This window comes from Solanum dulcamara, chromosome 1, assembly GCF_947179165.1.
Source record: "Solanum dulcamara chromosome 1, daSolDulc1.2, whole genome shotgun sequence".
Lineage (NCBI taxonomy): Eukaryota > Viridiplantae > Streptophyta > Magnoliopsida > Solanales > Solanaceae > Solanum > Solanum dulcamara.
Window position 1 is genome coordinate 64651157 of NC_077237.1, and position 72089 is coordinate 64723245.

Below are 72089 nucleotides of genomic sequence, written 5' to 3' on the forward strand. Positions count from 1 at the left end.
CACAACCTTTCACCCTCAATCTGATGGTCAAGATGAGCTTACCATTTATAACTTGGAATACATGTTGATATCTTATGTCATTGACTCTAAGGGTAACTAGGATGATCATTTTCCATTGATCGAGTTTGCTTATAATAATAACTATCATTCTAGCATCCAGATGGCTCTATTTGAGACCTTATATGGTAGGAGGTGTGGTATTCTATTGGTTGATTTAAAGTTGGTGAAGCCTTGATTTGTCCGGAGTTGTTACATGAGGTCATGAAAAAGGTTAGACTCATTAGATAAAGATTGAAGATTGCCCAAGGAAATTCAGATGTGAGAAAAAAAAAACTTGAATTTGAGGCAAATGATTGGGTTTTTAAAAATAGTTTATCTATGAAGGGTGTGATGCTTTTGACAAGAAAGAAAAGCTTAGTCCCCGCTATGTAGGCCCATATCAGATTTTGAGGCGGATTGGCAAGGTGGCATATGAGTTGGATTTACCCTCAGAGTTGGCATCAGTGCATCTAGTATTTCATGTATCCCTATTGAGAAAGTGCGTGGGTGATCCTAGCTCTATTGTACCCTTGGATAACATTGGTGTAAAAGAGAGTTTATCCTATGAGGAGATTCCGATTGAGATTCTAGACCGGCAAGTTAGAAGGTTGAGGAACTAGAAATATAGCTTCTGTTAAAGTATTATGAAGGAACTTAGAGGTTGAAGGTACTACATGGCAAGGTGAAGCTGATATGATGTCACAATATCCTCATCTCTTTCCTTCCATTCCTAGTTGAGGTATTGATTTTCTTCATGATTCACTATGTCAAATCTATGTGTTTCAGTCATTCTCATATTTTCATATACATGCACGTTCACAAAATGATTTTTACAGTCATGTTTTAGCTTGGGGTTGAATATTCCATGTTTTTATGCATTTTCGACATGTCTTGCATTCATGTTGGACTACTATGTCTCTTTCTAAATCCATTCATCCTAGTTTGAGTCACATTAGAGGATGAATATTCTCAAGGGGAAGATATTATAAGACCCCGAATGTTGAAAAGTAGGAAAATGAAATTTAAAGAAAGCTTCCCAGAAAATTGCAGCTTTTGGCATTAGGTGGGCTTCACGGGCCATGTACACGGACCCTGTGCCTCACCACGGGCCATTAAAGGTACCATAGTAGAGCTCTAAAAATTTGAGGAAAAGGGAAAAGGTCCACGACAAGGTTTAAGGGGGTGGTCCACAAACCGTGGACCATACTATACTTCACTCCCCAAAACCCCAAAATTGATTGAGCACCACGATCTATTATCCATGAAGAGCACCACAAGCCATGGTGGTCTACGTGGAAGATATCTCTTCCAAGCCCAACTTACCCTCTTGACCACGACCATCACCACGGACCGGAGTGACTTTCACAGGTCATGGTGACCTTCCGTCCATAGGTCCGTTCAGTGAAGTTTTAAGGGTGTTTTAGTTTTTTATACTATTAGTTCATTAATGAATTTGAGAGGTTTTGGGGATTAGTTCTATTCTATTAAATACCCTAAATCCTTCTAACTCCCTCATTCACACCCTAATACCCAAATTACAAATCTTCTCTCTAAAAATTTATCCTAAGATCTTCTTCTTCCTCAAACAAGATTTTAAGGGTTTCAAGCTCATGTCTCCAATTCAAGTGAAATTTAGGGCTTCTACTATTTAAGGTATGTGGAATTCATCCATGGATCCTTCCATCCATGGAGTCCCAAGGTTCTTCTCTAATATTCTTCGTGAACTCTTCTTCTGAGCCCTAATTTTCAAGAGATTGCATTAGGCATCCCAATTATGATTTATTTCACTAATATTGATCTAATTATGCACAATTAAAGTTACATTGCATGATTTCAAGTTGATTTCCATTGACCCATGCCATATTATATTTTCAAGTACTATTTTAAGGATTTATGATCATGATTTATAAAGGATTTCTATGAATGATTATCAAGGCTTATGAATGACTCATGAAAGATAATGAATGATGATAGATTATGATTTAAATGATGTATAAAGGTTGTGAAAGGTAATTCTCACACTCATGTTAAAGAGGTGAAAGATTTTCTCACCTAATCAAGGATTCATAAGGATTTAAAGGTTTTTCTCATTCGTGTATGAATCAATCATGTTAATTAGCTACTCTTATAACTATTTTTATGATGCTGGATTTATATTTATTATAGTCTTTCCTAATGATGTTAATGACTATATTTTCATGAATTCTGTTGGGATAATGATTAATCACCGAGAGGACTTTAAGATGGAATTCGGTCTGATAGCTCAAGTAGCGACCCAAGGGAATCCTAGTAGAAAACTTTAGTCCCTAACTATGTTGCCCGCGTAGGTTTTTACAATATGACCAAGCTAGTGAATCCACAGATAGCTCAAGTTTAAGAGGTTCTGACGGAGTCTACCTTGGCAAATAGCCTCTCTCTTCTCGATGTGGGAGTTATATCAGATTTAATATTATAGTTCGCATGGTCTTATATGTACGTTAAAGGTTCTATCCCACACAAAGGTTTATGATATGGTTTAAGTTCTCTTGATGTTCATAATGCATTGACCACATGATTATGATATTCAAATGTTTTCAAGTTTTACTTATCTTTTCAAGATATTGATCTTGCATCCCATGTTTATATTGTTTATGTCCTATTATTATTGTTCATGCATGCTTCTCACATACTTAGTGTATTTCATATACTAACGCATACTCCTTACCTACATTGTATCATAATGTAGGGTCCGACAATCACGCTCATCCTTCTGTTCATGGCTAGAGTTGGTTATTTCTATCACTACTTGATTGGTGAGTCCTCATGATCCGAGGGAACAACAAACACGAGTGTACTTTCTTTCATTATGACTTTATCTTTTAGTTTTGGGTGACCTAGGAGCTTGTATTACGCCCCCATCTAGACTAGTAGAGGCATGTTAGATGTTCATGAAATCTATGTTGTCTTTTCATTTGAGACTTATTCTCTTTTATTGAGACTATTCATGTTGAGACTTACTTTCGCATCTATGTTTTAACTTTATTGCTTTATTTACCTTATGTATGCTCATGTATGATATTCCAAGAGGCTTGATTGGAGTCCTTTGGGATTATAATTGCTGTGATACACCTATGGCCTAGCTTGGGTCATGACAAACACGAGATGAAATTTTTCTAACTTGACAAGTCACATTTTGTTGAAAAAATAGTGAAATACAATTTTGTTAGTTGTGTGAGTCTTGCAACTCTTTTGATTCAATTGTGTGAAAATGATGTGATAAAAAAAAGGAGTTTGCTGACAAAAAATATGAGATAGGTGACTGATAACTTGACTTGATGTTGCATTTGCAGTTAATGTGCTTAGTAGGTACAAGCAAATCAGATGAGAAAATTTGGTGGTATTTGTTGAAAATGAGAAAAGCAAATTGTATTGCTTGCTAACTCTACTATAATGGTTGAAGTAAGAAATTTTTTAGTTTCATCTAGTGAAAAAGTGAATTGATTTTATTATATCAAATAATTTATTTTGAGAAATTAATTTTTCTAATTTTGATTAAATATGATAGCACCAACATTATTGGTAGAGTACAAAATCGTTATTATAACGATAAATTCAGACTCATGAGGAGAAAACACAATATTGTGAGATCATATATCAGTGGTATACCATTTTTATTTATTGTGTCAAAACTTGTGTTATTCTTGTAGATTTAGATAAGGTCTTACCAAGATAAAGGGTCTGAAGAACATCGAGTGAGATGATATTGAAGCTCATAAATTCTAAGTTATATATGAGGAAATCCAACATTGGGACTAGATATCTTATAACAAGGTTCAATGGAAAAAATAAATTATATGACGACTTGTTGTGAAATGCACTAAGACTAATTTTATTCAATTCCTATGATGTGAGTGCATTTATCTTATAATGATTTGTGGAAGTTGAGTCTTGAACTCTTAATGAAAGTCTGTATCTCGTATGTGTGGGGCGTCAAATTATAGGAGCACCCTTGACAAATTTCACCTATGTTAGTATGAAAGTAGGCCGTTTTTTATGAGAATAAGCTTGTTCTCAAAAACACTCATGAAAATCGGGATATCACAAGGTCGTATTGTGTTGCATAAAAAAGCTTATGTCAACACCTTGTTTATTGATTCTTGTATGTAAGCAATGAAGCTTTATTTCCCTTAAACAATCATAGTTCAAGTCTGAGAGCACTACTGACTCTGGAGTAAAAATGATTGTTTTACTAAGTGAAGGTTCAATGCAGAATACACCTTCATTATGCATAGTACTCTCTCTTCAACTAAATTGGTAAACTCTCTTATTTTAATATTAAAATGAGTGGGGGGAATGTTGGTTTATATATATTTTATTATTAAAATAAAATATTAAGTGCATATTTTAGTGGATATAAATTGTGGTAGAAGATGACTATTAGTTTTTGTAACTTATATGACCATTAGTTCTTGTAACTCTCATAGTCGTTAGTTTCTTATAACTCATATACCATTGGTTTCTTATAACTCATATGACTATCACATTTATCTACCTACATTACTATCCCTCATTTTAACTATTGATTATATGAAAGACTTCTTCACCTATAAATAATTGTGCATCTTCCTTTGTGTTGGGTAGGAGATGAAATGTGTTAAGTGTGAAAAAATATTGTAGTATGTAGACTGTAGTAGTGAAAGAGAGAGTTGTGACAAAGAAAACATTTTAAGTTTTCAACTAATTCTCTATACAAAAGAGAACAATTATATGTTGAATTAGGGTGTTCTTGTGGTGGAGCTTTGGATTCTTCAACTAATCCAGAGTTGTTGGGCTGTTGTATCCTGGAGGGGACAAGTCAAGAGTATTACTGTTGGATCGGTGTAGATTTGCCACAATGGGCTTGGATCTCCTTAAATAGCGCGGGATATCCGCGCAACAACTTGAATATCTTTTTTATTCATTCTTGTCATTTTATTTTCAACTATAATTTATTGTATTTGTGGTATATTATACCAACATAAATAATTTTATCAGATAATAGAACTCACCACGTTTAGGCTTCTACTTAAAAAAACTTTATATATACACCATTTTTGTTTTAATTTTGGAACTTTTTGGTCATCTTGATTCAATGACTCATGTCATCCTTAATTCAGTGAGTCAGATCATTTACCTAATTTTAAGATCAAGGATCATATAAGCAGAAATAAAAAGTAGGGAAAAAATGGACCTGAGATGTCCTACGTAAACGGAAAGCGGTTAGATATTCAACCAACGGTACACAACATGCAATAGTAACTGAAAGTTCCAATGCTTACATCTCACTATGAAAAATTCATCCTACTATTGCTAATAATAGCAATGAATAAAGATGATGTTTTCTGAATAAGAAGGTGCACAATTTAATATATGACTTCACAGGTTATTTTCTGTTTCTCCTTCCTTCACAATATCAGTCGTTTCTTTAATTATTTGAAAATCTATTTCTTATTTAGCTATATTCATCCTATATTTTTTTGTTCTTGATTTCCACATTTGCATGCAATTGCAACGATTAATTGTGACACCACCTCATTTAGAAGATTAAATTGGTAGAAAAATGACACCCTTATCTATTCTAGGCCTACCCCACACTCTTATCAGATGTCGAGTGAGTTTTATTCTTGGCCAAATTGGTGATGTTATTATATTTTGTTTAGGTGTAACAGTGAAACTCAAACGTATGACCTTGCTCTGGTACGGTGTAATTTTGTGACTATCTCATAAAAGCTGAGATTCTTTGACTCTCTAACTTTAAAGAGTTGGATTAATATTGCCATTGTTGTATATTGGATGCTGAAATTAGTTATTTTAATTGCAATTTGATTATCATAGTACTAAATTCATTATTCATGTACATTTGACATTTATTGATTTACCATAAGTTGTAAGCTTCACTTCAATGAAGTCCGCTTCATTTCTTGCTTCTCGCTTCAAGACTAAAATTACTACCTTAGGGTTAGTTTGGTAGCTGGTTTGGATTTGAGTTACGGAGGTATTAAATCTTGCATAAATAATACCACTTTTGGTAACTGGTTAGGAGGTAGCTATTGATGTATAAAATTAATATGATATTTTGTTTGTAATTTAGAAATCTGCATAACTAATACATGTATATATAAGTTATGAGAGAAATTATATATTATTTTATGCAGGATAGAAGGTGGAATAAAGATAATGTATAAATAATACATGAATAACCTGCATAACAAACCAACTACCAAACGACCCCTTAGTCTACAAGTGAATACAAGAATTTCTTGCTTTACGCTTCATTCCAGTGATGGTCTAAACATTGATAACAGATTGCAGCGAGATTTATTTGATTTGAGCATATAGATGACGCAATCGCAGACTGTATCCCTTGTTGAGACTTTCTTGATTGGAGCATTTCTACTTTATATGTGATGCAGATATCTTCTGAATTGAATGTTGAACACTAGTTTACTATCATGAACTCTATCCTGGATCGCGTAGCCAAAGATTATGGTAGACGGAACAGCTCAAGTGTGTATAGTAGCGGGGACGTCTTTGAGCCTTTGTCAAGTAGTAACGGTGAGGCTGAAGGGGCAAAACATTTATTCCCTATAGGCTGATCAAACTCTTGATTAATTCCCCTGACTATGCTTTGTTGTATCTACAGCTAAACAATGGGTGAAATTGGTAGAATGGTTAAATAGTGTTCTTCCTCACTTGAGTTTGCCAATAAATGCTTCTGATGAGGATTTACGAGCATTGTTAGTCGATGGTTCTGTCTTATGCCAATTATTGAATAAGTTGAAACCAGCTTCTGTACCTGAGGTAGTTTATAACATTTTTTAATTTTACAAGTATGCATGAGTAAGTATGGCTTAGTTTATTGATTTAACTGTTATCTTTTGTTCTAGTGTGGTGGTACAGTACACTCTCCAGAGCTACGTTCAGAAAATATTAAAAGGTTTTTGTCTGCTATGGATGAAATGGGCTTGCCCAGGTTTCACGCATCAGACTTGGAACAGGTTAATAAATCTAAACTGGTATTGGTGTCATAACTAACTCATGTAGTTCATGTCTACTTATGATTACAGAAAGTCCTTGTTCTCCCATTTGGCCATAGATTTTGAAGTTGAAACTTGAAAATTTGAGGCTTTAAAGTTGTGTTTGGACATTCATTTTACTTGAATAAATCTAAACTGGTATTGGTGTCATAACTAACTCATGTAGTTCATGTCTACTTATGATTACAGAAAGTCCTTGTTCTCTCATTTGGCCATAGATTTTGAAGTTGAAACTTGAAAATTTGAGGCTTTAAAGTTGTGTTTGGACATTCATTTTACTTGACTTTTTTTATTTTTTTTTTGAAGTTTTGTGAGTGGAAGTTTCAAAAATACGAAAACTGGTCTGAGCCACTTGAACTTTCATGGACAAATAGATATTTGAAGATAAAATTTCAAAATATGATCGCAAATATATGGCCAAATACTAGCTTAACTTTGCTGGCCATTTGAGTTGTGTAACTTTTTCCATATGTAGAAAAGTGTTATCCTGCTTTACTTTTATATATTGAATTGCCATCTATGTGGTCAGGCCCTTCCCCGGACCCTGCGCATAGCGGGAGCCTTAGTGCACCGGGCTGCCCTTTTTTTTTTTAATTGCCATCTATTTTTCAGTTTAGATATATTAATAATGATAAATTGTCCAGGGTTCCATGAAAATAGTACTGGAGTGCCTTTTAACACTTCAGGCAGAACTTAAGCTGAATGACGGAGGATACAATTCGAGCACAGTATTATCCAGTAAATCTGGAGCTGATGCAGGCAGAAGATGGAAACTGTTGGGTGAAAATATTGGATGTAGTGATGTTTCATACATAGAAGAATTTTCAAGAACTCAGTCTTCCCCATCCCCAGGAGTACGGCTGAAGACAGGATCAGATTCAAAATTCCAGCGTGCATTGAGAAGTCCTGTAATGACAGGTATTGATGTTTGATTCTCCTCCCAAATACAATTACAAAAACCAAAATTCCCTCCTTAAGGAAGAAAAGGATCATGGATTCTTTCATCATAGAAACGCTGTATATTGTAGTTGTTGTATTGAACTACTTCAGTTGAGTTTCTCAGTAGATTCAATTAGGAACCATGTAATATGCAACATAAAAGCACGTCTACATATGGCACAGCTGTTTGATATTTGCTTTGCAATCATCATTAATCATCTTTTGCTCTTCTTGGTATCAACAAGTTAATCAATTGTTAAATTAGGTAAATAACTGTTTGCTCTCGCTACTTCTCCAAACTCCAAAAGTCATGTCCCTTCCTCAGACTGTTAAATTCTTCTTTCTGAACTTTGTAGAGCCATCAGCCGCATTAATACATCACGTTGGACATAAGTTCCATGAAGTATTTCAGCTTAAACAAGGAAGCCAAACTGAAATTCCTGCTGCAAGGATTTCGGAAATGATGAGATCTAACAGTTTGGATGTTAGTAACAAGTCCCACCCTCCCTTTTGTCAATGAAGCTATTTTGCTAGTTTGATAAATTCTATTCTTGAGATTTTGAGTTTGTACTTGTTCCACTCATTTCATTTTTATTGCTTTCAGATTGCTCCAACACAGTCACTCCTAAGTGTTGTAAATGGGATTCTTGATGAAAACGTTGAGCGGAAGAATGGAGAGATACCTCAAGTCTGCACTTAAATTGCATATGTTGACTTGTAGAATTTCTGTTCTATATGAATACATTACAAAATATATGATCTAACATTAGTTGGATGTCTAAATCTGTCAGCGTGTTGCTTGTCTATTGAGAAAAGTGGTGCAAGAAATTGAGCGGCGGATATCTACTCAAGCTGAACATCTTAGAACGGTATAATAAGTAGCTGTTTTCTCAATTTCTTTATTCAGTGAATATAGTTCATATCATTTTGCTTGCTGTGCCTGCAGCAAAACAATCTATTCAAGACTCGTGAAGAGAAATACCATTCAAGGATCAGAATCCTGGAAGACCTTGCAACTGGGACTAGTGAAGAGACACAGGTAGTTATAGACTTCACTTTCTAGGAAAAGTTCAAATTCTGGGATTATTACTTTTCCACAATTACTAATTCTTCTGCATTTCAGATTGTCATGAACCAGCTTCAGCAGATTAAGGTAATTTTCAACTTTTCTCTCTTTGGCATTGCTAGCTCAATGTTCAGTATGTTTGGGTTTATATTTTCATTCTCTCCCTTCATTTCCTCTTCTTTTGTGTGCTTTTAACACTTACTATATCACATGAATCTGATATCCTGGAAATTAAACCACCTATGCTTCATCCTATTTCTTTATCCCATGATTGAGGATATTATCATTACTTGCTCAGATTAACAGTCTCTTTTGCTTCTGATTAGAAGTGTCGCGACTGGAGTAGAATTTGTTTGTTAATCTTGTCAAGTAAATCTGTTATTGACTGCAAAGAATATGATGTTAGAGTCTAGGTACTTCCAAAAAATTTCAGCTGCATCATTTTTCTCAATAATCTTTAATTTTACTACTACTTTGTTTTTGAAATTACATACAGAATGAGAAGAACAAAGCCGAGGAGAAAAAGAAAAACGAGGAACAGGATGTGCCTAAATTGAAAGAGAAGGATGATCAAATTGCAGCATTGAAGCAAGAACTGGAAATAGCGAAAAACTCCTATGAATTGAAAGAGAAGAAAGATCATGAACAAAAAATCGCAGCTTTGATGAAAGAGCTGGAAATAGCTAAGAAATCATATGAATTGAAAGAGAACGAAGATAATAAAGAAATTACAGCTTTGAAGCAAGAAGTGGAAATAGTAAAGAAATCATATGAATTGAAAGAGAAGGATGATAGTAGTCAAGAAATCACAGCTTTGAAGCAAGAACTGGAAATAGTTAAGAAATCGTATGAATCGAAAGTGAAGGAAGAACATAGACAAGAAATCACAGCTTTGAAGCAAGAACTGGAAATAGTTAAGAACTCATATGAAACGAAAAAAAAGGAAGATGATAGGCGAGAAATCGCAGCTTTGAAGCAAGAAACGGAACTAGCTACAAAATTGTATGAACAACACACCCTAGAAATGAAAAAAAAGGCTACAGAAGCTCAAAAAGAACTTGAGGAGAAGTTGAAGGAGACCATGAGCCTTTTGACAGAATCAAGAAATAGGATAAAGGAACTTGAGACATTTACACAATCAAAATCTCACAGTTGGAAGAAGAAGGAGCATATTTACCAAATATTTACAGAATTCCAGCTGGGCGCACTGCGTGTATGTTTGATCTCTTTTCTTCTTTGTAAAATTTTCCTAACATGTCATTGATGTAGAATGTATGACTTGGACCTCCATGATTGTTCAGGAACTGAAGTTTTCTTCTCAGTCAATAAGGCAAGAAGTGTTGAAAACTCAGCAGAGCTACGCAGAGGAATTCAATCAACTAGGTCATTTCAGCTGCTTGAAGTATTATACTAACATTGTTTATTGAAGGCCTTATAAGTATAAGATATCAGCACAAGTCTTAACATTGACTTCATGGATTTTCCTGATGAAATCAAATTTCGATTACAGGTGCAAAAGTTAGAGCGCTAGGACATGCAGCTGCAAACTACTCTGCAATCCTTGCTGAGAATCGCAAACTACACAATGAGGTCCAGGAGCTAAAAGGTTTGATAACATAGTGATCTTCGGAATTTCGAGGAATGAAAATTAAGTACCTTTCTTGTTCATCTACTTATGTTTATCTTTCAATTAGGAAATATCAGAGTATATTGTCGAATTAGGCCATTCCTTCGTGGACAAAGGGAAAAACAATCAGTTGTTGAATACATCGGAGAAAATGGGGAGCTTATTGTTGTAAATCCTTCCAAACAAGGAAAGGAAGGCCGCAAGTCTTTCAAGTTTAATAAGGTCTACAGTCCAGCTGCAACACAAGGTTTTCAAATTCCTCCATATAATTAATTGTGGATCTTAACTATTTCTTATATCTCTGTTCTGCATAATGAACTCTAAAATGAATCCACCATTCCAAACTCTTCTACAGCTGAGGTATATTCAGATATTCAGCCATTAATACAGTCCGTGCTTGATGGATATAATGTGTGTATATTTGCCTATGGTCAGACTGGATCAGGGAAAACATACACCATGGTAATGAACTTCAGCATATAAATTAGTTAAATATGTTTATATTGTTTCACTTTCCTGAAGACAAACTTAATTGGCCTACAGACTGGCCCAGACAAAGCGACTGAGGAGAATTGGGGTGTCAATTATCGAGCTTTAAATGATATTTTCAGAATTTCTCAAACGAGAGTGAACACCTTCACATATGAAATTACAGTTCAAATGATGGAAATATATAACGAACAAGTTCGTGACTTACTCTCAAGTGATAGTTCACCAAGGAAATATCCTTTTATTTTCTGCATGGTATCTGCTTTGTTACTTTCAAATATTAAATGATCGACCAGTTTGAAATCTTCTTCGGTTGTGATTCTTCCTTCCTTCGTTCCTCTTTGCTGATACTGCTTTGTCATACATTTTTAATTAATTACCAAAAAGACCATCTCAGACTTGCATTTAACATGCATCTGGTTAACTGTTTTCCTTGATTTGCACACACTTGGGATAGTATCCACCCCCCAACCTAATGGATTAGCTGTTCCAGAAGCAAGCATTCATAGAGTAAACAAGACCACTGATATCTTAGATTTGATTGGTATTGGATTAAAAAATCGAGCAAAAGGTTCCACTGCAATGAATGAAAGAAGTAGTCGATCACACAGGTTCCGTATAACAACTCTACAGAGTTCATCTATATACTTTGAAGTTTAAAGTACATATCTTCTCTTTTTTGTGATGGGTGATTTACTGTAGCATACTGAGATTAGCTTCAATATGTGCCCAGTATTGTCACTATTCATGTTCGTGGGATGGATATTAAGAGTGGTTCATCGATGCGTAGTAGTCTTCATTTGGTGGATCTTGCTGGAAGTGAAAGAGTCGACCGCTCTGAGGTGACAGGAGATAGATTGAAAGAGGCGCAGCATATAAATAAGTCATTATCTGCCCTAGGAGATGTTATTTCTGCTTTGGCACAAAAGAATTCCCATGTCCCATACAGAAACAGCAAGCTGACTCAAGTCCTTCAGACATCATTAGGTACTTCTTTTATTTATCCAAGTTAGTCTTTCGATTTTTCTTTTGGTAAGCATGTAAACAGTACCATTAACAAACAAAAGTGATACACACAAAGAACACCCATCTCCACAACCACCTTCCAGGAAGGGTGTTAAGAAGAATGAGCCTCCAACAGAAAAATAAAAAACTAGTTATATCATCTGTGCAGTATGAATAACTAAAACTAAATACAAAGAATCCTATGAATAAATTCCCTACATCTATGTGCCCTCTTTGATGAATTTAGCTTCTCAATTCTTTGTACAGTTCCTCATTGATATATCTAGCTATCTTTGAGCCTTGTATAACTTTCTTTTGAAACATCTTCCAATTCCTAGCTCTCCAGGTGTGGTACAACATTGCTCCACAGATTGCAGCCATCACCTTTTTTTGGAACTTCTTCCTGTGCTTCCTCTGTATAGTCATTAAGACTTTCTTCATGTCTCCTGAAGAATTCTCAAGCTAGTTTAGGAGAAACTGTTTTTGTGTATTGATTAATAATAATCTCGATTACAATGGCTCCTTTATATAGGAGAATATTACAGCAGACTTCACCTAGCACAATAGTTCTATTCTAGCTAATCATAAGAGTTCTATTCTAGCTAATACAATGCTTTGACATAGACTCATATTAGGACTCTTAGACTTATGCACAGACTCCTACAAGGATTACAATTAGACTAAGTGACCGCACTAATCCCGGTAGTTAGGTGTTTTGATCATCATGCTTATCTTGATCTTCAACACTTCCCCTCAAGCTAGTGAGTGGTGGAACACTCACCCCTAGCTTGTTTCTAAAATAAGCAAAAGCATGCTTTTTCTAGGCTTTGGTGTGTATATCAGCCAGCTGGTCCTTGGACCTTACAAACTTTGTGAGTAACTGCCCTCTGGCTACTTTTTCTCGAACAAAATGGTAATCCATTTCCACATGTTTGGTCCTGGCATGCATGACTGGATTCACTGTCAAATACAAGGCACTCAGATTGTCACAAAATAATGTAGGAATTGTCTTTAGATACACACCAATGTCATGTAGAACATAGATAATCCAGGTCATTTCAGCTGCAGTAGATGCCAAATCTCTATATTCAGCCTCAGCACTCGATCTCGCCACTGTAGTTTGTTTCTTGGATGCCCAGGAGATCCAGTTTGCACCAAGATAAATGGTGTATCCAGTAGTTGACCTCCTAGTAAGGGAACAACCTCCCCAGTCAGCATATGAGTAACCATATAACTTGCAAGGTGAGTGTGAAATGATTCTAAGACCATGCTGGAGAGTCCCTTTAATGTACCCGAGGATCCTTTTTACACCTTGAAGATGTTTACTACTTGGACATTGCATAAACTGACTGGCTAGGTTGGCTGCATGAGTGATATTAGTTCTAGTGAGTGTCAAGTATTGGATACTTGCCACTATGCTCCTGTACATAGAGGCATCAGCTAGATTTCCAGTAGCTTCCTGTAAGTCATGTTTCTGTGCTAGAGGTGTGTGCATTGCCTTTGCCATTGTCATGTCTGTCCTGCTAAGAATCTCAGCAGAATACTTAACCTGATTCAAGTGGATTCTTCCTGGGAAATATTTAACCTCAATTCCTAGAAAGAAGTGAAGAGGTCCAAGATCTTTCATGGCAAACTCCTTCCCAAGCTTTGTAACAATCTCTGAGACAAGCTTAGGATTACTTCTTATGACAACTATATCATCCACATATAACAGAAGAAGAACAGTGCCTCTCACACAATGAAGAGTAAATAAAGAGGGATCTGCTTTACTACACAGGAAGCCAAGCCTGGGTGCCTGTTTAAGGCCATATAGTGCCATTTTTAACAAACACACATGATTTGGATACCTGAAATCAGTGAAGCCTGGAAGCTGACTCATGTACACTTTTTCCTGCAAGTGACCATGTAAGAAAGCATTTTTAACATCTGTCTGATCTCCCATCTTGAGCTGACTGCAAGTGAGAGTACTATCCTTATAGTTGTTTCTTTAACCACAGGGCTGAATGTCTCCTCAAAGTCAACTCCTTCAAGTTGAGAGAAACCTCTAGCAACAAGCCTAGTTTTGTATCTATCTATGGTGCCATTTGCCTTTAGTTTAGTTTTAAACACCCACTTAGAACCAACTATATTTAAACCTACAGTTTTGGGAAACAGTACCCAAGTGTGATTGTGGTGGAGTGCATCAATTTCTTCTTGCATTGCTGCAAGCCAATGGGGAGATTGCAAGGCTTCCTTTATGGTTGTTCTTTCCTTATGTATCTCTTCTCTACTTGCAGCAAGAAACAAGTGTGCTAGAGGTGTGTGCATTGCCTTGTGCCTTGTCATCATATGGTGTCCTGATACCTTAGAAACTGGTGGATCTTCAGTATTTACACTGGATACAGACTCAGTGCTTGTTGTACCAGTATCTGTTTGTTGGCCAGTTCATCCTGAGAGATCAATTGCCAACTCGAAACCTTGAGGATCAGGGATAGATAAAGTATTGCGATCAGATGATTCAATTTACGCATCATCTGTTCTTCCAGATTCAGAAGATTCACCATCTAGCTGATCCCTTGGAACATCACCAGTGCTTACCACAACTTCACCATCAACCACATTGTTTGGCAGTATATCATCCAGAGGAAAAGGAGTGTGGACTGGTTCAACAACAGTTGGATCAGTGTTGCTCTCACCATTAGCAAGATCATTCTCAGTGTTGGACAACACTTCCCCTGAATTTGGTGCCTGCAACTTAGAAAAATACTCAGCATAAGTAGCTAAGTGAGTTGAAAAATCAGGTTGATCTAGTGACTGAGTTGAGTGGACATAAGGCAATGTGGTTTCATCAAACACTACATGTCTGGACACACATACTCTTCTTGTTTGAGGATGGTAGCATATGTATCCCTTGTGCAGACTACTATATCCAATAAACACACAAGGATAGGTTTTTGGACTGTACTTTGTAATGTCTTTTAAATATGGAAAGCACCTACAACCAAACACTTTCAAGCTATTATAGTCAGGTTGTGCACCATATAGCTTAACAAAGGGAGTTGTCATCTTCAACACTGAGGAAGGTAGTCTATTTATGAGAAACACAGCAGTCAAGAAGGCTTCTACGCATAGGAACATAGGCAACTTATATAGCATGGAACAACAATGTTAATTTAGTCTCAATTATATGCCTATGTTTTCTTTCAACAATGCCATTTTGTTCTGATGTGTTAGGACAAGAAATGTATCTGATTATCCCACAACTTTTCAAGTGCTTAATGAATTCTTTACTTATGAATTCACCCCTCCATCACATTGGAAATTTTTTTATAGCTTGTGAAAACTGTCTTTCTACCATTTTCGGAATTTGAGAAATACTTCAAAAAAGTCTGATTTTTTTAGAGGATATAGCCATGTAAATATTGTGTGATCATCTACGAACACTACATAGTACTTCATATTTTGTGAGGATTCAACAGGAGCAGGACCCCAAAGATCAAAGTGAATTCTTCACAAAGGTTCTTTCTCAGTTTTATTTCTCAAAGCAAATGGTAGCTTACAGCATTTTCCCAACGGACAACTAGAACAAACAGTAGGAACTTTATTCCAACTACTAACATCAATGAAATTATTTCTACTCAAAAATTTTAAAGACTTCAAGCTAAGTTGTCTTAATCTAACATGCTATATGCTATCTGAGTTCTTCCAGTCTTGTGTGGCAGTCAAGGCATAAAGGTTGTTATCTTCCGGTGCATAGAGTCCATCTTTCCTAGATCCTTTGGCCAGTAGTGTCTTTGTCTTCTTGTCCTTAACAACAAAATCAAATTCATCAAATTCAAGAGTGCATGAGTTATCCTTGGCAATCTTACTTACTAAAAGAAGGTTCTTAGTGATCTTAGGTACCACAAGGACTTCTTGTAGTTTCAGTCCTGATCTAGTTGTATTTCCAACATGTGTGATATCTAATTGTGAACCATTTCCAACAATGATCTTATCAAATCCATTATAGTCTTTAAGATTAGATAAGTTACCTGAGTTATTTGTCATGTGACTGCTAGCTCCTGAGTTCACATACATGTTTTCATCCTCTGCAGGTGAGTTTTGTGAGTTCACATCAGCTAGTGCTTATGGTAGTTCATCTGTAGGCTGGTATGAGTAGTCCCACCTGTAAAAACACTTTAAAGTAGTGTGGTTATTCCTGCCACAAATTTGGCATGCCTCAGATGGTGGACTTTGTAGGTTTCCTTTGGTCTGACTTCCTCCTTGAGTATTCTGATTATTGTTACCTTTGTCAGTGGGCTTGAAACCTCTTCCTTTTGAGTTGAAATTTTTGTGTCCTCCGCCTCTTTGAGAATAGTTTCCTCTTCCTCTACCTCTTTGTGCAGAGAATTCCATGTTGTGATTTGGTTGAGGCATCTCCTCTTCATCCTCTCTCATATCAAAGCCCCTGAGTGCATTGAAAAATTGATTTAGAGTAGGATAGGGTGCCTTACCTAGCATGACAATTCTGAATGTCTTATATTTGAGGCCTAAACCTCTAGCAAAATTGATCACTTTGCTAAATTCATCAACAAGCTTGTGTATGGCTGCAAGTCCATCACAAATGCCTTTGAATTCTTTGATATTGTCATCAATTTTCCTGCTTCCCAACTTAACATTCTGCTGTTGTTGTTTAAGTTGAAACTCCTTGTCCTTGATTGCTTGAAGATAGGCTTCTTCTAGGCATTCCCACTTCTCCTTGGCAGTAGAGCATCCTACTATAAGATACATGCTCTCTTTCGTTAGTGTGCCTGAGATCCAACTTCTAAGCAGGACATCTTTCTCTTCCCAATCTCCATCATTGCTATTATCCTCAACAGCCTTCCCAGAAGTAGTTTCAGCAGTCTTCTCTGATGTCGATGGTAATGCAATCTCCTTGATGAGATATGTTAATTTTAAAACTTGGATAAGCTGCAACATTTGTGTCCTCCAAATCAAGTAGTTACTTGGTTTGAGTTTGATAGAACACGAAGCAATCAGGTGGTGCAATGATGATGTAGAGAGAGTACTGGTTGAGTTTGTTGGTGCCTTTTTTTGGACAGAAAATTAGTTTTTCGAGTTTCAGAACATAAACATCGAGAAGAGTTCTTTGAGCTCTAATACCATGTTAAATTAGGTCTTAGGTCTAACTTACACTCCCAAAGCTGGCTCAAAGGGAGGAGGATTGTCCAAGCCTTCTAAGGAGTCCACCCATCTTATTAACCACCAATGTGAGACTTTTGTCATTCTTCAACACCCCACCTCACGCCCAATGCTTAGCATCTGGTGCATGGGCAATTTTAATTTAGGGGGCCCAACATTGGGTGACATGGTTCCTGCTCTGATACCATGAAGAATTCTTAATCTAGTTTACGAGAAACTGTTTTTGTGTATTGATTAATAATAATCTCGATTACAATGACTCCTTTATATAAGAGAATATTACAACAGATTTCACCTAACACAAGAGTTCTATTCTAGCTAAACATAAGAGTTCTATTCTAGCTAATACAATGATTTGACATAGACTCATATTAGGACTCTTAAGACTTATACACATAGACCCCTACAAGCAGTGGCGGACCCAGGATTTTTAATAAGGGGGTTCAAAATCTGAAAAAGTAGACACACGAACTAGCCGAAGGGGGTTCGACATCTACTATTTATACATAAAAAAATATTTTAACCATGTATAAATAGTATAATTTTTCGCCGAAGGGGGTTCGGATGAACCCCCTAATTACATGCTAGATCCGCCCCTGCCTACAAGGATTACAATTAGACTAAGTGACTGCACTAATCCCGATCGGTTAGATGTCTTGATCATCATCTTTATCTTTATCTTCAACATCCCCTACTTGAATGTTAGTGTTCTTCTACAACATTAGTTAATTCCTAACTGAAGTGATCCATGCACAATCAGAAAACAAGTGAGAGCTAGTCTCCAATGTCTGTGTCTCGTACAGACAGCTAATGGGGAGCCAGAATTTCCATTAAGAGGGGTCAAAATATAAAGAAATATACCACGAAAAAGCGAAGGAGTGTCAATATGTAATTCTACTAACCAGTGGAGCCTTATGGCCGTATGGTCATTTTTCATATAAAATCCCATGGCCCCATCTTACCCATAGTGAGTCCTTATCCACAACTAGTTGCCAAAGTAACTTCCCCACAGAATCTACATTCTAAGTTCTGCATTTTTTCACATTAAAACTTCATTTGTTTGCAGTTAATGGAGGTCTGAATCTGAATGATCAAGATATTAGATCATTAAGTGCATTTGTTTTTATTAAGATTTAAGCACTTAATTGGTTTGACTATGTCTTAATTATTAAGATCTAAAATAGAGTCTTAATATAAGGTATTCTTGTGTGGATAACACTCACCATCACTCTATCCACAGTCACCATCCACCACCACTAACCACTTTTGCCATCACAACCATCATCACCACCTACCACCTCTGCCATTACAACCACCACCATTGCTAACCACTACTGTCATCTGCTACCACACTTATCTCCTCCATCATTATAATTATACTAGTTTCTGTACACGTGCGTTGCACGTGTGTTCCATGTAATTTTTTATAGATCTGTTAAAATAATTAAAATTTTATGAAAACATGCGTGTTTTGAACTTTGGTTAGTAGTTAGCAAACTTCCAATGAAGTCACAAATGACTAATTTGAGCCCAAATAAAAAACTTACGACAATCAAACAATTATAAAAAATTAAATTAAAGAAGTCTAATAGAGTAAAAACCCAACAAAATAAATAGAGAAGAAAGTATATTAAAAAAAATACAACATACATATCCTTATTAAGACTTTAATCATAATAATATATAGATGAAAAAAGAAATACAATATCAATACATAATTTACAGAGTTCTTGTAGACACCTTCTCCATAACCAATTCAAATTAAAGAACCTTCTTCATCAAGTCAAACTAAAGCATAAATCAAATAGTACAATAATAATATAAGCATTTCACTACTTCAACTATAGAATGAAAATGAAAACTTTGGGTAGGGGTCTTGTGAAACCAAAAAGTTGAATTTATATAGATAAAAATGAATGAATACCAAAAGATATTTTAAAGTTTTAAATTAAATATTTGAAGCTTATGAATATGAAAGCATGGGAATTATGGATAGTAACATAGAAATTGAATAGATGATTAGATATGAATTATGAAGGTGAATATTTGAAACAAATAAAGAAGAAAAATAATAAATACATGAAGGAGAGAAAAAGATTAATACAAATGATATTAAGTGTTATAACTATGTGGGAACCTGCAAAAAACCAACAAATCTAAAATCATGAAGTTACTGAAAAATTATTATAAACAAAAAAGGAAGAAAGAAACGCCAAAAACTAAGCAAACAGAAGGGGTGGGGGAGGAGGATCTGTGTTACAGGCTTACAGCCTACAGGAAGAAGAGGAAAAGGTCATAACTCATAAGAGTTAATAGGATGTATTTGAGTTTGGAGGATTAATGACATGTCCGTTACATAAGATATTTAAAGTGTAATTATTTATGAGTAAGCTGGTAACTGCTAAAAAATAAGGCAATTATTGGGATAAAAATCTGAATTTGTAATATTCTCACAATCTTAATTTCTGTTTAGGCTTAACATGGTGTATATCTCCCCACAAGAATTTTTGAAAACTGCATTAATTTTTCACATAACTGTTAAAAAAAATGAGGCAACTGTTGGGATTCTTTACTTATAACGTTCAGTGGCGGAGCCAGGATTATGTCTGACAGGGTTCAAAATCTAAAGAAGTAGACATACGAACTAGTTGAACGGGGTTCGACATCTACTAATATATACATAAAATATTATTTTAATCATGTATAAATAATATAATTTTCCGCCGAAGGAGGTTCGGATGAACCCCCTGATGATAAGGTGGCTCCGCCACTGATCACGTCAATTGGGAAAAAATGAAAATAAATACAAAGAAAGAAAAAGATAAAAAAAATGTAACTAATTTAATTTTTTTAAAAGGGTAAAAATATCCAACAACTTTCTATGAATTTCGACTTTCAACTTTTGATTTAACACCTTTTCACTTTTAGTATATAGTATAATAATATGATATAATTACTATTTAATATTTAATCAAGTAGATATTTTATAACATTTTTGATTTAGGATAGGGGTAAAATAGACTTTCTACTTTTAGTTTTATATGATATGATGATCCATTACCACCTCCAGCCTCGTCTCTGTAGTAGCCACCATCACCATTATCAACAACTATCTTCACTACAATCAATTCCTACTACCAACAAACTCCGTCATCACAACTATCACGACCACCAACTATCACCATTCATTCTTCAATCGCCACCATTGCCGTTACCTCCACCATTACCACTATTGTGGTCAATCTCTACTACCAACCACCTCCATCATTAGAACTAGAATCACCGCCAACTACCACAAACACATCAACCACTACACATTCTTCAGCCACCATCATCAACACTACCAACTACTAACATCAATCAACTTCACCATTACAACCACCAACACTGTCACGATTCAATTTCTCAAGTTATGATGACACCTACTATCACCCACTAGTAGGTAAGACTAACCCAAAGTCCGAAATCATAGGCAACAGATCATCACAAGATGAAGAAAAAAAGAGAATAATAATATTAATAATAAGAAGAAAAGAAGAATAATAACAATATAACAAGTTAACCCGAAGACCTGGTATCAGTCGGTAGTCGAGCCACTAAGCTAAATAAAGTAGTACAAAGTTTATACTGATACAATAATAGCATAACTGTCTCCAAGTGTAAAATAAAGACTAGTCCAAGCTGAAATAGAGGGAGATAGGCAACTCCGAACGCCAAGAGCTCACCCAAGTCTCTAAAAATCCAAGAGTTGTTCCGCACGATATCCAAATCAATAGTGAAAACCCATACTATGATCTGCAGGGTGCAGGAGTATAGTATGAGTACCAACAAGTGGCACTACGTCAGCATCGGTCGATTGAGCTCCAAAGATAAAGCAAGTATAAAAAACATGTAAGAAAGGAATATATATCACAAGTAACTAATAAGAATAATACGGAAGGCTGCAATAAGAAGCATTAAATATAAGAAAGAGAGAGATAGGGATCACGTAAGGAAACCAAGGATGTACCTGGTGGCGCTAGCCCAAGACCTAAACATGATGACACTACGAAAAGGGAAAACCACTAAGTGAAAACCTACTAACCGAAGTAAGAAAAGATACCACATAAAGGCCCAAAGGACCGTACCAACTAAATCCTTGCATAAAAAGTTAGATAAACAAGAATAAGGGAAATAACTACCTTCAAACAAGAGACTACCTATTATATCTCCATAAGTTCGCAAATAGTAAGAATACCTCCCGAGCATTTGTGTGCCTAGGAAGTTCACTCACAAACAGGTAAACCCGCATGACATCCCATACTACCGAAAGGTATAAACAACTATGCTGGTGATAGGCAACACATATATGAATGAGAGTCATGTAATAAAACCAATAGTACCATCAGTGCCAAGTGCTTCATACCAAGATATATACACATAATTCAAGTCCCGGCGAGAAAGTAGGACCCATGAGCCTCTCTAAGATCGCCATGGGGGCTTGGGAATGCCCCTATATACCTTCCTAGTCCTAATCCAGGTCTTATATCAATATAGATATCAATATGTATGTCTGATCATCAAAGTCCTCTTTGTTGCGGTGACTGGAGATAAATAGTCAAATTAGAATAGAAAGGGTCAAAAATCTCTATGATCGAGCCAGTATCATAATATAAGCGCATCCTCGATACCTCGATCAATATAATAAAATGAGCGCTTTTAGTCCACTAAAAATTATAGTAATAAAGGTAGTACGACCCCCATTTCTGGAAAAAAATAGTATAAAATAGTTTGGGTTACAACCAAGCTTTCTCAAATCAATGCCAAGAACCAATGCATGCACCGAGGTCGACTACATCTATGAGAAAACAATGATTCAATGCAATGCATGCCATCACCAGCACCTAAACAACATGCACAATCACATAGAATAATGACTCCACATGCACCTTACCCTCTAGAGCATAGAAATAAGACTAGCACATGCAACCGATCTCTAACCAATGCCTATGGCTCAAATCCACTCCTCTAACTCAATAATAAGGCCCAAAAGAGAACTCAACCCTAACTGTGTAACAAGGAGGAGGAAAGTGAGAAAACGGTGCTCAGCTAGTCAACCTAAACCTCTATATCCAATTGGGAATACAACCTTGAGAATATAACCATAGTTAGCCCCACCACACAGCAACAAGAAAACATAAGGAATTCTTGCTCTAAATCTAGAAATGGGATCCGATAGTAATTTACAAGCCTAACTAGAAGAAAACCACTACACCAGGGCTCCAACATAAGTGTGCTACAATAATGAAGAACATCGAGTCTCATAAACTCCAACCAACTACAGTTATAACAACTAAGGATCAAACCACATCTTAAGTCCAAGTCACAAATCCGCCAACTATTATAAACATCAAATAAGCCACCTAAAATAGGTTAATCAAGGCCAAACTAAGGCACAACCAACAATCTTACCAACTAGACTGAAAATCTCATAAAGGCAACCTAGCCTAAGGATCAAACTGGGACAAGGAACCAAAAATCTAGGAATCAAACCTAACCCGTCACATACAATCCAAACTACAACTAATTTATACTAAATACTACCTCATAAAGCTCAATCAAAAGGGAGGAGATCGTAGCCTACCTCAAAGCCGAATACGCTCGCTTAAAGTCCACTTCCCGGTAGCTCCTCACTCCAAAAATGAATCCAAATGCCTCCATGCTATCAAAATATTGATCACCTCATTAATACGAATGTTTTGACACTAAAATTATATTTTTCGGAGATAGACCTAAAATTGGGTCAAAAATAGGATTATAACACCCGCGATGGGAATATAAAAAATGACTCTGTGAAAAGATTCTAAACACATTACTGAGCTTGTACCCCAAATTGGAGCACAAATCGATGCTCAAAAGGTCTAAATCAACCTAACAATTAAAAACACCATTAAAGAACTAACTATGCTTGGGCAGCCCCTTTGGGGTAGAAATTACCTCAAACTGATGCCTTGCACCCTGAACCTACCAATGCATACCCACGATTAATACCAACCAACCAGACTTGGAACCTCCAAAAATGGAGCTCCCTAGCTCCCAAAATCTAAGAAAGAAAATAGGGGTCGGGGCTGGTTTGTGTCTGTCTTTTAATTGAAAGACCAGAAATTTTTTGCCTTCGCGATCGAGGAAGGTTGGGTCACGATCTCTACATCCTAATTAAATGACCATCGCGATTGCAGGAGGCACTTCGCCAGTGTGAAGGGTAAGCAAACCTGACCATCGCGATCGCAAACAAAAATTCTCGATCATGTAGGTTTGTATGATTGGACTTCACGAATGCGATCACCAGGGTTCGTGATCCTGAAAGGCAATGGTACTTGCACCAGCTCAACCTTGAGCTTTGGAAAGCTCCGATAGGGTGCTTGAGATTTGTTTGGAATCTTGTGCGTGCAAATAGACTATGCTACCCCACCAAATTCGATGTTTTGGACTCAATGGTACAGTCGGAATTTCCATCCAAGGTCATCTCAACAGAATATGGGTCCCACACCCAAGCATATTTTTGCCAAATCTACAAGGAGGTTCAAAATTAGACTAGAAGCCTCGGAACACAAACAAAAGATTTATCTAGATTAAACTCAATATTCTGGAACTAACCGTGTTGATGGAATTTAAATCCGAATGCGTTTATCAAGAAAGTTGACCAAGGTCAACCTTAGGCCAAATTTAAAAAACTAAAGTGCTAAGTGGTGTCAAACTCGTATCGATTTCCCCGATACTCATGTAGACCATGCTACTAGCCTAATTTGGCCATTCCGAAGCTGATGATATTGTCAAAATTCCGTTCTGAGGTCGTTTTCCTAGAGATTTGAATGAAGTCAACCATTCAAACTCCAAGAGCTCCAAAATAGGGAATCGAGCATAAAACCCAAATGAACGACTAGGCAACCGAATTGTCAGTGCTAGTAAGTTATAAATGACTTGGGGTTGCAACAAAAAAACTCTAAACGCTGAATATATCAGAGAAAGATGAAAATGATCTTGAGGGTCATTACAAACACTACTACCAATCACCACCATTATCACTATCACCACAACACCGACCATCTCTACCGTCACAACTATCAACACTATTTACTAGCCACCAACAATAACTATTACCATCACCACCACCACTACAAACTATCTCCACCATTGCTAGCAAGCTTAAGTGTTTCATTTTTTTAATCAAATAACGATTTAATTTTATTAACTTTAATATTTAATTAATTTATATTTGAATTATATATTTATTAGGTACATATAAATAAATTATGTACATTCAGATGTTGAAAAAAAACTGTCTTAAACATTTAGAGTTCAGATCTGGAAACAACATCTTAAATAATTCAGATGTGCATTCCGATTCTTCTGACATCTAAATCTTAATGAAAACAAATAAGACCTAAGTCCCCTATTCTTTGGCAGACAAACTTTGTCCCAAGAGATAAGGCATGGTTTTCTCAATCTTTCTAACTCCCTTACATATATTCCTTGCACTTTCTATCCACCTCTTTCAATATGCTTTGTGGCAAGATAAAGGCTGGCCCCCGAAGCTATGTACAGAGAAAAAAGTCATTCAAAACTTGCAATATTCTAGCATAGGATAACTGTTTAGCATAAGTGGCAGTGATCTTGTCAATTAGTTGTTGATTATTAGAAAATTAAGATTTCTCTGGAAATTCCTAGATTGTAGATATTTTTGTAGTAGACAAGTTTTTTGCGTTAAAACGAGTGGTGGTTAGTGAGCCACCTATGTACATAGTTTAGTATGAGATATTTTGCTTATTATGTGGTTGCAAATCTCACACTTTATATATATAAAGAGCTTATGTAATGAAACATCTAGAGAAATAGAGAACTCAAAAACTTCCAGGTTTCTCCTTCACCTAAAAAATTCTGCAACAATTTATAGCTGCAACTCTACTGCTACACCTTATAGCTTTGAAGTTCTGTTTTCTTTTCTAACATTGACACTCTAACTTGCTCCACTTCTTAGATGATAGAGGCAGTCCCAAATATCTTATTGGAAATGCTCCTAGAGTGAAGCCAGCAATATGTCTTTCATTTGGTCAGTAACTCCAGCTATACAGATGCTAGACTTCTCCAAATTTGCAACCGAACCCCTGGCTGCACTAAAGTGATCCAGTGCTTCCCTCCCCCTAAGCACTGAGTTTTCCTCTCTTTTGCCAAATACTTTTAGATCATCAGCAAAGATTAAGTGAGTTTGTTTAACAATCTTGCACATGGGGTGATATTTTAAGTCAGGCAACTAGCCCATACACTTAAATGTTCTAGACAAATATTCCATAACCAAGACAAAGAGGAAGGGTGATGTACGATCACCCTGCCTGTAATACCCCGGAATTTTTTTCGCAAAGACTCGAACATCTCTTCACGTGTGTGTAGACTCGAACCAAAGGACTTGTAATTTTATATATGAGTTAGGATTAATTTCTAAGTATTTTAAGTGTGTTAGATGTGTTTATGGGTCATAAGAGATCTCTAACACCAAACCAAGTCCGAAGAATTCCAATCGATTAAGTTTTCAGATGAGTTAGTATAAGGGTCAACTTCAAATGAGAATATGTCCTAGAATATAATGAACTGGGTGGCCCATGACCTACCAAATTAAATGTATTTGAGTCTTCTTTCCAATGCAACTAAGATTGTAATTTTTGGAGTTCGGAGTCAAAAGATATGACCATTTTACTACAGACTAGTACTGAAGGAATTTCAGGCCTGGCGCTCCAGTGGTGCGACGCGCCAGAAAACAGCCTCAGTAGTTTGGTCCTCGGCGCGATGAGCCATTATTAGGTGTGCAGGGTTTTAAGCCCATTTTGGCTTGGCGCTGCAGTGGCGCGACTCGCCACTATAGCGCCAGCAGGATTTTTGCCCAGTTTTCCAAATTTTGAAGAGGGGTAATTTGGACATTTTTCCTAAATATATATACACTAACATAGGACGTTTTGGGATCATTTTTTTAGCCTTCTCACCTCCCAAAAACCCTAATCTTCATCCCCTTTTCTCTTCCAAACATCTCCAACAAGGAATCCTCTCAAAAGCTCAAGGATTCAAGATCTTCAAGTCATGTCTTTGGTCTTCGATAGGATGTTCTTCATTTCCAGATATGTAAGGCTAACCTAAAATATGGATTGAGTTCTTCCATATGCCATAGATGTGTTGGATGGAAGTTGTGAAAGATTTAAACCTTCTAGGGATGTTTTCTTGAATTTTTGGTATACAAACCCATATGTATTGATGGTGTTCTTGAGTTGACTTTGTTGAGAGTATGAATTCATGTATTCATTCACAGGAAACCAAGATGAGATTTTCTTTTTGGTCATAATTTATCTTGAGGATGAGATTGATGGTTTTTATATATAATAAAAATAACATTGCTTTCAAAGTGAAGTGAGGTATTCTTTTATATGAATTTGATAAAATTGAATATTGAGAAAAATGAGGATTTTAGAGCAAGATGTTTGATGATGGTGTGAATGATGATGTTGATAATGATGTGAATGATGATGTTTGATAATGATGTGAATAATGATGTTGATGATGATGTTGATGATGATGTGAATGATGATGTTTGATGATACTGTGAATGATGATGTGAATGGTGGTTATTTAACATATGTAGAATGATTGATGAAGAGGTTATGTTGATGAGGATATTGTGTGATGAAGTGGATTGGAGTCTAATGTGATTTTGTGATATGTGATTTGCATAATTTGATTTGATTGGAGTCTTATGAACATTTTGAAAATAAATGATCTTTTGAGAAGGAGTTTTAAATAAATGATTTGTGAATATTTTTGCATAAACTATTTATACACTATTTTTAGTTTAAAGAGTGATTATTTTCATCTTTGATTTAGAAAGAGTTTAAGCATAAATTGAGTTTGAAAAAGTCTCTTAAATTCTCATTTTTGAACATAAGTATTTTAAGTATAAATGAGTTGAGCATTTTTACATAAAAATGTCGATTTTTTTTGAGACTTATGTCACGGACTTAGACTTTAACTAAGACTTCCGTGCGGCACTTGAAAACTTACTCACGAATCTTTCACGATCTTGTAAGCTCAAGTAAACCTTTAAGACTAGATCACTAAGGGAACGCTAGATTATAAGAAGACAAGAGAGTTTTTGTGAAGAAGGCTTGTGTATTGCTTTGGAAGAATGCTTGTTTGCTTGATGGTTTGCTACAAATGAATGCCCTCTCTATTTATACTACTCCTAAGGGGCTCAAGTATAAATAAAAATTGCTATACAAGTCCCTCCATATTTACAAAGAAGTCCCTCTCTAGAATTCTCTACACACTCTAGAGAATTCTAAGTCTTTCAAGACTTCTCTACAAGCTTCTATAAGGATCTAGAGTCTTCCACTAACCTCTCCAAGACTCTAGATTCTTCTACCTTCTTCAAGATCAAGTGGTGGGCCATAACACTTAGCTGAGATTGTATCAATTTTAAAGAGAAGAGTTTGATGATTTAAATGAGTTGATTTGAAAGAAGGTCCAATAAGGCCAAATTTGATTGAGTTTTGAAAAGAGTCTAATGAGACTAAATGAGTTGATTTGAAAGAGTCCAATGAGACTAAATGAGTATTTTGAGTATTTTACTCACTTGATAGATATGAGCATATTGAGTCTTGAGAGGAGTATCTAGCACCAAATTGGGTAAGAGTATAGTCCATACTCGAACCAATAAACTACGTCGCCAAACGTAGGAGAAGATTGGACCATTAAAGTCGGATATTTCCTAAATTACTGTCCTGAAATGATAGGACTTGATTGATTGATGGATCCATGATTGGATGGTTCGTTCATACCCTATCAAGGTATGAACGGACGTAGAAACAACATCGGCTTGTTATACTATCACTTGCTCATATGGTGATAGTTGTTGGTTAGAGAAACTCCCAATTAAATGGATTATGCTTGATATGATTGGTTTGATTGTGATTGTAGATGATTGAGTTGAATTGTAAAATATTGCAAAATTTTAATTTGCATATATATTGAATTGAGTTGATTGCATATGATTGGATTGGATTAGATGATATGTGACTGAATTAGAGTTGATGGTATGTGATTGGATTGGATTCGATATGCGATTGGATTGGATTGGATTGGGTATGTGATTAGATTGGGTTGGATATGTGATTGGATTGGATTAGATTAGATGATATGTGATTGAATTAGAGTTGATGGTATGTGATTGGATTGGATCGGATTGTGTATGATTGGATTAGATCGGATTGTATATGATTGGATTGAGCCGATTGTATATGATTGGATTGAGCCAATTGTATATGATTGGATTGGATCGGATGATACATAATTGGATGGGATCGAATTGTAAATGATTTGATTGAACTATATTGTACATGATTGGATTGGATTGTATGGTATATGATTGGTCTTTGTCTAAAAATGTATTCTTACTTTAGACTTATGACACTTTGATTGAGTCTCTCTTATCTTTCTGATTTGAGATATTTGAACCAACGTTATTCTTCCTTGAGGTATGTTTCATTCTGCCATATTACATACTCGTACATTCCATATACTGACGTCTAATTAGACCTGTATCATTTTATGATGCATAGATAGGTTTAAGAGATCATCAATAGGAGCACCATTAAGGATCTATACACACTCAGTGTATTGGTGAGTCCTTCCCTACATTCGGAAGACACCGCTTATGTTATTCTTGCATTGAGTTAGCCCTTTTTATTTTAATTTGAGGTAGCCATGAACATGTCATTGACACCAATTGGATAGTAGTGATAGAGGCTTCATATACTAGATAGTGATGGGTTGATTGAGTATTTTCTTTCCTTGAATTATTCTTGTCAAACTATTTCTAATGACAAAGATTGGAGTTTGATTTGTTGGCCCATGGCCTTTGTTTCTTGAGTTAGATCGTTGATTTGGATTGCCTACTAAATTATTTCTTTATTTTAAACTTTCCGCTGATTGCTTGATATGAATGGATGTGTGATTGGACCAAGTGGTTCGCTTGGGGACCAACAATGGTCTTCGAGTGCCGGCCACGCCTAGGGTACCCTCTCGGGGAGTGACACTGCCTTTGTTGGGTTTTGGTATTTTTTCCTTCCTATGTGGATAAATAATAACCCAATTTGGACTATCCACTTTTGCCCATAAGCCCAATTCTTATGGTGCATATGTAAGACTTCTTTTAGGTCTTATTTTAAAAATAATTCACAGTGAGTATAGCAGTCACAATAGAGAGAAAAGTGAGAGAATGCAGATTTTCGCACACGCCCTAGGAACTATTTTTAAATTGCGATTTCCGCTTTGTTACTTATCCAATCGAGATGATTTTTGGAATTCTTGTTTCTTTAAACTTATTCTTTTATTGGAAACTAACAAAGGTGGTTTTGGAGTCCTATATGTCCAAATTTTAGCTTGTAAACAATACCTGCATTTTTGGTGATTTTGCTCCTTTCTTCTCTTGTTCTTTGGTGCTATTTTGTAGTTGGTGTTGCTCATTGTTTGACACTTCTTTGGTGGCTATTTTGGAGAATTCTTTTGTAACTCTTGTTGATTATAGTGGAGCTTTTAGTCCTGTTGTTTTTATTCTTTACACCAAAGAGGTTTTCCATGTAAATTTGATGTCTCGTATCTTGATTTAGTTTTAGCTTGCTATATTTATTTTGGTAATTTGTTTGCTTCCCCAAACAATGTTTGTTCTTACATTAGTTTGCCTCCTCTTGGTTTAAATAGAAGGGAAAGTTTAGATTTGAGTTTTCTTCCACTATTGCCCTGTCGTACACATTTATTCGTGCTTTCCTTTTCCAATAAAGTGGTATCAGAGTATTGGTTGTTGCTGATTGTCTATTTGAATGATAGAGTCAAATATGAGAAAGATGGTGTGTTTGAATGGTAGCAATTATCATATTTGGAAAGGTAAGATGAAAGATCTTCTATTTGTCAAGAAAGTGCATTTACCTGTATTTGATTCTAATAAACCCGAGTCTATGAATGATGAGGATTGGGAATTTGAGCACCTATAGGTTTGTGGCTATATCAAACAATGGGTTTAAGCTAATGGTAGAAATCACAGTGAATGAGATACATTCCAGAAGTTTATGGGATAAACTCGAGACACTTTATGCTTCGAAGACTGGAAATAACAAGTTGTTCCTACTGAAATAATTGATGAATATCAGATATAAAGATGGAAATTCTATTTCAGATCATATAAATGATTTTTAGGGTGTCCCTGACCTACTGTCCAGAATGGGTGTAAAGTTTGATCAAGAAATACAAGGACTCTGGCTTCTTAATACTCTACCATACTCTTTTGAAAGTCTTCGAGTTTTTTTGACTAATTATGCTCCCTGTGGTGTTGTAACTATGGAATATGCTAAGAGTGGTGGTTTAAACCAAGAGGTGAGAAGAAGATCTCAAGGATCATCTTCTTCAATTTCACACTCTGATGTTTTGGTTACTAAAGACAGGGGAGAAGCAAGTTCAGAGGTCACAATGACAAAGATAAAAGTAGAAGCAAGTCAAAGTCTAAGGAAAAGAATATTACATGTGACTATTACCACAAGAATGGGCATATCAGGAAATATTGCTACAGGTATAAGAGAGATATGAGACAACAAAAGAAAGAAGGCGATAATGAAAATCGTGTTGCCATTATTGCTAAGGATGATATTTTGTTGCTTGTGGTGAAAATGCCGTTAATGTTGTTTGTGGTGAGTCTAGCTGGTTTGTGGATTCTGGTGCTACTTCTCATGTAATGCCAAAGAAGGAATTATTTTTTTCTTACACTCTAGGTAATTTTGAAATGTTGAAAATGGGCAATGATAATGAGGTTGAGGTACTTGACATTGACACAGTTTGTTTGGAAAGTAGCAATGGTTTGAGACTAGTTCTCAACAATGTCAAGCATGCTTCAGATATTTGCTTGAATCTGATTTCTGTAGGAAACCTTGATGATGAGGGTTATGTTAACACCGTTGGTGCTGGCCAGTGGAAGCTTACTAAAGTTTCAATGATTATGGCTCGAGGTTACAAGTTGTCTAACTTGTATATATTTTAGAGCTCCATTTCCAGAGGCTCAGTAAATTTCGTAGAGAATAGAGTTATGGCATAGAAGGCTGATTCGTATGACCGAGAAGGAAATTGATAATTTGGTTAAAAAGAATTTGCTTTATGGAGTGAAATAAGAAAATTTGAAGAAATGTTCATTGCTTAGCAGGTAAACAGAAAAAAGTTTCTTTTCAAAGTCATCCGCCTTCAAGAAAGCTTGATTTGCTAGAGTTGATACATTCTAATTTATGTGGTCCTTTTAAGGTGAGATCTCATAGTGGTGCAATTTATGTTGTGACTTTTATTGATGATATTCTCGCCAACTCTGGGCATACTCTTTGAAGTCCAAGGATCAAGTGCTTGATGTGTTCAAAAATTTTCAGGCCTTGGTTGAGAGACAGACAAGGATGAAATTGAAATGCATCCGCTCAGATAATAGTGGTGAGTATATTGGCCTTTTTGATAAATATTGGAGAGAGTAGGGTATTCGGCATCAGAAAACTCCTCTAAAGACTCCTCAGCCAGGGGCAAAGCTACATGAAGCTTAGGAGGTTCATCCGAACCCCGTTGACAAAACAATACACTGTTTATTTAGGATCAAAATTTTAGTTCATTTGTATATATTAAATATTGAACCCCCTCAAACACAAGTCCAAGGCTTGGTTCAGTGTCAAAGAGGTTCAGATTAATGAAAGGTCACGAGGGTTTGAATCCTATATCACGCTTTTCAGTATTTTAGCTGCAGGCATTTGGTTTTTTCTTCTAAACAATTGGAACAACTTCTTTCTCTTTAAAAGCTCATCACTCCACATTTTCCTCTTCTTCTTTGTTATATGAAATAGTTATTTTTTGAAAATCTTTTGGCTCAAAGTAACCAATTTTGATCCGCTCTAAGGTAAAATAATTTTAATAATCAATCTCTTGGATGGAAAAAAACAAAATAATTGTGTTTTTTTGAGGTAGAGTTGAAATTCATCTAGCCCTCTTATATTTGATACGCCCCATTTATAATTGATCTGATCCATTTTTTGAACCCCCTCAATGAAAATCTTGGCTCACTATCCTTAGCTAAAAGGTTTAGCAGAAAGAATGAACAGAACTCTAGTTGAGAGGGTTAGATATACGCTTTCGGATGCTAAGATGCCATATTTCTTTTGGGAAGAAACACGCAATACTTCTGCCTATATTATCAATTTATCGTCTACTATTACTTTTAATGGTGATGTTCCTGACAGAGTTCAGTCCGGTAAGAATGTTTCTTACAATCATCTTAAAGTATTTAGGTGTAAAGCCTTTATGCATGTTCCTAAGGATAAGAGGTCAAAGTTGGATGTTAAAACTAGGCAGTGTATCTTTGTTAGTTATGGTCAAGATGAATTTGGCTATCATTTGTTTGATCCAGTTGAGAAGAAACTTGTTAAAAGCTGTGATGTTGTGTTCGTTGAAAACTAAACAACTGAAAATCTTGACATAGCTAAGAAAGTTGATTCTCAGAGCAGTGAGAGCTCAGTTGTTGTTGATCCAGTTCCTTTGACTATTACACTTGAAGGAAATCTTCAAAATGATGAAAATCAAGTTGATAATGAAGATGGTGATCATATTCAGAATGATCAACATAATGTTGATGCTCCAGCGTAAGATGATGTGGTTGGTCAACAAGAAACTATTATTGATTCTCTAGAGAGTTCTCTTAGAAGATCTACTAGAGAGAAAATACCTTTATCTCGTTATCCTCCTAATGAGTATGTACTCTTGATTGAAGGGGGAGAACCAGAGAGTCTTGACAATGCCATTGAAAGAGAAGAAAAAGAAAGGTGGTTTGATGCTATGGAAGATGAAGTCAAGTATCTACATGATATTCATACCTTTGATTTGGTTAAGCTACCTAAAGACAAAAAAACTTTGAAAACAGGTTTTTAGGGTGAAACATGAAGATGGCAACCCAGTTCAATGGTACAAAACTAGATTAGCTGTGAAGGGATTTAACCAAAAAAAGGGAGTTGATTTTGATGCAATATCCTCTACACTTGTGAAGATGTGATCCATTCACATGGTTCTAGGCTTGGCTACAAGTCTGGACTTGGAAATCGAACAAATGGATGTTAAAACTGCTTTTCTCCATGGTGACTTAGATGAGGAAATTTATATGGAGCATCCAGAAGGCTTTGAAATCAAGGGAAAAGAGAATTATGTTTGCAAATTGAAGAAGAGCTTGTATGGTCTAAAACAAGCTCCCAGAAAATAGTACAAGAAGTTAGGTTCTTTTATGAGTCAGCAGGGCTTCAAGAAGACTTCTTCAGACCATTGTGTTTTTGTGCAAAAATTCTTAGATGGTGACTTTATTATCATTGTGCTTTATGTTGATGACATGCTTGTTATTGGTCAAAATGCTTGCAGGATTCAGAAGTTGAAGAAAGAATTGAATAAGTCTTTTTCTATGAAAGACTTGGGACCAGCAAGGCAGATTCTTTGCATGCAAATTGTCCGTGACAGAAAGGCCAAGAAGTTGTGGTTATCACAGGAGAAGTACATTCAGAAAGTACTTCATAGATTTAACATGGACAAAGCTAAGTTTGTCAGTACACCTTTAGCTATGCACTTCAAATTGAGCATGGAGCATTGTCCTTTTAGTGATGGTGAGAAAGAAAATATGAAGAAAGTTCCTTATGCTTCAGTCGTTGGTAGTTTTATGTATGTAGTGGTGTGTAAAACACTAGATATTGCTCATGTTGTTGGTATTGTTAGCCGTATGTTGTTGGTATTGTTAGCCGTTTTCTTTCTAATCCAGAAAGAGAGTATTGGAATGCTGAAAAGTGGATTATGAGATATCTTGGTGACACTTCTAGTCTAAGTTTGTGTTTTGGAACAGGAAAGCCTATTCTCTATGGTTACACTGATTCAGATATAGCTGGTGATATTGATACTCGTAAGTCTATTTCAGGCTACTTGATTACTTTTGCTGGGAGAGCAGTGTCTTGGCAATCTAGGTTGAAAAAATGTGTTGCTTTATCTACTACAAAAGTTGAGCTTATTGCTGTTGTTAAAGCTTGTAAAGAGTTTCTTTGGATGAAAAGACTTTGGGGGGAGCTTAGTTGTGCTCAGAAGAGGCATGTGCTTTATTGTGACAGTCAAAGTCCTATTCAACTTGGCAAGAATTCTACATTTCATAGTCGGTCTAAACACATTGATGTGAGATACCATTGGATTCGGGATGTGTTGGATTCTAAGTTACTTTAACTTGAGAAGATTCTAAGTTACTTAAACTTGAGAAGATTCATACGTATGATAATGGTTCTGACATGATGAACAAAACTTTACCAAGAGGGAAGTTTGAAGAATGTTGCATGATCGCCGGGATGGAGGTCTCCGCCACATAGTCGGGATGGGGAGAATTGTTGGATTTTGGTCCTTTTTCCTTCCTATGTGGATAAATAAAGCCCAATTTGGACTAGCCCACTTTTGCCCATAAGACCAATTCTTATGGTGTATATGTAAGAATTCTTTTAGGTCTTATATTAAAAATAATTCACAAGTGAGTATAGCAGTCACAATAGGGAGAAAAGTGAGAGAGTGCAGATTTTTGTACAAGTGCTAACAACCATTTTCAAATCGCGTTTTCCATTTTATTCCTTGTCCGATTGAGCTGATTTTTGGACAACTTGTTCCTTTCAACTAAATCTTTGATTGGGAACTGACATAGGTGGTTTTGGAGTCCTGTAGCTCCAGATTTTAGCTCGTGAACAGTATCTGCATTTTTGGTGATTTTGCTCCTTCTCTAGTTCTTTGGTGCTATTTTGTAGTTGGTGTTGCTCATTGTTTGACACTTTTTTGGTGGCCATTTTAGAGAAAACTTTTGTAACTCTTATTGATTATAGTAGAGCTTTTAGTCCCGTGGTTTTTATTCTTCACACCGAAGAGGTTTTCCACGTAAATTTGGTGTCTCGTATCTTGATTTAGTTTTGGCTTGCTATATTTATTTTGGTAATTTGTTTGCTGTCCCAAATAGTGTTTTTGCTTGCATTAGTTTGCCTCCTCTTGGTTCAAATAGAAGGGAAAGTTTAGATTTGAGTTTTCTTTCGCTATTGCCCTGTCGTGGACATTTTTTTGTGCTTTTCTTTTCCACCAACTTTATCCCTCAAACTACCCATGCCCCTCACGATTCACCTTTACAATGAATTTAGGAGTAGTGACACAGATCAATAATAGTTTTCATAAATCTGTCTGGGAAGCCATAGCCTTGCAGAGCTTCCTCAAGAAATTCCCAGATCACCATGTCATATGCTTTCCTAAGGTCAATTTTCATGAGGCATCTTGGATTTTTCTTCCTACAATAATGCCTACGCAACTCATGGAAAATAAGCACATTATGGACTATAGACCTTCCTAGTACAAAGGCTGTCTGATTATCTGCTATTATGGGAGTAACTGCCTCCTTTAGTCTACTACATAGCATTTTAGATATGCATTTGTACAATACATTACAACATGAAATTGGTCTATATTGGCTAGCACTGTCAGTCCAGTCAACCTTTGGAATAAGGGCAATATTTGTAGAGTTAATCAGGAGAGTCTTTTGATTCTTTTAGCAACAATTGAGCATGAATCATAAGCAAGTGCATTCGAGATATTTCAATGAAAAATAGAATATGTTTAACATGGTCGAGAACCTCAATGGTTTCAAAAGAATGTTCACCACACTAGATAATTTCTATTTCACTGCAATATTATCTTCTACATCTCGGTCCTTTATTGATAACTATTCTTGCTTATTTAGTATTGAACTATGAATTCATGATACATGAGTACCCGCTAGGATGTAAGTTACTCCAGCATTTGCAATTCCGTAATAAGTTCGAATGGATCTCTTTCCTCGCTAATGTCCTCGGCTGTTGACAGTTGCACATTTTTCTATTTTGTTGTACAGGTGGTCAAGCAAAGACACTTATGTTTGTCCAGCTTAATCCTGAAGTTGGTTCACATTCAGAAACCACAAGCACATTAAAATTTGCTGAAAGAGCATCTGGAGTAGAGCTAGGTGCTGCTCGAAGTAGTAAAGAAGGCAGGGATGTAAGAGATTTAATGGAGCAGGTGTTCTTTTAACTTTAAATGCTTATTAGTAACATTCAATAGCTGTACTAGAACTGAAACATTATTTTATGCTTCCTCATTTACCTAAATTGTAACGATCTCTGTCCAATTGTCAAGGTATTGTCTGTTTTGGACATAGAGCCGCACATATTTGTCCCTTGGGTTTTAACCCAAAAGGCACACCTTAACAGTTGATTTTGAATTCATTCTTATAAATTCCTTAACTTTCTTCTCCCCTTCCGCCTAGCTAAGGTGATGTGCACCTCTTCTTCATAAGTTTCCCCTCTGTCATGGGTGTCACATACACCCCTTTTGGGACTCAACGTCCTTGTTGAGCTTGCTCCACCACCGTACTGAGAAAGAGTCCTGCCTTCTGGCCTAGGCTCAAAGAAGACAACACTTTAATACTGGGAGCAAGGCCGTTACAAATGGTATCAGAGCAGGACTGCCCCTCAGTACGGTGGTGGGGCAAACCCTAGTGAGGATGCTGAGTTCCAAGTGGGTGCATGTGACGCCCATGTCGAAGGACAAACTTTTGAAGAAGAGGTGCACATTACACCTAGGCAGAATGGGAGAAGAAGGTTAAGGACCTTATAAGAATGAGTTTAAAATCAATTGTTGAGACACCTTTTGGGTTAAAACCCAAGGGACAAGGATGTGCGGGTCTAGGTCCAAAATGGACAATACATTAACAGTTCTGAAGAATTTTTTAGGTCTCTTACTGTGCATAAATTTAATATGTCAGTTGCAAATCAGTTGTATGTATGAGGATCAGAAGATTTTAGATGCACAATCATTTTGAGGACGAGCACTTACTAATCATCATCTTCATGTTCAAACGTGCAATTCTTTCTATTAAAAAGGAACACTAGAGTTATAATAGTTTGGAGATCTATAAAGTGGTTTCCCTATAATGTTGTGCCTATCTTTTTAGTTTGCTGTTCGTAAGAAAACTGAGAGCTATGATATGCAGCCTGACTTTGCTTTGTAGGGTGTGACTTGGAGTCTCTTGTAATTTTTAATCTTCCAGGTTGGGTCTCTCAAGGATACGATATCTAAGAAAGATGATGAGATCGAGAAACTGCAGCTGATCAAAGATAAAAAATATGTTTATACTGGAGCTGACAGCGAGACAAATAGCACTGATTGAGGTATGGCTGCTCTCCTTATCTCCTAGATTTTCTTTCTTTTTTTGTGAGAATTCCTGATAAAGCCGAAAATTTTCTGATAAGTTAAACTACTTAAAGGAGACTCATGTAGCTAGTTCCTTGATCTATAGTGATCAATTTAGACTCCGAAAGGATACCTCTTGCAGCCTGAGTACTGCCATCTTTGGATTTTGTAATTGCATATATTGAAGAAAAACTAAGTGATATAAAATCTGATGGTTGTCTTTTGTGTTGAAAGAAATCTTTTCCCTGAAGGAGCCAAAAAAAGCAGAGGATACACATAAGTAAGTTTATATCATCTCATTGTGTTAATTTTTGATAATATAAATACCATAGAGATTCCTCTTTTTCTAATCACGTACATCAAAATATCCATAATACATTATACATCAAAATCAAGCGTTCAAACAATACAAATTGCGTAGAGATAAAACCCCAGAAATTCCATGTTATTGAGATAAAAGACTTAACAATTTATCATCACATCTATGAACAAGAGGAATTCCACTTTATCTGGAAACAGAAGCTTGTTTAGTGTTTGTTGAACTTGTATTTTTGAACAGTTAAGTTGAAGTAACTGCTTGACTAGCATATCATATGATCTTTTTATGCAGATCACTGAACAATCATTAAAGAGTTTCATTGGGTGGGAGTAGAGGATCTTGCAGTTAAATTATTATTGATAGGTTTCATGTTTTTCTACTAGTGACTACAGGTCGTATGAAATTTTGTTGAAATTTGCAACATACAAGTGTTGTATTATTAGCCATTTATCTTCGGGTTAAGATTTTGAATATAATGTAACACTAGTAAATCATTAACAAAGACATAAGGAGTCGTTTGGCAGGCAGTATAAAAATAATGTTAAATACGGTGTATTAGTAATAATGTTGGTATTAGTTATCCAGTACTCTAACCACTGAGTTAAGTAGGTCATTTATCATCCCAAAGAGAACCAAATGAAACCAGATTATTTCTTATTTATTATTTGGTTTGGTGTATTCAAATAACATGCATTGTATAATTTCTAGTTTGTTTAGTTTTTTTACAAATATATCTTCCACAAATATGGTGGAAAAGATATAAAAAGGGTTTTGAGGGACAATTATGTCTTTAACCATGCTAATGTGTACATTAAAATCCATTGCGTTAATACTAATATCATAGATTTTTATATTTTAGTTATACATACCTTAATACCAAATAGAGCATTACTTATATATGGGTTGAAAAAGTGTACCAAACAAGGTACTAGTAATGCAAAAAATTAATGCATGCATGTTAGAATATGTTAAAATATATTATGTCTTTAATAATATATTTTGAATATATTCTAATTACTATTGTATTTTTGTATTTATAGCAAACATATATTTAGGTTCCTTAGTTTTAACTATTAGTATCAATCTTTGTATTTAGCATATCTTGTAATTTGTATATATTGACCAAGTTCAATGAAATTTAGCAAGCAATTCACTTCCTTCATGGTATCAGACTAGTACGATCTCCTAATCCTAGCCTCATCTCTTCTTCTTCCTATCTCCTTTTATCTCTTCTCATGGCAGATTCGCCCAAATTTCATCCCGCTCTCACCGTCACTAATATTAAGTCTCTCGTATCCATAATATTAGACAATGATCAAGGCTTGTATCATTCTTGGGATACTCTGTTCATCAATCTTGCTAGGGTTTATGATCTTTACGATCATTTGGTTCCACCCATGGAAGCGTCAGCTTTGGCTGCCTACACTACAGCCAAGTCGGCTGATTCGGCTCTTTGAAAGCGTTTGGACATTGTTATATTGCAATAGATTTACACTACCATTAAGTCTCTCGTATCCATAATATTAGACAATGATCAAGGCTTGTATCATTCTTGGGATACTCTGTTCATCAATCTTGCTAGGGTTTATGATCTTTACGATCATTTGGTTCCACCCATGGAAGCGTCAGCTTTGGCTGCCTACACTACAGCCAAGTCGGCTGATTCGGCTCTTTGAAAGCGTTTGGACATTGTTATATTGCAATGGATTTACACTACCATTGCTCCTAATCTTCTTCTAGCTATCCTTAAATGCAATGACATGGCAGAGGGCGTGTGAAACCCTCTTGAATATCTTTTTCAAGACAACAAAGCCTTTCGAGCCACCCATCTCGAGGAGGACTTTACGAATACTATTTTCGAAGGTTTCACGTCAATTGACAGTTATTGTAATTATTTACAATCTCTAGCGGATAGGTTGGCTGATGTTGATGCTCTAGTTACTAATAGTCGCCTGGTTTTACGTCTTACCGGCTCCTTACAAGAGGTGTATAGTGGTACGGTGAATTTTATACAAAATCAAGAGTCATTGCCCCCTTTGAAAGTTGTCGTTCCAGGTTGAAAATGACTGAGCGTACCATAAAGGCTCACCAAGCTCGTGAAAATGGTGTATCCGGAAGTCAGTGGCAGCCACGTCATCAGGGCCCACCACCACAGTGGCAACCTAGTTGGGGAAGTTGGACAGTGCCTCCTTGCCCATTTCCTGCATTCCAGTGGCAGCCAAGGCCCAATCCAGGGGTCTAACGCCCTTCAACCTCTGGGAGAGGCGTACTTGGGACCAGACCTCAATCTTTTAATGCTCTTGCACCTACTGCTCCTAGCTACACACCCACCGATATTGAGGCCGTTATACATGCTCTTTCATTTTCTCAACCCAATAGGAACTACTATATGGATACCGGTGCTACATCTCACATGACGGCAGATGCATGTATTCTCTCTTCTTATTTTAATTCAAGCAATAAGCATCATAACATTATTGTTGGTAGTGTTCATTTAATTCCAATTATTGGTCACAGTCCCACTATTTTGCTCCTACCCTATCCACCATTTACCTTAAACAATATGTTACATGCTCCAAAACTCATCAAAAATCTAGTCTCAGTTCATAAGTTTAACACAGATAATATGGTTTCTATATCATTTGACCCTTTTGGTTTCTCTGTTAATGACTTACAGACGGGGAACAGACTAATGAGATGTTATAGCACCGAAGACTTATATCCACTTTTCTCCAATTCTCAAGCCGTTTCTTTCACCAATCAATCTACTTTTACTGCTTTGCCTTCGAATATTTGGCACAATCGTCTAGGTCACCCTGGCGATAATATACTTAAGTCTCTTTGTAGTAAAAACTTTATTGATTGTAATAAGGCTTGTAAAACTTTTTGTTCTTCTTGTACTCTTGGAAAACATTCTAAGCTATCTTTTTATGATTCTGTTTCATATACTTTTCTTCCGTTCGATATTATTCATAGTGATCTTTGGACTTCTCCCATTGTTAGTACTTCCGGCCATTGTTATTATGTTCTTTTTCTTGATGACTATAGTAAGTTTCTGTGGACATTTCCTTTGCCAAGAAATCTCAAGTCAAACACCTTTTCTTAGTTTTTAATGCTTTAGTCAAAACTCAATTTGAACGTAATATTAAGACGTTTCAGTGTGACAATGGTATGGAGTACATAAATGAAACTTTTATGAATATTTTTGAGAAACATGGCATGCTTTTCCTTCTTTCATGCCCTCATACATCTCCTCAAAAGGGAAGGTCAAAAGACACATAAAATCCATCAATAATATCATCCGAACTCTTCTTGCTCATGTATCCATGCCACTATCCTTTTGGCATCATGCACTCTCCATGGCCACATATCTTCTCAACATCCTTCCTTCCAAGTTATTGAATAACCAATCACCCGCTCAAATCTTATATCAAAGTGATCCGGATTATTCGGGTTTGCGTATTTTTGTTTGCTTATGTTTCCCATTATTTCCCTCATCTACTATTCATAAATTACAAGAAAGGTCCACTCCTTATTCTTATTTAGGTCCGGATCCTAATCATCGTGGTTCAAAATGCTATGACATGTTGAGTGGTAAAATCATAATCTGTCGTCATGTTTATTTTGTTGAAACTGAATTTCCATTCTCCAAACTTCACAAAATAAAATATTCAGATTGTGATATTTTTAGTGACACTATTAATTCCCATTTAATATATGATTTGTCAAAAAATTCCACTCAACCTACATTGCAAACTAACCTACCTAATCAACCGGACCAACTTGTGCAGCCCAAAACAAATTCGGCCTCTCTTCCTTAATCTAAGTCGCAGTCTCACACAGGCCCAGATCACACCTCACCTCATGTTGCTTCTCCTTTAGCCCAGCAGCTACAACATCCCACTCCCTCTCTTCAACTCTCTGACGCCACTACCTCAAGTAGTGGTGTCCACGACCCGTCATCTCCTACACCCAGTCAGCTATCTTGACCCCTCCTCACACCACTTTTAGGCCTAATAACCCCATTTCACACCGCATGACCACTCGTTCATCTAACGACATTTTTAAACCCAACCCCAAATACTCTTCCAACTACCACACTATGATGACTACTGATATTTCTCCTATTCCAAAAAATTCTGTTAGTGTTCTTCGTGATCATAATTAGAAAAGTGCAATGTTAGATGAATTTAATGCTTTAATTGAAAATAAGACTTGGGAATTAGTGCCTAGGCCACCTAATGTGAATGTTATTCAGTCTATGAGGATTTTTCGTCATAAACATAATTCTGACAGTTCTTTGAGCGTTACAAAGCTCGTCTTGTTGGTAACGGAAATACACAACAACAGGTCATTGATTGTGATGAAACGTTTAGCCCCGTGGTTAAACCGGCTACCATTAGAGTAGTTCTTAGCATTGCTCTCTCTAAATCTTGACCCATTCATCAATTGGATGTCAAGAATGCTTTCTTACATGGTCGTCTCAATGAAACAATTTATATGAATCAACCCATGGGTTTTCGTAGCAAATAATTTCCAGACTATGTTTGCCTTCTGAAAAAGTCTTTGTACGGGTTAAAACAAGCTCCTCGGACTTGGTACCAAAGATTTGCTGATTTGTGGCTACCATTGGGTTCTCTTATAGTAAATCAGATCACTCTTTATTCGTTTACAAGAAAGGTTCTGCTATTACTTATATTCTGTTATATGTGGATGACATTATTCTTACATCTTCTTCTGACCATCTTCGTAAGCATATTATGGCTCTCTTGTCTTCTGAATTTGCTATGAAAGATCTTGGTCATCTGAGTTTCTTCTTGAGTATTGCTGTCACTCGTACCACCCACGATGTCTTTTCATCTAAGACCCAATATGCTACAAAAATTATTGAACGTGCCGTAATGTCTAATTGCAATCCCTGTCCTACTCCTGTTGACACTAAGTCCAAATTTAATGCAACCGTAGATACTCCATATGATGATCCGACTAAGTATCGTAGTCTGGCAGATGCTCTTCAGTATCTCACATTCACTCGGCCAGACATTTCATGTAATGATACGTTAGGTCATTTTGAGAACGAGTCATCTTCCCTTCATAAAAGACTCCTTCCTACATTTAAATTTGGAATTTTGGACTATTCGATAACTTTAGTTAATTAATTGATGGGTGATTTTAAATAATTAATTTAATTGATGGGCTAAAGTATTAATTTATTTAATACTTATACTACTTTTCTTATATTTAATAAAATAGGTTAGTAGGATTTGTTATCTTAGTTCATAATTAATTAGAAAAAGAAGGAAATAAATAATAATAAAATAATAAAAAAATATATATATAAGTAAAATCTGATGGCATTAAGCCATCAGATATAAACAGCGGTGGCGAGAAAGCAAATGAGAAAGAACGCAGAAACGAAAAAAATACTGAGGAAGAAAGAAAAGAAAGGGGAAAAGAAAAATAAAGAAGGAGAGAAAAATAGGGATTTTTATTCCAAAATGTCAAGGTAATTATTTTCATCCTTTCCATTAAATTTTTATGTGATTATGAACATATTTTTAGGGTATTTTGGTGGAGAAATAACGTTGAAATAAGAAAATATGACCCTAGGGTTCTTCACATAAAACCTTGATTTGGGGGTCGAATAACAATTTGTTTTAGCTGAAATTTGACATGCGAGTTTATTTTATCGTGAGTAAACATAATCGGAAAGAAAATTTTAGATTTGACTTCAATGACTTGGGATGACTTTTGACCCAATTTTTGATCCAAAAATAAATATAGCAATATGGGTGTCATTGGATTCGTATTCTTATGAAAATTATGTATTTAAGCAGATTTTGATCGTTAGGAAGCATTATAAAAGGCTAAAGTTTTAAAGTGATTATTCAATTTAATTGAGGTTTAACTTTAGTTTTGAAATTCAGAAAATATGGGAGTTGACATGTTAAGTGGCATCAAGATTAGGAACGTGTTTATAGATTTGCTTAAATTTTTGGGTCTAGGCTAGACATATGGTAATAAGGGTGTTGTTAGTTTCAAAAATCTTATTGTAATTATTTATTTGACTAGATTACGTTGATTTGGAGGCCAACAAAAAGGGAAGGCTCAATTCCCTAGAGTGATTGCTTGATTAATTAAGGAAAGTGAATTTCTAAACCTCAGTTTAAGATTGTAGATGTTTGTATTTCCGTGTTATGTGTACTGGGAAGTAATGAGAATTGAACTGGGTTATTGACTGTATGATTGGCTTTAAAAAAATAGAGATGAGGGGTATAAAATGGTGATCTAATGACATGTATTGGTGGGATTGATATATTATGATTATGGCTTTATTTTGGACATGTGCAATGACTATATTTATGTGAGATAGGAAAAATTATTATTGTTGTCATGTTATTCTCGTGAATTATATGAAGATGAATTAATTGCATTGGTTCTGACATATTGTGTGAGACTGAAAATGATATGAAATAAAAGGAGTCGGGCCACACGCTCCATGACAGATATTATAAAACAAAAGAGTCGGGTCACATGCTCCGTGGCAGGTATTATAAAACAAAAGGGTCAGGCCACATGCTCCGTGGAAGAATATATATATTGAGGGGATGGTCGACACACTCCATGGCAGGTTACATGGACAGAAATATCCCCGATGGGTTCCGTATTGTAATTTAGCGGATGTATACCAATAGAACAGGCATGCATTATCTCATTGCATTGCATCACATTTGTTGATATTTGTGAATTCGCGTTTACCCCTTTATAGCTCTGTATATGCTGAACTTGACTTGATATGATTCATTGATGAGACTATTGATGGGTATTCGTAGACTGTATTACTGTTATTATTGTACAAGTGTAGAGTTGGGCTGGTTTTATACAGGTTGTAGTTAAGGAGGTTTGGTTGGAAGGACAAAAGTACTTGTATCTATTGAGCTTTGCTTAGTTTTAGTTGTCCACTTGCTGAGTACCGTGTTATTTGGTACTCACTCCTTGCTTCTACACTTGTGTAGGTTGTGAGCCCGGACCTGCTTGATATCTTAGTGTTCTCTACCACATTTGAGGCTATCATTCCGAGTGTTGAGGTAGCTGTTACATCCATCTAGCGGACACCTCTTACTCTTTTATTATGTTTTAGTCCTATTTTAGAGACAAAGACATTGTGACTATATTTTCTTTTGTACTTCGATAATGTGTTAGTAGCTTGTACACGTGATAACCAATTTTGGGGTATTTTGAGGTTGTTTTAGGTGTTTTTGGTTAAGTTAAATTTTGATTTATCTCAATTACTTCTACATTCACTTTTCATTGAGTTTTAGACTGAATTATCTCGGTGGATTGAGATGAGTGCCATCACTCCCGTATTTGGATCGTGACAAAATGGTATCAGAACCCTAGGTTAATAGGTCTCATGTGTATACAAGCGAGTCTAAGTAGAATCTTGAGGATGGGTGTGGAGACATATGTACTTATCTTCGAGAGGCTATGAAGACTATTAGGAAATATATTCACCTTTTGATTCTCTATCGTGCATCCTTGATCCGATCTATTTTATATTGCCTCACTCCGTTCTGTCACATATAGTGGTGACTTTTGCCTGATTCTATGTGCGTGTAGTTTAAATGTCATCATGTGGTCTAGATCTAATTTGGAGGTGAAAGTAATAAACTTATGAAAATGGTGTATGGTGATACTTGTAATGCACGGTGATTTTAAAAGAGTGAGTAAGGTTATGGTTCAATAATGTACTTTGACGATATGGTGTAGGAAGAGGAATAATGATTTGGAGGATTATATGAACGTCTTATATTTCTGAATAGTGGTTAAGCATCGAGAATGATGCTTGTTTGGCCTACTTGATGCTGGAAGTGGTTCTACAATTGAGAATGGTATAATTAGGGGAATGACTATATTGTAAGCACTATGCCCTCGGAGACTACAGACCGTGAAGTTCGTCATGAAACAATGAGTTACATAGTGTGTGCTGAGGGTAATTTTGCGCAAATTGAGATTAGAATTTCTACATCGGTTTGATAGGGTGGATGTATATCTGGAAGGGTTATTATAAGTCTACTATCATGGTACTTTTGATTATTTGGTTAGGGTTATGGGTTGTGTTGCTTCTGCTATTGACCTTACCTACTGAAGGGTGATATCGATTTTGACTGGAGACTGAAATGGTTGGTAATGTATGACAGTTACGTAATGGATAGGAAGGTGTAGACTATCTAGGTATAATCCTTATGGTGGGTATGATGTATTTTAGTGGTGGATCTATCAAACTTTCATAGTGTGGTACTATTGGTATACAAAAACAAATACATCGATTATCAAGTGTGATTACTAACTACTTAAGGAGTTATCAGTTGTATCATCTTCTCATATGATGAGATTTGATGTTGCATTCACATTTGAAAAACCAACTAGTTTGTTACTACGGACACTTGGGGTAAGCATTGTTTATAAGAAATATCTTAGTGGTGGATTTTGATATGATTAATGCATTTAGGTTGTGAAGTGTATCCCGAGAATTCTAAGTGAGGACTTGTAATTTAACCGTAAACTCCAAGGAAGTGTATCTATATCAGAATGATAAGCTTATGGATAAAGAAAGTAGCAGTGAGTATACTTGTGTGAAGGCAATTAAGAATTTTAGTAAGAGTGCGCATAAAATTGGGTTATTCTATTGGATTTGGTTGGTATAACTGGGTTTAAGGGGTCTTTTCAATTAAGAATGTTGACTTCGATATGATGGCAATGGTTATTGAGCATAACAGTAATAAGAATTTGTGATGGATTATAATCAGGACACAACCATACTTTAAGGATTTTTGGTTAAATAAATTCGATATTATAATAATGGCTTGCAGGTATCTTAATTGCAAATTTCTACTATTTGGTGAGTGGGTGGTTGTATGGAAAGTCGTAGAATGTGTTGAGACATCACTCAGATAGAATTGAAAGAATCTAGATTCATAAATGAAAATAATTAGTGAAATATAGTTTAGCCTTTGAAACAAGGCGAGAACAATTATATTTATTCTAGTTGTAAGGGCCGAATGTATTTTTAGAGAGAGTGGAGAATTAAATTTAGTGACACGTGGTTCTATTTATTTTGCTCTGTTTATGGTGGTAGTGTTATGTGTTATTCATATGGGTTAACAATTATTAGATAAGATTTGAGAAATAACTCTATAGGCGTTTGACTCGAGTGTGGTAATAAGTTCTTTTGTGATTTCGAATTTGGTAGCTGGTATAATTAAATTTTAATGAAGGATACAATAAGATCAATGGAGAGGTGATCAATGATAGCTAAGATACGTGAATTTATAAAGGTCTTCAATGTATGAGCTAATGTTGATAGATAAGGGGATTAGAGTGGATCCAGCTAAGATTGAGGCAGTTAGAGGTTGGACAAGGCCTAGTTCTCCTACTGAGATTCGTAGTTTTGTGGGGTTAGCTAGTTATTACAGACGGTTTGTGCATGGCTTCTCCACTATTGCAGCTCCATTGATTAGATTGACTCAAAAGGCCATGGATTTTTATTTGTCTGACGAGTGTGAGGCGATCTTCCAAAAGCTCAAGACTTTATTGACTTCGGCTTTAGTTTTGATGCTACCCGAGGAGGGAGTGGGCTTTACTGTATACTGTGATGCTTCCGGTGTTGGTTTAGGCGAAGTGAAAGGGAAAATGTTTGCCTATGCTTCGAGACAATTGAAGGCCCATGAGAAAAACTATCCTACTCCTGATTTGGACTTAGCAGCCGTGGCCTTTGTGCTTAAGTTGTGGCGTCATTACCTATACGGTGTGCATTGCGAGGTCTTCACCAATCATAGGATCTTTAATTTATATTCATTCAAAGGGATCTAAACTTGAGGCAATGTAGATGGCTTGAGTTGCTGATGGACTACGATATGACTATCTTGCATCACCCAAGGAAAGCCAATGTAGTGGCAGATGACTTGAGTAGGAAGTCCTCTAGTATGGGGAGTCTGTCCGCGATCCAAGTTAAGAGCGACCATTGGATAGAGTTATTCAGAGGTTGGCTAATAGCCTTGTCCGATTGCAGATTTTTGAGGATGGTGGTGTTCTTGCCTTTATTGAGGCACATTCTTCCTTGGTTGAGCAGATTTGGGAGAGGCAGTTTGAGGATGAAAAGTTAAGTATCATTCGAGAGAAGGTATTAAGAGGTGAAACTAAGGAGGCGGTACTTGATTCAGAAGGTGTATTGAGGATTGGCGGCAAAATTTGTGTGCCTAATGTAGGTGAACTGACTAGACTTATTTTTGAAGAGGATCATTATTCAAGGTATTCCATACATCCAGGAGCAGCCAAGATGTATCATGATCTGGGCCCGCACTATTAGTGGTGTGGGATGAAGAAGGATATCGCAGGGTTCGTGTCCAAGTGTTTGACTTGCCAGCAGGTAAAGTGTGAGCACCAGCAGCCTGGAGGTGTGAGTCAGAAGATGTCTATTCCCACTTGGAAGTGGAAAATGATCACCATGGACTTCGTTGTGGGTTTACCTCCCACCGTGGGTGGTTATGATTTTATATAGGTGATTGTTGACAGACTGACAAAGTCTGCCCATTTTATTCCGATTAAGGTAAGGTACACAATGGATAAGCTAGCCCAGTTGTATATTAGCTATATCATTTGGGTTTATGGTGTCCCAATATCCATTGTTTCGAATTGAGGTTCAGTATTTACTTCGCACTTTTGCTCGACATTACAACATGGTTCGGGCACTAGACTTGATATGAGTGCAGCTTTTCACCCAAAGACCGATGGTCAGTCCGAGTGAACGTTCTAGGTATTAGAGGACAGGCTCTGAGCTTGTGTTATTGATTTTGATGCTAGATGGGATCAACACTTTCCCCTAGCGAAGTTTGCCTACAACAACAATTATCAGTCCAGTATCCAGATGGTCATTTGAGGCTTTATATGGTAGGCAATGTCGATCCCCTATTGGATGGTTTGACATAGCTGAGATGGACTCCTTAGACACATACTTGCTTAGAGATGCTATGGAGCAGGTTCGTAGGATTCAGGGTAGACTCTTGATAGCCCAGAGTAGGCATAACAGTTATTCAAACCAGAGAGTTCGACCATTGGAGTTTATGGTGGGTGGCCATGTTTGGCTTCGAGTGTCGCCCATGAAGGGCGTGATATGGTTCAGGAGGAAGGGCAAGCTCAACCCTCGATTCATTGGGCCATTTGAGATTTTGGCGAGAGTTGGAGAGGTAGCTTATAAATTGACCTTACCACCTAGCTTATCGACTGTGCATAACATATTTCATGTTTCTATGCTCCGAAAGTATGTTCCGGATGAGTCCCATGCGTTATCACTCAATTCAGTGGAGTTGGGTCAAGACCCGAAATTTGAGAAGGAGCCTATAGCCATTCTAGATAGGTAGGTTCGTAAGCTTAGAACCAAGGAGATAGCTTTATTGAAGGTACAATGGAAGCATCGTTCAGTCGAAGAGGCGACATGGGAGACAGAGGCTGATATGCGTGTTACATATCCCAGCTTTTCGAAGCTTCAGGTACTTTCTTTTACTTTATGTTCGAGGACGAACATGATTTTTAGTGGTGGATAATGTAATGATCCGTTAGGTCATTTTGAGAACGAGTCATCTTCCCTTCATAAAAGACTCCTTCCTATATTTAAATTTGGAATTTTAGACTATTTGATAACTTCAGTTAATTAATTGATAGGTAATTTTAAATAATTGATTTAATTGATGGTCTAAAGTATTAATTTATTTAATACTTATACCACTTTTCCTATAATTAATAAAACAGGTTAGTAGGGTTTGTTATATTGGTTCATAAGTAATTAAAAAAAGAAGGAAATAAATAATAATAAAAGAAAAGAAAAAATATATATATATAAGTAAAATCTGATGGCATTAAGACATCAGATGTAAATAGCGGTGGCAAGAAAGCAAACGAGAAAGAACGCAGGAACGAAAAAAAATACGGAGGAAGAAATAAAAGAAAAGGGAAAAGAAAAATAAAGGAGGAGAGAAAAATATGGATTTTTATTCCAAAGCGTCATGGTAATTATTCTCATCCTTTCCATTAAATTTTTATGTGATTATGAATATATTTTTAGGGTATATTGGTAGAGAAATAACGCTGAAATAAGAAAATATGACCCTAGGGTTCTTCACATAAAACCTTGATTTGGGGGTAGAATAACAATCTGTTTTAGCTAATATTTGACATATGAGTTTATTTTATTATGAGTGAACATAATCGGAAAGAAAATTTCATATTTGACTTCAATGACTCGGGATGACTTTTGACCCAATTTTTGATCCGAAAATAAATATAGCAATATGGGTGTCATTGGATTCGTATTCTTATAAAGATTATGTATTTGAATAGATTTTGATCGTTAAGAAGCGTTACAAAAGGATAAAGTTTTAAAGTGATTATTCAATTTAATTGAGGTTTAACCCTAGTTTTAAAATTCGGAAAATATAGGAGTTGACATGTTAAGTGGCATCAAGATTAGGAACGTGTTTACAGATTTGCTTAAATTTTTGGGTCTAGGCTAGACATATGGTAATAAGGGTGTTTTTAGTTTCGAAAATCTTATTGTAATTATTTATTTGACTAGATTACGTTGATTTGGAGGCCAACGAAAAGGGAAGGCTCAAGTCTCTGGAGTGATTGCTTGATTAAATAAGGCAAGTGAATTTTTAAACCTCAGTTTAAATTATAGATGTTTGTATTTCCGTGTTATGTGTACTTGGGAGTAATGAGAATTGGACTGGGTTATTGACTGTATGATTGGCCTTAAAAAATAGAGATTAGGGGTATAAAATGGTGATCTAATGACATGTATTGGTGGGATTGATATATTATGATTATGGATTTATTTTGGACATGTAAAATGACTATGTTGATGTGAGATAGGAAAAATTATTATTGTTGTCATGTTATTATCATGAATTTTATGAACATGAATTAATTTCATTGGTTCTCACATATTGTGTGAGACTGAAAATGATATGAAATAAAAGGAGTCGGGCTACACGCTCCGTGGCAGGTATTATGAAACAAAGGAATCGGGCCACACGCTCTGTGGCAGGTATTATAACACAAAGGTGTCGGGCCACATGCTCCGTGGAAGGATGGGCCACATGTTTCATGGCATGTTAAATGGACAGAAATATCCCCCATCGGTTCTGTACTGTAATTCAGCGGATGTGTACCGATAGAACATGAATGCATCATCTCATTGCATTGCATCGCATTTGTTGATATTTGTGAATTCTTGTTTACCCCTTTATTGCTCTGTATATGCTGAACTTGACTTGATATGATTCATTGATGAGACTATTGATGAGTATTCATGGACTATATTACTGTTATTATTGTACAAGTGTAGAGTTAAGCTGGTTTTATGTAGGTTGTAGTTAAGGAGGTTCGGTTGGGAGGAAAGAAGTACTTGTATCTATTGAGCTTTTTTTAGTTTTAGTTGTCCATTTGTTGAGTACCGTGTTGTTTGGTACTCACCCCTTGCTTCTAAACTTATGTAGGTTGTGAGCCCGGACCTGCTTGATCTCTTAGTGTTCTCTAACACGTCTGAGGCTATTATTCCGAGTGTGAGGTAGCTTTTACATCCATCTAGCGGACACCTCTTACTATTTTATTATGTTTTAGTCCTATTTTAGAGACAAAGACATTGTGACTATATTTTTTTTGTACTTCGATAATGTATTAGTGGCTTGTACATGTGATAACCAATCTTGGGGGATTTTGAGGTTGTTTTAGGTGTTTTTGGTTAAGTTAAATTTTGATTTATCTCAATTACTTCCGCATTTACTTTCCATTAAGCTTTAGTCTGACGTATCTTGGTGGGTTGAGATGAGTGTCATCACACCCGTATTTGGGTCGTGACATTTCATATGCCGTGCAGCAGGTCTATCTTCATATGCACGCTCCAACTAATGAGCACATGTGTGCCTTCAAGCATATTGTACGCTATCTTCAGGGTACTTTAACCCACGGTTTGCATTTGTACAAATCCTCCGTTAATCGACTTATCTCTTATACATTTGCTGATTGGGGTGGGTGTCTTGACACCCATTATTCCACTTCTGGATATTGTATTTTTCTTGGGGATAATCTGGTCTCGTGGTCTTCCAAATGGCAACCTACTCTCTCCCGTAGTAGTGTAGAGGCAGAGTATAGGGGTGTTGCTAATATTGTTTCTGATTCATGCTGGATCCGAAATCTACTACTAAAGTTGCATTGTCCCATTCAAAAGGCTACCCTAGTTTATTGTGACAATGTGAGTGCGATATACTTATCCGGCAACCCAGTTTTACATCAACGCACTAAACATATTGATATGGATATTCATTTCGTTCGTTCTTGTGCGACATGTGCCGTCCCGTTATCAAATTGCTGATATTTTCACAAAAGAGCTTCCGCGTATTTTATTTAATGATTTTCGAGATAGTCTAAGGATACATGAACCTCCCGCTTCGACTGAGGGGGTGTGTTAGAATATGTTAAAATATATTACGCCTTTAATAATATATTTTGAATATATTCTAATTAATATTATATTTTTATATTTATAACAAGCATATATTTATGTTCCTTAGTTTTAACTATTAGTATCAATCTTTGTATTTAGCATATCTTATAATTTGTATATGCGAAGTGCTGGCCAGTCAAGAAATCTCATGTTCAGAAAGTGCATGTTGCGAAGATGAGGATGTTGAGATGGATGTGTGGACATACCAAGAGGGATAAGATTAAGAACGAGGTTGTTCGGGAGAAGGTGAGAGTTGCCCCTGTGGAAGACAAGCTGAGAGAAGCGAGATTGAGATGGTTTGGGTATGTGCAAAGGAGGTGTATCGACGCCCTAGTTAGGAGAGACCAAGTTCAATGAAATTAAGCAAGCAATTCACTTCCTTCTATGCATAATTTGTTTTTCTAATGCATTCTACGAAACGAACCTAACAGACTAGCAAGCAAATAACAAATTAAAATACCATCCCTCTAGCTGATCCAAGAATTTTACTTTAACCATGCCATAGTCTCCTGTTGATATCACAAAATTTGTTTCACTCTTTTGATTTGCTGAGAGATATAGTTCTATCATACAAATATTTCATCACCAAACCAAATTAAATCAAGAATGATTCTTGGAATTGTAAGTAGATTTTTTGACCTAAGTACACTAAAATATCCAAGGGCATTAGTGTGTCACATAATAGATCATATTACAAAAGTTATAGCATTAATGCTCTCCTATAGTCCTGGAGTCACCTTGATCAAATTGATACGAATAAGTTTCTACCTGAGAACATAATTTATACAAACCATATGATACTATTTAACTTGCAAAAGTTTCATCAATTTTAAAAGGAAAAAACTCAAATATGTCATTGATTTTTGAGAAAATTCTCATTTATACTAGAGAAAAGACATAAACACACTACTGAAGTTGTTCCATTTTTGCAAAAAGACACCTTAACTTTGAATGTGTCCTATTACTCCATGAAACTATTTAATACCTTTGTAAATGGAACATTTTAACCCATTTTGTCATCAATCCGTGTATATGTAGAAGCGCGTGATGCTCACCTTCTTTAAATTATTTATTTTACTTTAAAACTTAGGGTTAACCCTAAATCCGACCCAAAATAATTCAAAAGGACGCTTCACTTTTCCTCTTCCCATTTCTCACTTCCTCTCTTTTTTTTCCTCTAAAGAAACGATCGACTCTTCGAATTCACACTCCAATTTCCACGTTTGTTCGTCAATTTGTTGGGGGTACTAGCTAGGTAAAGAAGGAATTGAAGGTTAACAGGTTAGTCTGTTCATATTTATGTAGTAAAGATCATATCTTTCTTCATGCATTTGTGATTTTATGGGGAAAACACACGATTTGGGTTTATTTTAGTGTAAAAATGTTAGAATCAACTTTGTTGTGTTTTGTTGTGTTATAGAGTTAGTTCTAGCTGGGTAACTGTTAGGATTTTGTAGTATTATGTTGTGTTATCGATTTAGTGCTAGTGTTAAGATTTTGTGGATTTCACCCTTTCTAGTATAGTATTGTAGAATTAGATGAGTTGATTTTGTGTTATGGACTTAGTGTTACTGTTAGTACTAGTGTAATATTGGATACTACAGTGTGAATAATTTCTGAATGTGTGGTTAAATTATTTCTGAATGTGTGATTAAATTGGTTTGTCTACATGCTTTTTTCAAGAATCTTCATGTCTTTTGTTCTGATAACTTTAAGATGGTATCATGGAGGCAAAATCAATTTTGGTCCCCAGTAGAATATATTGGGGGGAGTTTGTCAGAATTCCTAGATGTAGATGTTGATAGAATGTATTACTTTGAGTTGAGGGGTTACATAAAGGATCTAGGATATACTACATAATGTGACTTTTTCATTAAGTGGGATGGGCTACTGGTTCTTATTAATTGTGATAAGGTTATATTTGACATTTTCAGCATGATAAAAAATGGGGATAAAGTTGAGGTGTATGTTTGTCATGGGGTGGATGAACCTGATCAGGCCCCACTTGAATTGGAGTCTTCCAACACTACTTTTGAAGTTCCTTTTCTATTTGCCTTAATTTCTTGTAGCTTCTCCTTCTACTATGCCTTCATCTCCTGTAGCTTCTCCTTCTACTATTCCTGTAGCTTCTTCTTTTGCTGTACCTCCTCCTTGTAGTGTACCTTCTTCTTCTGTTGTGCCTCTTCCTTGTAGTGTACCTCCTCCTTCTACTGTGCATCCTCCTTCTATAGTACTTCATCTTTTTACTGATCCAAGGATGATGAACTAGAAGATGTTTCAAGATCAGAAGAGGATACTAATGAAGATAGTGAGGTTGACAGTGATGTCCATCAAGAATATGCTGATATAAGGGCAAGTAAGAGGCATTTCAAAAGGTCACAAAGGAGAAGTAGAGGTACTACTTCAGATAAGATTCATGTTAATGAAAAGGGTCCAGCTATAGAATATGATGAGATAAATATTGGTATTAAGAAAATCTTAGTTAGTAAACTAGGAGGTGATGAACCTTACTATCTAAGTGATGAAGTTCCTAGCTTTGAAATAGATGATGAAACAGGTTGGGAAGATGGTGAAGAGGTTGATCAAGCAGTGCACAAACCTATTAGAAGGAAGAAAACCCCAAATAGAGTTGTGTTTGATGAAACATCTAAAAATATTGTTTGGGAATTAGGACTAGTTTTTGAAAGTGTTGAGAAATTTAGGTTGTTAGTAACAAAATATGCAGTCCAACAAAAGATCCAAATTGAAAAATATGTGAATGAGCCTGGCAGAGTTAGAGTGAGATATTGCAAAGAGACTTGTCCTTGGTTGTTGTGTGCAAGTAAGGATAAAACAAGGGGAGATTTCATAGTTAAAAGATAAAACCCTATCCATAGATATTTTACATCAAATTTTAACTATCTTTACACCAAACATTAACATTGTGATGTTACAGGAAATTATTAGAAAAGAGTTGGATATCCGTGTTAGTAAGACAACAATGAAAAGAGCTAGGGACAGAGTGTTACAAGAGATCTGGATGATCACATTGTGGAGTATGGTAGGATTTTTTATTATAAAGATGAAATTTTGAGGAGTAATCCAGGTAGTACTTGTGTTGTGAGGGTTGGAGAAGAAGATGAATCTGGACAGAAAATCTTTCAAGGATTTTATGTTTGCTTTCATTCTTTAAAGAAAACATTCTTTGGAGGTGCTAGGAGGTTGATTGGTTTGGATGGGTGTTTCCTCAAAGGTGTGTGTAAAGGCCAGTTGTTAGTGGCAATTTGTAGAGATGGAAACAACCAAATGTTGCCTATTGCTTGGGCAATTGTCGAGGTTGAGAATTAGTATACATGTACATGGTTTCTTGAACTAGTGAGGGGTGATCTTGATCTTGGAGAAGGGTATCAACTTACCATCATTACTGATATGCAAAAGGTATTACTATATTTACTGTTTGATCTCTTACTGTTTTATTGTCTGTTTAATTTTTTTATTTTTTATTTTAGTTATTATTTCTACTATATTGCTTTGTTAGGGACTGAAAATTATTGTTCAAGAGGTGTTGCCAATGGTTGAACACAGAAAATATGCAATACATATTCTTGTAAATTAGTGTAAAAACTGGAAAGGAGTAAATAGGAGAAGACTGTTTTGGAGGATTGCTAAATCCATATTTGAAGCTGAGTAGAAAGAAAGTTGGGAAAGGCATGTTTGGGTGATCTTTTATGGAATAACTTAGATACATGGTGTAAGAGATATTTTCAAGACCATAGCAAATGTGATGTTGTGGACAATAATATGGAAGAAAGTTTTAATGCATGGATACTGCCTTCAAGATATAAAACAATCATTATAATGCTTGAGGAGATTAGAGTAAAGATTATGAAAAGAGTTAGTGATTTGAGACGGTTCTCTAACATTTGGATTACTGATATATCTCCTATGTCTTTGAAGTTTTTGTAAGAAAATATTCACAAGTCTATGCAGTGCAACTTGTCTTGGAATGGAGAAAGAGGTTTTGAGATTAAGCATTTTGATTTTACACATACAATGAACATTGTTATTAGGAGTTGTAGTTGCAGATCTTAGCAACTTGGGGGAATTCCTTGTCCTCATGGTGTTGTTTCCCTATATTACAATGAGTTGGAACCAATTAATTAGGTGGATAGTTGTTATAGCAAGGAGACGTACCTCAGCACATATGTCAATTTTATTCAGCCAATGAATAACATGAAAATGTGGCCAACATCAAATAATCCAAGTGTAAAGCCACCAAAGATCAAAAAGATGCCTGGAAGACCAAGTAAGGCTAGAAGAAAGGAGCTAAATGAAAGAAGAAAAACTGAAAAGCTTAGCAAATGTGGTCCTGTTATGACTTGTACCAAATGTGGTACACAAGGACATAATAAAAAAGAATGTCCTAATAGAGACCAAGTTGGTCCAAGTAAATCAACTCAAACTTCTTCTCAAACACATGTACTTATATTTGCGTCGTTCAAATGTAAGCTATATGTACATGTATCTCATTAATATATGAGCATATAGGGAAACAGAAGAGGAAGAGGTAGACCAAGAGGCAATGGTCCTAGTCGACCAACTGATACATCTTCTCATATACAAGTATTTTTTTGTAACATCCCTAAAAAATGTTCACAAATACCTTAAGAATGCCTTGGGATTAGGCCGTTCATATAACGCATTATCCTTAATATTTTTGGAAAATCTGAGTTCGGAATATCAATCAAGGGGTCAAAGCCTGCAGGAAAATAGTGTTGGTGGATTTTTAGGATCCGTAGATCGAAAGATAGATTTCTCAAGAAACTGTACAAAATAGAAAGGTCCGCGTCGCGGACCTGGCAAGGATTTTTTAGCCGAGTTGGACTTTTACTAAGGGCGTTTTAGACTTTTTCCAAATTGTTAGCTAATGAACCTAGACTTTTTTAGGATCTAATTCAACTCTATAAATTAACCTAAACCTCTAATTCTATTCATTCTTCTACAATTCACCTACTCAAATATTTCTCTCTATACAAAAGACTCTCAAGAAATCCATTGAAGACTTCAAGTAAATTCACTCAAGCTCTTCATCAAAACTCTCAAGTTCTTCCAAATTATTTGGTGTTCTCACTTAAGGTATGTGGATATTGATTCATGGTTTCTTTCATCCATAAAGCCCAATCAATTTCTCAAGATTTTCTATCATATTAAAGTTTGGTATTTTATGGGTTTTATGATCTCTATTCCTATTGGATGAATTTTGATTCAAAGTATGATCATGAGTCTATTTTGATATAAATTGATGGTTATTGCATTAAATTGAAGATTTTTTCCATGAGTTCTCCTATTTTGAGTTTTAGGATTCATGATGAAAATTATGAGTATTTTCAATTATACTTCCTAATAATATTATCTATATGAATTATGTATGGGCTGATATAAAGTTTATGACCATCCATGTTTTCAAGCCAATTACATGATTTTCAAATCAATTGATCATGCATTCATGACTTACCTAAATTTCAAGTATAAGCTACGATCATGAATTTCCAAATATGAATTATGATTATGTATTTCAATTATGATCACGGACTATAAGTATGTTTCGAAGGATGATTTTTATGCAAGTTATGAATGAAGGTGACTTAGGGCCTTATGTGGTGACCTAAGGCCTAATGATATGAATTATGTAAATATGATTGTAATGATGAAAGGACAATTCTCACATTACAAGTATGTTATGAAAATGAGCTACTCCATGATTTCAAACCTATGATAATGACTATGATATATGAAATTATGATTTCTATGGTATGTATGTATTCCGTGGGATTTGACTTAGAACAGAATGTGGACTTGAGGTGGGGACTCAAAATATGGGGTCCTTATGTAAAGTCTCTTATCGAATAACTACTTGTCTCCGTAGGAACAAAGGGATTAGAGGTGAATACCCAAATCTCTAAGAGGTAAGTACCCAAAATATCAAGACTTGGAGGTGAGTACCCGAGTCTAAGAACTAGGGGTGAGTACTCGGTTCACATAACCACTTAGTGGATCCACTTAGGCATGTAGGAGTCTACCTTGCAAGTAGTCTCTCCCTTTCCTCCGATATAGGGGTAACAACGGGATTCCATATTATAGCTCGCATGGTCTTATTGTCGGTTATGGTTCCTATCCCACATATGTATGGTCCTTTTTATGTTTTAAATGACTAATCCTATATTTTACTTTATATGATACTCCTATGGTTTATTATACATTGATCCTTCTGAAAGACTACTAATGATTTTTACTACTTCTCCTATCATGCTAGTTAAAATGGTCATTTGTACAAACATGGTTTTCTATGCGTTGCATTGCCTACATACTTAGTACATTCCAATGTACTAATGCATTCATTTTGCCTACATTGTCTCATAATATAGGGGTTGAGGTTGAAGATCATATTCATCCACGTGGCTAGTTAAGATTTTCTATCCAACGGTGTTTGTGGTGAGTCCTTATTTATCAGGGACTAGTGATTGAGTTGGTTATTGTTTCAAAGACTTTTGGCTATGTTTCATATTGAGGGTGAGCTAGGGACATGTCTTATCCCCCGCCCATACTCATGTGTAGAGGCATCTAGTTGGACAAATATTTCGAGTCTATGTTGTCATGTGACATTCTTCATTTACTATTCATGGTTTAGATGATCTTATGATGTATCCGTTTTTACTTTACCTAATATATGCTTATGATATGTACAAGAGGCTTGATTGGAGCTTTTTGGGGTTACAATCACCGTGTTACAACTAGGCCCTAGGTCGGGTCGTGACATTTTTTATTTTTCTTTATTTGTTACTTTCAAATGTAAGCTAATGCGCCCCCCCCCCCACACACATACAAGCTACTGGTAGAGAAAGAGGTAATGGTTCAACCCAGCCTCCTGGAGCTTCTTCATAAGTAATGTATTGATTTGTAAAAGAAATACTTACAATATTAGTACTAATATGTGCAAAATTAGGCCACCACAACCAATGAAAGTGGTAGAGGAAGATGTAGAGGAAGAGGTAGTGTTTCAAGTCCTACAGATGTTATAACTCAATTTGCAGCTGCTGCTTCTGTACATATAGAGGTAATATATATAATTATTCTATCATTTATAGACAATAGATATACATATACATATATATATAAATAGACTCTAATATTAGAATTTCAATAAACAACATGCAACTGGTAGAGGCAGAGTAATAGGTAAAGGAAGAGGTTGTTCAAGTTTTGCAGGTGTTAAAAATCAGCCACAAGGAGCTGCTACACACACAGAGGTAATACATATAATTATTCTAATATTTATAGACTCTATACAGACACACACTCTCATTTTTGAATTTCAATAAATAGCATATAAGTGGTAGAGGCATAGGAATAGGTTGAGGAAAAGGAATATGTCAAGAAAGAAATGTGAATGAAGGAATAGGTAGAGGTAGAGAAATCCTCAACATAGTCAAAATAGTTCTGAGGACACCAGTGGAGGACAAACAAGACCTTTTAAAAGGACAAGGATGATAGGTGTTGGAATATACCAAGCTAAAGATGGGTTTACAATTCTTAGTGTAAGTAGTGACTTTATAAATGCATAATTCAAATTTTATATGTAGCTTGAATGTCATCTGATTTAAATATCCTCTTTCTTATTTGACTATGCAGCCTGATTTTTCAAGTAAAAGAGTAATTAATACTGGTAAAAGAGTGAAAAAGAGGGTTGATGTTGTTACTGGTGATATTGGCTACACACTAAGACGTGGCTGGAAATAGAAAGGGAAGACAACTATTACCAGTAGCAATCTAGAAAGAATGAGGGATGAAAAAGTTATCCAAACCAGGTCTGCAGCTGCTGATATTAATAAAATCCAAACCAGTTCAACTAGGAAGACCCATGTGCCATAAAAATAAAGCATTCTGATGTTGTGTTGTTCGTATTGACAAACAAATATTAATAGTGTATGTATTGGTGCTATTTTTTGTTAGAATTTGGTTTTGTCAGGTACCAATCAAACACTGATTTTGTTAGGTTCATTTAGGTATCAAATTCTGCTTTTGTTTAGTAAAGGCGGATTAAGCCAAAAAATCATTTTTTTCGAACGGTCTCAACGTAGCATTTTTTAGAAAGTCTGTATAACTTACCAAACAAACAAGATCAAGTTATTAGTTGTAGTTCAAATTGAAACATTGGTTATGTTGGAATGAAGTCTTCCTTTTGTACAATTGGTAAAATAGTTTTGTTACTTTTAGTTATATGAACATCTTATAAATTTGCTCAAATGGATACCCCAATAAGATAGACAGAAAACAAAGAAGGATTGGCCTATTTGAATGTGATAAAAATGTTGATTTTATTAAGACTTGCAAAACCAAATACACTTTCAACTTGTTCAAGTCGTAACTATTACGACACCATAAAGCAAAAAAAACATAACCAAACTAAAGATGTAAGGTAGAACTATGACAATTTCGATTACGCACAACTACATCTTCTATCCTTCACATTCTTGGTAAGGCTTAAAAATAGGAAAAATACGACGACAATAAAGACTATTAGCTTCCAATTACACATTTTCTTTTCTTCTTTTTCTCCTTCATTGACCATTTGTTACTGTCAATATGACTTTCATAAAAGAGTACGCTTCTTCCAACTCCTTAATTATCTTCACCAATTTTGGAATAACAAACTTGGATCATATATCAACATCTTCACGATCCCTCCATCTAAAGAAGTTGCACGAATTCTCCTAAAATAAAAAAATAAATTAAACAAAAGTAAAATCAACAAGAAACAAGAGATCTCCAGAAATAGAGTATTTACTTAAGAACATACACGATAGCATGGACAAGACCAAAATCTTTGAGTTGGATTATCATCCGACAACAAATTTTGCATTGAAAGTAAGTCTCCATGTTTGCATTGAATTTTCACATGCAATATTGAATCATTCTCATCATTACAAATATGATTCAAGATTGAATTTGACATTATAAGAAGATTTTTCTTCAAATCTAAACACAAAATATATCTTGATTTCTCAAATTTTAAAAAAATTAAGAAGAAATTATACCTTTTGAGACAATAAATTAAACCAAAATCTTTACATTTTGAGTTGATTTCATAAGAGAGAGTACAAAAATGGCTTCAACGGCTCTTTTTAGAATTTGGGGAATAAGAAGGGTGTATTTAATAGAGAAAATGCTGAAATTTGGCTTTTTTTAAATTGCTTTTGGGAAGAAAAAAAGAACTTCACGCGCACCAAGTGCGTGTTTATGGATGCCGGCCAAAATGGGTCAAAACGGTCCATTTACAAAGGTATTAAATAGTTTTGTGGGGTAATAGAACACATTCAAAGTTAAGGTGTTTTTTCAAAAAAAATGAAATAACTAGTAAGTTTATGCCTTTTCTCTTTATACTATTCATTAATAATTGGGCTCAATAATGTCATTGTCATTACAAAGATGTCATTCATGCCATTATTGTTTAATGGTCAAATTTTGTGATTTTGTAAAATCATTTTTTCATGTGGAGTCATAATTGAGGTCCACATCTCTAAAATTAATCTGGTCAAAAAAAGTTTAAATATGTCATCAAACTTTGAAAAAAAATCTATCTATGTCATTCGTTAATAGTTGGGCTCAATCATGCCACCACCATTAAATTTGGAGAAACTTACATAAATAGCTACATTTTATGGGTTATAGAATTTGAATAGCTATAAGTATCATATTTATTAATAATGACTATTTTCTATAAAAAATATTTTTTTAAAATCTATATAGACATACAAAATCTATATATTGTGCATTAAATAAAGCAATATCAGTTACAATAATAGATTTCCTATAATTATGTGTAACATCCCTCAAAAATGCCCACAAAATATCTTAGAAATGCCTTGGAAATAGGCCACTTATGTAACGCATTATCCTTAGTCTTTTTGGAAAATTCGAGTTCGGAATATCGATTAAGGAGTCAAAACCTGTGGGAAAATGGTCTCGGTAGATTTTTAGGACCCGTAGATCGAAAGACAGATTTTCAAAGAATCCACTAAATAGTATGGTCCGCGACAGGACCGCGTCGTAGACCTGGGAAGCAATTCTGGCCGAATTAAGTTTTTTTTAGGGTATTTTAGATTTTTTTCAAATTATTAGTTAATGAACCTAGAAGTTTTTAGGACCTAATTCAACTCTATAAATTAACATAAATCTCTAATTCTATTCATTCTTCTACAATTCATCTATCAAATATTTCTCTCTCTACAAAAAGGCTCTCATGAGTTTGTATTGAAGACTTCAAGAAAATTCACTCAATTTCTCCATCAAAACTCTCAAGTTCTTCCAAATTAATTTGTGTTCTCACTCAAGGTATGTGGGTATTGATTCATAGATCTTTTCATCCATGAAGCCCAATCAATTTTTTAAGGTTTTCTATCAAATTAAAGTATGGTATTTTATGGATCTTGTGATCTCTATACCAATTGCATGAATTTTGATTTAAAGTATGATCATGAGTATATTTTGATATAAATTAATGGTTATTGAATTAAATTGAAGAATTTTCCCATGAATTCTCCTATTTTGATTTCTAGGATCTATGGTGTAAATTATGAGTATTTTCAATTATACTTCCAAATGATATTATCTATATGAATTATGTATGGGCTGATATGAAGTTTATAATCATGCATATCTTCAAATTAATTTGATGATTTTCAATTCAATTGATCATGCATTCATGTCATACCCTAATTTTAAGTTCAAGCTAGGGTCATGAATTTTCAAAGTATGAATTATGACTGTGTGTTTCCATTATGATCATGAATTATAAGTATGTTTCAAATTATGAAATTTCATGCAAGTTATGAAGTACGGTGACTTAGGGACCTATGTGGTGACCTAAGGCCTACCGATATGAATTATATAAATATGATTGTAATGATGAAAGGACAATTCTCACATTACAAGTATGTTATGAAAATGAGCTACTCTATGATTTTAAGCCTATGATCATGACTATGATATATGATTTTATGATCTTATGTTATGTATGTATTCCGTGGGATTTGACTTAGCACCGAGTGGACTTGAGGTGGGGGCCCTACCAAAAGCCTTAGTAGCAGCCTCATGTTCCACAAACTACGTTCCACCATAGGTTGTCTTTATGGCCCAACTAGTGGAACCACAAATAGCACATGTTCATGATTAGGACTCTACCTTGTTAAAGTAGCCTCCTCTTTCTTGATGTGGGTATCATCGGATTCCATGTTATATCTCGCATGGTCTTATTGTCGGTTATGGTTTCTATCCCACATATGTATGATTTCTTAAGTATGTTATGATTTTAAACTTATGCTTTTAAATGCTTTGGTCAATATAATTTTCTCATGACTTTACATATTCCATCTTATCATGTGATTTACTTGACCTTTGCATTTCATGATTTACGTTGCATGTCACGCCCTCATACTTAGTACATTCCAACGTACTAATGCATACTTTTTGCCTACATTGTCTCATATTGTAGGGGTTGAGGTTGAAGATCCTTATTGTCCACATAACTAGTAGGTGTTCCTATCCGAAGGTGTTGTGGTGAGTCCTCATTGATCGGGGACTAGTTTCAAGTTGGTTACTATTTTCTTTTTAAAAGACTTTTGTTTACGTCTTAAATTGAGGGTGAGCTAGGGACATGTCTTAGCCCCCGCCCATACTCATGTTTAGAGCCATCTAGTTGGACATATGTTGAGTTAATGTTGTCATAAGACATTTTCAGATTTCTATTCATGGTTTAGACTCTCTTATGATATTTTCTCTTTTATATTTTTCCTTATGTATGCTTATGATATGTACAAGAGGCTTGGTTGGAGCCCTTCGGGGTTTCGATCGCCGTGTTACGACTAGGCCCTAGGTCGGGTCGTGACATTATGTCCCTAAATCCCTCATCTTCCATTGTTAATAACAACTACTATTATAGAAATATATGGAAATTCAATTGGAACTATATCAGAATAGCAAAAAAAACATTGGGACACTTATCTTCTTCTCCCTTTGTTTCTATTTTTCTTTCTTCAATGTATGTGAGGTTTTCCTGGAAGAGTGTTACTCGGTAAGTTTGAGTAGGTATTAATGTATTATTGTATATAAATTCTTTTGTGATGATTGTATTTGATTAGTTCACTATATTCATCACATTGTTTTTTTGATTTGTTTGTTTGGAAAAGGTGAAAAACATGGCAAGCATAACTATATTGATAAGGCATTCTAGAAAGTGGAACAAAGAAAATTGCTACATTGAATATAGTATCTATGGATTCATGATGAAGAAACATTCTTCGTATTCTGATTTAGTTAAACTAATTTCTTGTCATTTGAATATTGATTTGACTAGTAAGGTTATGAAAATCAAATACATTGTTGAAGGTAATGATATGCCGATGGAAATACAGAATGACATGTGTGTACGGGTATATTTTCAGTTAAAAAAATTGTATCTTGACTTTGGGTTGTATCCCTTGTGTGTAAGTACTTTCAATAGTGTATATATGCCAAAGCATGTATTCTTGAATTTATTTAACTGGACATTGCTAAGCTTGTCCTTCAAATCTTGAACTATGTTGTGGCTTGCATATATCTGCATATGTGGTGCTTTAATCGGACAATTCACTACATAGAATCTAATTTTTTACATACAGGGATACAAATCTATTAATATAGCAAGGATACAAATCATTACAAAACTTAATGAATACAAGTAGTAATATAACTAAATCTATTAATATAGCAAGAATACAAATCATTACAAAATTTAATGAATTACACTTATGAATACTACTATACACGTAAATAAATTGTAACGAGGCTACTACATGTGGATACAACTATACATATAAAGTATAATTACACTTATGGATACTACTATGCATATAAAGTATAGGTATATCAGTATAACAAATTAGTTAAAGTATAAAAATATAAAACATGACAAAGTATTAGTTAACAAAACAAGTTAATTACTAAAACAAACATGTTAAAGTAGACATTTGAAACTATAAGTATAAAAGTATATTGAACAAAGGTAAAGTATCAAAAAATCAAGAATGTTAAAGTATCAGAATATAAATCATGCAAAAGTATTAGAGTATCAAGCATGTTAAAGTTTTAGTATAACAAACAATTAAGAAGCATGTTAAAGTATATGTATAAATTTATCATATTATTACTTCTACATTTATCATAGGAATGGGGCACACTACTGTATTCAAGGATACTAAACTTATAATTTAACATGACTACATTAACATGTGTACTTTTTTATTCAAACGAACATAAGTATGACTTCTTTCAAATACATTCCACTTTTGAAAAAATATGGCATAGCTATTGTGTTTAAGGATACTTAAAATTTTAGTTATACAAGGCACAAATGATGACCCTCAAATTTTCAACCCATATTCACACATGGAAAATTGGAAAATCATAAGCATGACAAAAATGATAACACTAAAATTGTATTCAAAAGTGTATATATATCACTCTAAAAAATTTTCAAAAATAAAAATAAAAATAAAGTATCCAAAAGTATAAACAAATCAAGTTTGCTAGAAAAATCTCAGTATCTTCATCCTCCGCTTCTTGCTGCTCGCCACTAATTTTTTCACTTCTTACCCGGATCAACATTGTTGACCTCTTTTTTTTCGAGGCTATTTTGAATGTCTAAGGGAATTGAATATTCTTTCCTCTTTGTGTATTTTGCTGATTCAGTTTCATCCGTGAGATTCATTGGTATAGAATCATTAGCCATCTTTTGATCTTCTTTCATTCTTCAATGCAACAATGGAGCCTGAAAATTCAGCTTGAATTTGAGTAATACCCAAATTAAATGATGAAACTTCGTTCAATAAATGATCAAATAAATGTATACCTCTTGTAACCCTCCTAGAAAAGTTGATTTCCGCCATATCTATGGCTACAACAGTAGTTGAATCAAAAACTCCAAATTCCTATGAAACTAGAAGAAACATGAATATGTATACAATGATAAAATTGAATTTTTTTTAGCAAAAATCGAAATTAGAATATATCTACATAATTAGAAGATACCTGATGAACATAAATAACTGAAATCACTCCTGAATTTGTGCCAGAAAATCCTGTTGATTTGGGGAAAAATCAACCTAAAATCAGGCTTCTCTATTCCATAGTGAAAGTTGAGAGAGATCTTTGTAGTGAGTATATCCAACTTAGTTTCTCTAGGAAAACAATTGGGAATAAGCATAATCTTAGGCGTGTAAAAGGCAACATTAATTATTAGGTGTGTAAGTAGCTTCATTTTTTTAATATTTATTTCTCTTTATGTAGTATTAAAATAAAAAGTTATTATGGAATATTAATTAGTTTTGCTATTTATATTATAAGTGTATCCATACAATTTTTAAAAAGTAAACTAAAGCTATTTAATTTTAATATGTATTAAAGTTTGCTAGATCCTATAGTTTTTCCTTAAATTTGATACCAAATCCAACCCATTAATGCCATACCCGACCCACCCTAACCCATCCTAACCCATTTCCCTTTTATTTCTCCTCCAGGCCCTTGGATAAAATATTGGGCCAATTACTTAAATAATATATTATATAACATTAATTAAAAGTTTTTGTACATATTTCACCTTTTAAAAAAATGACAGTATTTTTCTCACCCGAAATAATAATAAAAGAATAAAAGCACCATTCATTTTCTTTCTCTCTCACTCCTTTCTTTTCTATCCATTTTTTCCCTTTCTCTTTCTCTTTCCCTTTCACTCTCCCATTCTTCTCTTTTTCTTTTCTATCCGTCTTTTCTCTCTCTTTTTTGTTGTTCATTTTTTCTCTGTCTCTCTCTCCATCTTTTAAACATAATAATTTATTATTCTAATTTAAAAGTTAAGTTTGGATTGGATATTACAAACATAATGGTTTTATTACTTTTTAAATTAGATGAGTTTTTTACGTAAATACATATATAATGCATTTCTAACACAATAAAAGAAATAAATATAAATGATAAGTGTAATACATTCTGAATTCAATATATTATACATATTGTAGGCATGTTTCAATGCACATGGTGAATATATATATAACTAAAATATTTTAAATATAAATGTATTATAAGTATTATGTGTGAATTTCAAATAAGATGCGGGAAATGTGATTGAGATGGTTTGGGCATGTGAAGAGAAGAGACACAGATACCCCAGTGCGGAGGTGTGAAAGGTTGGTCATGGATGGTTTTAGAAGAGGTAGGGGTAGACCGAAGAAATATTGGGGAGATGTGATTAGACAGGACATGACGCAGTTATAGCTTACCGAGGACATGACCTTAGATAGGAGGGTGTGGAAGACCTATATTAGGGTAGAAGGCTAGTACATAATCTCGTTATTCCTCCTATTAGTAGGCGCATTAGCGCACTATAATTTCTTGTGCTCTGACTTTTGTTATTATCTTTCTATTACTTTCTGTACTTTGATTACTCTATTTTATTTGTGCCACTTTCATTATTTGCGTTATTCGTTATTTGCTTTTCCATACCGCTTTGAATTTTTTAGCCTTATCTGACCTCTTTTTATGCTTTTTTAAAGCCAAGGGTCTCTCAAAAACAACCGTCCTACCTTGGTAGGAGTAAGGTCTGCGTACACTTTACCATACCCAGACTCCACGTTGTGGAATTTCACTAGGTTGTTGTTGTTGTTAGAAATATATTATATTTGTTGAAGTAACAACAATCGAATTCATAACAATGTATAATATTAAATTCTAATTGTAATACATTTTGAATTCAATATATTATACATATTATAGACATTTTTCATTGTACGTGGTGACGTGAATATATAACTAAAATATTTTAAATAAAATAATACAGTCTATTAATAAAAAAAAAAAATAAAAAATAATTATAATAAATTTTGAATTCAATATATTATAGGCATGTTTCAATGCACATGGTGAATATATAATTAAAATATTTTTAATACAATAATATATTTTAACACCATTAATAAGAAAAAAAATAAACAATAATCATAATACATTTTAAAATCAATATATGATACTTATTATAGGCATTTTTCAACGAATGTGGTGAATATATAATTAAAACATTTTTAATATAAATGTATTATAAGTATTATATGTAAATTTCGAATATTTTGGTACTATTTAAATTAGTTTTAAATTAGGATAATTAATTATTATTTTTAAAAGAGGAAGAAAGAGAAAGAGAAAGAGAAAGAGAAAGAGAATATTTAATCTAAAAGAATTTATTTATGTAAAAATTCAAAAAATATTTCTCCCATTTTAATGTTCGACTCCCCTGCATAACTTCAAAATCTTTTAATTTCTTTTGAAATGAAACTCCATCACTCTTTCAAAATTGAACCTCATTTTTCTTGATCATATCACTTCTTCATTAACTTACATGAGTTTTTTTGTTGATTATTTTCTTACTCTTTGGAGTTCCATCAAGATTTATGGAGTTTTAATCGTGATTACACTCGTAGATTTGATGTTGAACTTCATTATTTCACTTGGGCTGTAGTGAAGTTCCTTTTTTCTTTTCATTTTTTGCTACTTATTCGTACCATTTCTTGCACAATTCAATGTCAATTGTTTATTTGCTTAGTCTTCTGTAATTCATATTTTGAACCCACCTTTTTTTCTACAATGTATAATGATGAATTCATCTGTTAGCTTTTTGCCAATTAATCGATCTAAGAGTCTATAGAAAAATTAAAAGAAAATAGGTTAGGATGGATCGAATAGGGTGTTAATGGGTCAAGTTTTAGTTTTAAATTTAATCATATTTGATCGGTTTAATTTTAGAATATGGAACTCTCATAAGAGGATGGAAAAATTGATTTTGCAAAACCATCAAATCTGACTGTTAAAAAGTAGCACGAATGGATCTTTTCTACAACGACAGTGGCATGGTTAAGCTGAACTATTGCCAGATGACATAAATGAATCTTTTTCTTAAAGTTTGATGGAATATTTGAACTCTTTGTTTTTACCAGTTTTAGTTTGGTGACTGATAATTCTCAACCATACCTTGCGTTTAAGGTATATGCGATCATATGCAAAAACAACACCAACCTTAGGAGTCGGGGTTGAACCACAAGGACCGGCAGAGAGGACTACACTTCAATTAATTGTCAATTTAAATCTAACTAGCACAATGTTATCTCAGACAAGTATATAAAAATGGAGAGATTTGGTGTGGCACTAAATTGATTCGATTTCAAGTATCAAGTGCAAGGCGTTAACACAAACGAGTATCAACAAGATGGAGACGACTAGGGGTGTATGCATTACGATGAGGTTTTAGCAAAATAGACAATGATTAGTCAATTCCAAATTAGTCAATACATGAATATCATTTGGTCTATACATATTCAACATTCTCTCGTACTATCGAATATGTATATCTTGGGTCCTTCCGAACCCCAAGACCAAGCAAATAAAATACCAAACATTGCTTGAGTGGGTTAAACTATCTCTACCTCCACTCTTAAATGAGAAATAATAATAGATTAGACTATCTCTAGCTCTAATCCTATGACAAATTTCTCAAGTCCTCACTAATGAAGTCTTACCCAACTCTATTTTGTTTTCACAAGCCAAAATAATGTTAGAGAGTTCAACCAATGTTTGCAACTTGATTTTAAGATTAAAACTTCAAAACAATAATAGATCCATGCATAACAACTGATTTTAGAACTATTTATCATCACCCATTAAGTATTACCCCCACATCTTGCACACACACCCTTAGCTAGAAATTTAGCTACTCATAAATGGAGAAATAGATATTATACCCATAAAGAAAAACTTTGTTTCATGCATAATCAGTAACCAAAGTTGAATCCAAGCTAGAAGATGTACAAATTTGAGTTATCTTCTTGTGCAAGTAAGAACTTCTACAATATCTAATATCTACTACAATAATGGTTCTCTATGGAATTATCCCCTCATTGAAAAAAAAGAAGATAAAAGTACATAAGTATACATATCTCAATTTTGTCCTTGCAACCTTCCAAAGGAAGTACTTTCAGCATTAAGTATGAGTTTGCCTCTAAGCTTTCGTATTTCACTTGTGTGGTGTCGCTTTAGTACATCTCTAATGAGTTGGTATTTTACCAACTCATTAGACTCTTATTCATAACTAATTGCTATATTTTAATACTAATTGAGGAAATTTTAGGCCCTAATCCTCTTGTGTACAAAAATTTCTTGGAAAATAAAGATTGAATGATTTGGATCAAAAATTCACTGAAACCCACCAGCGATGAAACCAGCGTTCGTAGGTGATAATCAGTATCTCGCTGGCTGAACGTTGGGTATAAAAGGAGAAACTATCTTAATCACCGGTGTTGTACAATTATTCATTTGCATTCTATAGATCCAAGTGAGAGTAAAACTGGAAAAGATGAATTGAACCACCGGTACAATAGATGCTGAACGTTTCTGTAATAACCTCTAGGTCATTTCTATGTTAATGCCCCTTTTTAATCAATTAGAGCTTCTCCATAGTTATACCAAGTCATTTATGACTTGCTGGTATGGATAGTTCAGTCACCTGATGGTTAGTTTGGATTTTGTGCAACCTTTTGTGTTTGGTGGCCTTTATAATTTGAAATGTTTACTTTGGTCAAAAATTTGGGTAAACAGCCTCAGAACATTCTTGGAAATCATGCTTAAATGAAAATTCTATTAGTGTGGTTAGCTCCGGAATGTCGAGTTTAGTCTAGAACTATCTTTCATTCGGTTCCCAAGGCTTTCGAACTCATTCTGATGCCCTTGGTAGGATTTAGTTAAAAATGACCATTGGAAATGGGACTCACTTTTTTGTTGAAAAAACTTCGTATGAAACTTTTAACTGCAATGTTGAGTCCAGAACGTCGAATGTGGTGGGGTAGCACAATCCGATTGCACGCATGGGGTTCCGAATGAATCCTCAATACCCCGTAGGAGACTTTAAAGATGGAAAAAGATCCGTTGGTGCGCTGGTGTGATGAATGGGGTGCAACCTCAACACTAATAAAGCCCATTTTCAGTCTTTTTTTCTTTTAATTTTCAGACTTTAATATCTTGAGCTATAGAGCTCTAAATTGAGTGATTCAAAATGCTACATTATGGGATATTTGGGACAACGCAGTGGTGTGATCAGAAATTATTGAAGAGGCTATATTTGAGGTAAAATTCATGATTTAGTTTCTGTCCCTGTCATATTTTCTTAGCTTAAATTGGATTTTTATTGCATGCCTAATTTTTGAGCCCCGAATTATGTTCCATTTTGAGACAAAAGTCCAGAGAACTATTTAGTACCATTTTATGGAGTCAATTTTGAAAATTCTGGTGTGGGTTCCACATTCCCATTTTGGACTCAAATATTGTTCCATCTTCATTTGTTGAAAATTTAGTGTCAAAAT

General features: G+C 35.1%; 1 protein-coding gene across 1 annotated transcript; it reads left to right on the plus strand.

Moving 5' to 3' along the window:
* The first annotated feature begins 6509 nt into the window (after positions 1-6509).
* LOC129893507 (kinesin-like protein KIN-14P) lies at positions 6510-37712 on the plus strand. Its single transcript, XM_055969051.1, has 17 exons — positions 6510-6612; positions 6701-6858; positions 6945-7055; positions 8638-8721; positions 8825-8902; positions 8980-9072; positions 9157-9186; positions 9596-10312; positions 10401-10482; positions 10610-10705; positions 10794-10973; positions 11082-11188; positions 11270-11375; positions 11664-11826; positions 11949-12202; positions 36399-36562; positions 37593-37712. Exons 1-17 carry the CDS (start codon positions 6510-6512, stop codon positions 37710-37712), a joined length of 2646 nt encoding a protein of 881 aa, XP_055825026.1.
* Positions 37713-72089: the final 34377 nt, after the last annotated feature.

Coding starts and splice junctions, on each gene's coding strand:
- LOC129893507 (XM_055969051.1), top strand. CDS start 6,510: ATGAACTCTATCCTGGATCGCGTAGCCAAAGATTATGGTAGACGGAAC. Junction 8,722..8,824: donor AGAATGGAGAGATACCTCAA/GTCTGCACTTAA, acceptor TAAATCTGTCAG/CGTGTTGCTTGTCTATTGAG. Junction 12,203..36,398: donor AGTCCTTCAGACATCATTAG/GTACTTCTTTTA, acceptor TTTGTTGTACAG/GTGGTCAAGCAAAGACACTT.